This window comes from Ambystoma mexicanum, chromosome 5p (assembly GCF_040938575.1).
Source record: "Ambystoma mexicanum isolate Mex_15411 chromosome 5p, UKY_AmexF1_1, whole genome shotgun sequence".
Classification (NCBI taxonomy): domain Eukaryota; kingdom Metazoa; phylum Chordata; class Amphibia; order Caudata; family Ambystomatidae; genus Ambystoma; species Ambystoma mexicanum.
Window position 1 is genome coordinate 1219099093 of NC_090930.1, and position 72089 is coordinate 1219171181.

Genomic DNA, 72089 nt, shown 5'->3' on the forward strand with positions numbered 1-72089 from the left:
GTGGAACGAAGGCAAGGCCCTTCTGTAACACTTTGAGTTCTAACAGAGACAGTCTGTACTTGGAAATGTTCACTACTAAATTTTCTTGGGAGTAACTCTCTTTCTCAGCTGATTATTTCTTTTTTCCCCTTCGTGTAGGTCTTTATCTAAAAATGACTTGTCTCTCCTCCTGTGCAGGCGTGGAGGGTTGCCCTCCAGATTGTGGGACACGTGTGTTATCTAGTTCTGTGCTAGAGGCATCTGAGGCAAAAGGTTCTGAACTTTGGTTCTTTTTCGATCCCTTTGCCTGTGAAGTCCTTGGTGTCCGTTGTCCATAATACTCTTGCCAAGAATACACTATGTCTAGTTGATAGTCGTGGGTGTCCCTTCTAAATTTCCTTAACTTCTTGACTTCAAGTTCCTGCTTATATTTAGACAATCTGAGGTTTATGTCTTTGAGAACCTGTTGCAGCTGGTCTCCCATGAATCCTGTATTAAGTTGATGGTGCTAATCTCTTCTTCCAAGGTTCCACGATTATGTGCTCATTCTTCAATTGTAAGAAGGATGAGGTCCAACAAGCATTTAATGAGTATTTGGGGCCACCTTTTAACAAACAACAGATTTTCTTTGCATAAAGTAGGGTCAAGTTTCACCCGTAGGCCTCTAGGAATTATTTGCGCCTTATGATATTGTGCAAGTGTGGAAGCGTGAAGTTTCAAGTTCATTTCATGCCGTATTTTCCATTACAACTGTTTGATTAAAGCTTCAGGTTTCTCTGACATAGTCAATTTGTCACCAGTGGTTTTAATTAGGCCCAGAATCCTCTGGGCCTCATTGTCACTAAATCCTAATGTCTCAGCTCGATTCTTGGTGATTTGATCACTTTTATCACTACATACTCGGCATAGCATGTTATATGCCGAGTATGTGGTGTGCTCCCTCATTATGAGGCCCAACAAGAATTGTAGAAAAAAGAGGGGGATGAGAGGCACTACGTTTTTGATGAAAATCAGTTTACAATAACTGAAAAGTGAAAGTTACACTCTCTGAAGACTCATGAAACAGAGAAATTAAATATATTTCAGGTGTGAAAAGGAGGAAGGTCCCTAGGCCACAGACGGCCAAAGTCAGTACAAAGTCATTTTTGCAGTACTAACTGACTTTGCACTGCAAACATACACTTTGCACAGTTCCATGATTCAGGGTTTGTGTCGGCAGTGCAAAGTCACTTTGAACCATGAAAGAATTGCCATGAATCGGGCCCTTTATATCCCAAGGAAACTGCAAGGCCAGCATAGAAAATCAGGTCGCAGGATTCCAGGTGCAAGACTGCATGCCCCGTGCAGGTGTGAGTCAGGTGACATGTAACATGTAAAAGGATGTCCCAGGAGTCAGGTGCAACACAACATGTAAAATCCTGAGAGATTCTGAGAGATACTGACATATTACTTCTCATTATGGTGGTAAGTTGCATCATCGACTATCAATTCTTGTGTTTTAATGAGGCTTCAATAATTGGACTCCGATTTTAGAAGAGAGCATTGGGTAATCTGTTGTATGTTAGTTACTATTGCGTTTTTTGATAGGTTTTATTAGGCAATGTTGCTTTGTATGTTGTCAAAAAAGGCTCATGGAGCTGAAAGCCTAAATAGGAATCATATGTTTTCGTAAAGGTACTTCTGTAAGAAGAAATTCTGGATTATTTAAGATCCATAAATCTTACAATCATTGTAGCTGAGTCTCAGAAAATGTTTCCCCCTATTGCTACTATTGAAGAAATTAGGCTTGCAGCAAAGGCGATACACAGACGTAAATCAGTCATGGAGGACGGCTTGCCCATTACATTTCATAAGAAATTTGAGAACATCATTATCCCATTCCTTTTAAGGCAAACATGGAAATAAAGAATAACCAGGAAATCTCCTCACCCTGGATTCTTTCTGATATTGATTTCTGTGAAAAAGTGGAAGAATCTGTGATTAGTTTTGTTTGATCGACCAATCTCGCATTTGAACAGAGATATTTAGATACTTTCTAAATTATTGCAACTAGATTGTCTCACATTATAATCATAACTGGTTATTGATAACACATTTAATTCCGAAGATGTTTCTAAGAGAAGACACAGGATTTGAACCTGTGTTGCTTTGCGTCGTTATGCTTCCAAGACGAGCACATTGAAATGGAGCATTACTACCCGTGTCACATTATCGGTACGGTTGTGCATTCAGATCAGCATAGATTTGTTCCTTGTTGTTTTATTGATGAGAGTGCACATATAACATTTTCAATTAATAGTAATTGTGAGGAATTGCCACCTGGTAAGCATGTAAAAGACAAACATTTTTTATTTGTATTCAATAATAAAATGATGCTAGTAATTCTCGAAATGGGTGGTTTGGTAATCAGATCCCCCTTTCATTAAACTCCATGCCTAAAGCTGTGTGCTCAAAAGACAAAATGTGTTGATGGCTCCTAGCTCCAGTTATGTATCTAGTGATGACTGCAGATTTGCTGTAGCGACTCCTCGATTGTGGAATTTGTTACCACAATTAATTGGTAAAATAGATCATCTGGTTCAGTACTGGAAAGTATAAAAAATTTGGATTTTTTTGTTAACTTCCATTGGGATATCTAAGTTAGTGCATCGTGCTTTGATGCAATTACGTTTGCCTTTGACGCTTTACAAATTACCATTACACCTGTTCCCTGATGCACCAGTATCCTGATCTGCAGCTCCTCTGCTTCACTGACCCAGACCAGGTTCAGTGATTGCATGGAAACTGTTTGACAGCTGCTGCAACACTTCAGTACAGAGGCTGCATTTAAGTCTGCACCTATGTTCCAAACCGATAACAAGTATGCTAAACTATAGCGTGGTGGCAGGATTATCAGGAAATATAAGGCTTACCTAATTTGATGTATGGTGAATGAGACTTCACACAATTATACACGCCACATCTGATTTGTAGCATACCAGTGTAAACCCTGTACATTCATTTCAGCTATGAGAAGCTATGTGGATTCCAGGCAACCTGTATATCTGCATTGCATGAATAAGACAACGGACAGGTTGTCTGCCTCTGTCGACTCTCGGGTGGATAGGTACATCTTCACTGCTAGGCCCATTAGTTCTCATCAGGTGATCTCCTGGGAACCTGGTTTAAAAGAAGCAGCTCTGTATCAAAGGCCTGCCTCACACCAGGGGATGCCACCAAAGAGATCCTTCAAAGTGGCAGATTGAGGGAGGAGCAGTGTTATGTAAGTCAGAGAGCACAAGTAACCTTGGGGAAGGGTTCTAATATCTTGCTTTACTGTGGGCTTTTCTTTTTTTCCTATCCCCTCCACTTCATGTGGGAAAAGTCCCTATGAGTGTGACATCAGGAAGCAAGCATCACTTTTCTCAAGGACAGGGATTGGACAACTTAAATCAGGCTTTAAATCAGACTTCTTATCCAATCCTCTATGATCTTTAACCTATAAAAGAGGGAGGTCTCCCACACTTTTTTGATTCACTGTTGGTCCTTTAAGGACATCAGGAAGAATGCATGTGTTCACTGATGGGAGAACAGACCTTTACACCACTCACTGTCAGAGGTGGGGGCAGGTGTTTATAGTTGGAGGAAAGATCTTCTCCATACCCACCCGCATGGCACATTGGGAGTGACTTTTCCGAGGATCAAGCCCTACCACTCAACTAGCAAAGCTCTATATGCTGGGGAAACAGAGACTGAAACATACTCTCATTGCCATTAAGCTCTGCTGCAGTGGGACTAACAGCATCCAGACAGCCACAAGCAGCCAGGTCTACTGTTTTCATTGCTCAAACCCCTTTGAATTACATGGAACCATGCTCGCTGCTTTTGAACCACCAGGACTCACAGTGCTGTCTTTGACATTGACCTTCGAAATTCAAACTGCTGATTGATGGCATTGAACTGTTCCTATTCTTTATCGCCACAGCAGAGCATCGCCATATGTCCTGCTCAAACACCAGCACTACGTGCAGAGGATTTTGTACTGCCACATCATCAAACAAAGAATCAAACTACCAGCGCTTTGCTTTGTAGTTTGACTGGAACCGCTGTATCATCACATCACTCATCAAACAGAACTAATGGTAATCAATGTTTCGAACAACTGTCAAACCTCTCTTGGTGATCCATCGACCTGTGTCACTCAATGATGTCTTTGAACCACACAGAGCACTGCTTGAACCCAACTTGATTCTCACTCAATTCCTGGGATCAACATGTCTTGCCACTGTCAAACCTGATTCAACTGGCAAGCATTGCATCTGGAAGTCTTGATCAAACCACCCACGAAATGGAATAATGACCTATTGATAGCCCTTCTCCCCTTGCGTCATTCTTGGTGCCCCAGATAATGGTTAAGTCCCATGTTGCTTCTTTATTCTAAAGAAGATATCCTTTTGAGTGACATTACAGCACGTTTTGCATTTTCTCCCTGCTAAAGTATCCAGAGTGCCAACACATATTTGTCCTGCATTTTCTCTCTTCTTTTACAGGGATTGCTTTTGCTGTAATGTTTTTAATAGTTAGCTGTGTAATTTGGTTTTAAATTAAAATATGTATTTTACAGAACATTGGAGGTTCTTTTATTTTGGAACACTTGTACTATGGCTGTTTGGGGTGCTACTGCTTCACATTCACACCCTTCTAAGGTAATAGCCTTCCCTCCACCGAGGTTACCAGAAAAGGTAAAGGAGGTACATCTGTTTTGTAGGAGTGTGAGGGCTGAGTAGGTGGTTTGGCCACTACTTATCCTTGTTCTCCTGCAGAGCAGAAGTCATTTTGTCAAATAAATACAGACCCTAACAAATCCACCCTTCTTTGTGAACGTATTGATGATTAGAAAGTCTTCTTTTCTGCATCGATTTTCTGTGGCTACCTAAAAACTCCATTGGATATCTATCCTCTTTGATTAATCTGAATATTACATTTACTCACACTTGCTTGATAGTGTTGCAATTGGCTGGAAAAAATCTTTGTATTTTCCAATTTATGCCAAGCACTCGTTAGGGACAACTTTGTCCCTGTTATTTTTCACAATACATGTATAGCCGTTTGCTCAACGTTTTCAGTCAGAAACTGCTATTAAATCATTCCAGGCAGAGAAGTAAACTTTACTCTGCATGCATGCTTCATTGTGGTCAACTCTTTTGACACTCTTTGAATGTGCTAAACAATGTGTGCCTGTTGATAAGATCAACAGAAATGTGATGCAACGCAAAATACTTGAATTATGCTAAATATGAGGAAGATTCTGCTGAAACAGTAGTATATTTAAAAACTGAGTTAAGTGTTAACCCAATCACGATTTAAAAAAAAAGTACATTGAGTACATTTGAGAAGGTATTTAAACGGTAGTCAGATATGGAAGGCTTCCGAAGGCTTTTGAGTCCACTCGCTATTTACATTCTGAGATGAGTAACCTCTTCAAGATGTATATAATCTGCAAGTTTATTTATATCTTTCGGACACTTTCCATTAGCCTTACTATGTTATGGTTGAAGCAGGTCAGTAAGCAGGTGCTTGGCTTTTTGAAGTAAGACTGTGATGTAATTCCTGCCAGTACATGTTTGTGTTAAATTCCTTGGGTTGAAATAATATTTAAAAAAAATACATGTAAGGTAAATAAATGTTGTTGGTGTATTCTAGTTCAAACATTGTGACAAATTATTGAATTACGATCTTACTGCCTCTCAATGCCATGTTGTGTTTTGAGTTCAAGAAACCCTTCTTCAGGGCAAATAAACGATTAGTGATATTAGTACATCTTGCGTGATAATATGTGATGGGATACATTTGAGATCATATGCAATGCCACATAACAATTGAATTAATAAAACCAATGCAGATATAACAATATTATTAAATAATGTTCTAGTTCATATGGACAAAGAAAATAATATCAAGACAAAATATTAAAGAAAAATAGAGGAAATATATATTAGGCTAGTTTTAGTGTAATTCATTAGGTGTAAATGACGTTCACCACATGATTAAATTCTAAGCCTTATTTGGTTCAACTTGCATGGTTAATGCATTAATTAATAATCTGATTGAAGGACAGAAATAACCATTCCTCACCTTATTAAGAAATATGAATGTACTCTGTTAGGATAGGTCTCAATATGAATGTCATTCTTTAGGTGAGAAAGGCTCATCCTTAGTTACCTTCAAAGTAAAATGAAAACAATCCTATTTCACCAGCATTGATTTAGTAGAATTGGATATGTATGTTTTTTAAAAATAATATAATAAGGACTTTGGCTTATCCTACAAGATAATTTACACATATTTAAACATATATTTACAACATCCTAGGTACTGTCATTGCTGGTTTATTTAATTGATCTGTAAATTAATGAATTTGGTGGTATAGGGAAAAGGCACATATGCCAATTTCCCGTATCAGTCTATAGCACCTGAAACTGTAGGTATGTTAATGGGGACGCAGTAAAATGGTTCACACGTACCTATTGTTCTGCTCAGAAATTATAGTAGCTACTTTCCATGAATGTGAAATGAGCCCCAACAAGTTATTCAATATAAACAAGTGTTATTTTTGGCGCAAATTATCAGTATTTCTTTGGTTATATTTAATACTTTATTTATTTATTTTTTTATTGTTGTTTTGGCAAGGAAAAATACATTTTTCCAACCTTTCAACATTTCATTTGAATCTTTGTTACAAACAAAACAAGTTTAAATTAGACATTGAGTTAAAACCACTGTAAGCAGTCAAATTTTTCAGAAAAAAAACACAATACATATAATTCATTTTTTTTTTCCTTTCCCCATTTCTAACACAAATTTTTCCCAACATGTTCCAATCTTCATGATTTTCAAAAAATTAATAATCGCATACTGTATCGCTTTCTTATTCGTGTGAAACAGTGTAGACCATAATTGGTCATAGGTTACGTTGACATGCCCTTCAAAGAAGGGTTTGAACAGTTTCGCTCTTAATTCTGTCCAATGGTCACAATCAACCAGTAAATGGCGCACAGTCTCTAACGTATGATGACAGAACCTACATTTGTTTTCTTCCTTTGATAGAATTTTGCACTTATAAAGAAGGTCAGCTGTAGAGCACAGTCCTAGTCTAAAGCGCATGAAAGCCTGGCGGTACTTAGGGCTTGGGGAGGTCAGTAAGTACCGAGCAGTTTGACCAAATCTTTTTGGCTCGAATGGGTTCTCCTGAAATTTTTTATATTGTGCACACTGGGCAATAGTGAGAATCCAATCATATCGCCACATGTTTTCTTTAGCCTTACAAGGATTATCAATTAGCAATTGGATGGATATGTTAGCATCATCAAGCAATTTCAACACTCTTTGCCTCCAGACTCTTATAAATACATCATGGGTTTCCTGTGCAGCGTAGTCGGCCATAATTCGAGTTAGGCCATTTTCTAAATTACCCATTACAAGTTTACGATACAAGGAACACCAGAGCCACTTATATCTGGCATGAAGTGATATTAATCCCAATTCATACCGAATTAGAGGTAGAGGTTCCGAGTTGGGTAGATGCAACATTTTCCTCCAAAATGCTCCTTCCATCTTAGCCCAATAGGTATATGGTCGCCAATATTTGGTTTCTGTCCCGTATAATAGTATAGGTGATGTTTTCTGTTTATAATAAATTATGATTGGAAATATCGAAAATTTACAAAATTTTGTCCTGATGATTCTTGCTTGAGAAATTGCATTATGAAGTTTTGCTCTCTTAGCTTCCTCAAAAGGTAAGTCAGTCGGATGGTTAGTTATTAAAACACCTAGATAGGTATACGTTGAGACAATGCTTAAGGAGCTGTTCTGTAGTATCCATGTATAGGTTCTACATCTTTGTCTAGGGTTCCCGAATTGAATAATTTGTGTTTTGGAAGTGTTGATGGCTATGCAGTTGGAATGAGCATAGCCCTCAAGAGCTTTCAACATACTTTTGAGTCCCTGGGGCGTCTTAGACATGAGAACCATATCATCTGCATAAAGCAGATAGTTTATAGGCGTTCCCTTAAGTCGAGGGGCATCAGTTCTTATACCCTTAAATACAATACCTATATCCGAGATGAAAAAGTTAAAAACTGCCGAGGCCAAGATACAGCCCTGTTTTAGACCCCGGTCTGTTTGGATGTGACCGGATAGAAGTCCATCCCTGCGAAGTCGAACCTGAATGGTTGTGTTGGAATGAAGCTGAATTATCCATCGCAGGATGGGCCACGGACAGCCCTTTGCCAGAAGTTTTTTGAACAATAGTTCACGAGGAACACCATCAAATGCCGTGCGGAAATCTATAAAAGCAACAAAGATGGGCTGCTTCCTTTGCTTATGCGCGTCTATCAAAGAATTCAACGTGATTAGGTTTATAGAAGTACCAAGGCCGGCTACAAAGCCTGTTTGGAACTCATCCTTAAAGGAGTTTACTGTTAACCAAGAGTTGAATGCTACTAACACGATGCGCGCAAAGATTTTACCAGGGCAGTCTAACAGGGCGATCGGTCGGTATGATCTAGGATCGCCCCTCGAGCCTTTCTTATAGACAGGAACTATTATAGATTTTCTCCACGAATCAGGGATTTTACCAGTCTGGAATACATGTTGGAAGATGTGGTTCAATATTGCCGCCCATCTTGTTGGATTTTGTTTCATCATTAAATTACTGATGCCATCTGGTCCGGCTGCGCGAGATCTGCTAAGTTTGGAAATACAATGTATGATGTCATCTGTATCAAAATGCAGTTTAGAATTCGCTCTTATGAGAGTCCAATCAATTTCAATTTGCGAGAAGGGAGAGCGGTAGAGGCCAGCATAATAGTCATTCCAGATTTTTTCAGGGATTGGATTAATTTGGAAGGCGCTTTGCAGCGTACCGACTGCCTCATTAAGGAGAGACCATATGCCAGCGGTTGTCTTAGTGAGGCATTGAGACAACATTTTTTCTCCGTCTCTCTGGTATCGCAATGACCTCCGTGACCTGCACCAGTTCTTATACGTTTGTTTTAGATTTTTTATCAAATTGATGTTATTGGGTGTCAGGTCGAGTGATAGATGTCGGATATCTTTGCGTAATTGGGCCTTCCTTATTTTAAGCTCCAAGTCAAACGCATGGAGATGCTTGACAACATGACAGCATCCACCGCTCCCCCTAGTACCAAACATTTGCATAGAGTGGATGTAACATCCTCCTTCATTATTATGATACGGCCCAAACTCATTTTCCAGGGCTTTGCCAAATAGCATGAGTTTATGATCCGACCATCGAACACGGTTCCCAGCTTGACTGATCTCAACAAGTTGCAAGTTTTTTTTTATATTTAATTCTGGAAGATCAGACCATTGAGCCCACTTCCAGGTTAGACGCAGTTGATTGTGATCACTGATGTCATTTTCGCATATCTCCAAAGATGTTGAGGCATCCATGAGAGCATGGTTGGCATATATATAGTCTAAGTGTGCTCGCAATAGCTCTCTATGCCATGTTGCCTTGGGAGGTATGTCTCCATCTATGATACCATTTAACATCATGAGGTTCCTCTCTTTCATTAGTTGTAACCAATGGGACTCATGGGATAGATGATTCCCGGGCTTAGATGGAAGGAGGTGCAAGTTTAGATCACCTAGGAGAAGTATATATTTAATGGTTACATCCATGATCAATGAGTCGAGTACATCAGTGATATGTGCAAAGAATAATTCTGCTGATAGATGTTGTTTTCCCCAGTATATATTAATTATCACAGTTGTGTCAGTTGACCTTGATAATTTTACAACTTGAATATAAGGGGAGGAGGTTTTGCAGGGATTAATGCGCAGGTGTAAGGATTTCTTTACGGCGATCAAAAGACCCGCCATAGGTCGACCAAACATGTTTTTATTGCAGGAACCATGGAGATGTAGTGTGTATCCCAAATAGGTTCCTCAACAAGCCAGGTCTCCTGCAAGACGACAATATCGTAGGCATTCAGTTCTCTGTTAGATGTGTTTAGAAAATGCCTATGTCCACGTGTATTCCATGATATCAACGAAATGTCTTTATCTGACCTGGATTGTTATGAATTTCGCCTTTGAGAATCCACGCCCCTGCTTATGTTCGCATTAGCATTGGCGTTTGCCTGTGGAAACTCCAGAGTGTTAGAGTAATTCTCTGACAATAAGGTTACTTCGGCTGGCATATTTTGAGCCAAATCTTGTGAAATGAGAAAGCCCAAGGCATAGAATTCCGATCTAGCTTGCCAAATGGCATTTAGGGTGATTCCCGATCGCATGAATATTCTAACCCTGGATAGATCATTATGAGAAATGAATTCCACCAGGTCAATGTCCGTGCTCGATAAATCTTGAAGGGAAGACACCTCGGCACAGATGTTTAGAATACTCCTGCGATTTAGATCATACTTGGGAAATGGGTGGGGGCGACATGATACTATCAGCCGATGGCAGTGGGAGTATGCGCTATGAACAGGGTTTTGCTTACTACAGTCCGTTTTTCCTGAAGTCTCAAATTCAGGCACTTGTTTATTGAATCCTAAGAATTCCGAGGCATCGGATGTTTTATAGGTTTGAGAACTCTAATTTCCTCCCGCAATTCCTGGCGGTCGGGAGTTTGCCCCACCACGGTATCTTGTCCTTTCAAATTCATGGTTTGAATGGAAGTGTCTTGTTGGGCCAGGTTAGAGGGTACCACCAACGCCGCCATGTGCTGTGAGGGAACTTTTTTACCATCACGTTGCATCTCTTCCAAGGTAGGGCAAGATGTAAAATTGTTTCGAGTTTGAGCAGTCCAAGGCAGATTTATATCATCAGTCAGTTTGGAGTGAGTGGGGGCCTGAACATTTATGACAGAAGATGTTGTAATTTGCGAAAAATGAAGAGCTACTATTCTAGCAATCTCTTGTCGTATTTCTTCAGGAGAAAGATTAGACTGAGTGACATCATCACTCCGGACTTTTTGAGTCTCTGTTATGATGTTTTGAAGAGTTGTATCTGACAATAGCGCCACTAGTTTAGTCAGGGGTTCGTGTTCTTGGGGGCATGTCATCGTAGGATTCTGTACAACTACAGCTGAGGTTGGTTGAGTTACAACCATGGTCGATGGTTGTACTGTAGTAGATGGAATCAAGTTAACAAAAGACTGGCTCAGCTGTGGAGCAGCTAGAGCCAGTGGTTGTTTTGCTACAGACGCAATTGATGTGACCATAGGCTGATTCGATTGAGTTACTGTAAGAGTCGATGACTGAGCCATTGTGGGAGCAGTTAACTTGACACACACTTTCTTTGATGGAGGAGGCTTCGAGATTTTACGTTTATTTAACATGCCTGTTTTTTTCCTTTTTTCCTGCAATTTAGGACCTGTCTTGCCCATCAGGGAAAATGGGTTAGTCACCTTGCTGAAGAGGAGCTGGACAGTAGATGGATCTTTATCAAACTGAGACCCATCTACTAGGAGCTCCTGAGGTGGCCCCCCCATCTCATTGGCATTTCTTGAAGTTCGAAGTAAAGCTGGATTTTTTGAACTTCCCTTGGCGCCCACTTCCTGAGATATATCCAAACAGATCACTACTGAAGGTGTCTCGTTTATAGTAACAGGTTCCAGATTTGGAGTTGGTTTTGGGCTAGCCACAACATTATTTAAGATAACAGATGACCCTTCTGTTCTTGGAATTTCCGGCAGCTCTTGTTCACATTGTGTCGATTTTTGACAAACATTGGGTCGTTCTGTTTGCGAGGCAGTGCTACATGCTGCTGATGGTTTTGGTCTCAATGAATTCAAATTTAAATCTCTTCCTCTCGTCTGTGCTAGACCCAAACTATTTGATTCTTTATCAAGCAATTGTTGTAGTATTTGGGTCTGCACGTTCATCTTACTCTCCAAGACTTCATAAAGCCTTGCTATTGTTAGCAGGGCGGTGTTCATGGCCCTCAGTGTGTTATTGAGAGCTGGGGCTTCTGGAAAGGATGGGCGACCAGATCTCAACCCGTTGATGAAGAAATTATTATTGTCTGAGGGCTGTACGTCAAATCTTGAGCCTCTTGGAGTCGGAGCAATGAAGGATACAGAGTTGTTAGATGAATCACCTTGAGATTTGTCAAACATGGCTGGAGACTTAAATAGTTCATTAATCGGGGTTCTCAATTCACCCACTACGGATTCCGCATGACTTGCCGTCACGTTAGGCGAAGACATTCTCTTTTGAGAAATAACTGTTTTGTCCTGTTCCAACTGGCTTAAGTCACCTGTGTTGGAACATATATACAAAACCTCACTCGGATCAGTACAGGTGGTGTTTGAGGAACCTATAAAACTAATCATGTCCTCCTCTATTTCACCTGTTGCAATCATTGCCTCATGGGCAGCTCGCAATTTTTGTTGGGCGAGGACTGTGCAAAGTGGTATAGGTTGTGTCAAAGATACAGTGGATTCAGTTAGAGTTGTTTGTTGGTGGCTAGACGGCTCATTGTTACTGCATGCAGCGAGAAGAGTCAGGTCTGAAGTCTCTTTACCAAGCACTACTGATGACACATCGGGAGTATCTGTCAGCAGCACTTCTTGGGTACTAGTAGCAATAAACATTGAGTGTTGCAATTCCTGATTTGTTAAGGAAATTGTTCCCGAGTACATTTGGGCTGCCACTGTGATTTGACCTATTGTCGATTGAGCTTGTATAGAATCGGTTTGTGGGGGACAGTTGTCTGGTTCACTGAGTGGATTCTGAGCAATACCGTGTGGCACAGAGTTTGGCGGCACTATTGAAAATTGATCCCTCAAGTCACAAATTGATGGATCAATCGTGCAAAATTGCCGTATGTCAGAGGTTAAAGAGATAGATTGTGCTTTCTTTCTCTGTAATCCTCTTACTTTAGTTTTCGGGGACTGTGATATCAGTCTTGTTTTTTCCAGATTAGCTGGATGATTAACCAGCATACCTGACTTCAGGGTGTAAATGCCTGAGGCCATTAGTATGTAATTTCTTTTTATTTTTAATTCTTCTTTTCTTCCTCTCAAATTCCCTTTAAATTCCAGCCTATAACTTTCCCCCTCTTCTTTTTCTCTTCAGAATAAAATGACTGTGATGACTTATTAAATAAATAACTATTAAAACATGCTGAAAGTCAGAAACACAGAAAAAAGGGAAAAAAAAAATAACTTTAACTAAATCAGAAAATCACAATAGGAAAAAAAGAGAGGATAAAACTGAATACAGTGGAAAATAGCACAATAATGTTGCACCTATAAAATTAAACCACAGTTTAGCAAAAAAAAAAAAAAAAAAAGTGCAGCTTAAGAAGCAACGTTTTAGGTTTTACTGCATCATGTGCATATGCATATTACCCAGGGATTTAACGATATTCAAGGTAAATTGGATCACAGGAAGCACCGCACCGCACCCGAGCGCGCACAGCAAACAGTATTTTTCGTGCTTCACAATGCGCGCCAACAACCACAAATTTCTTTTGGCACACCCTCCAACCCCGGCCATCCACGGACAGCCACAGACAGCAGCCCTTAGCATCAAAGCCCTTTCACCAAAGCGCGCGCGCAAAAGCGCGTGTCCATGCAGTATATTGGTTTATGGGTAAAGAAGGAGGAGTTGGGAACTTAGAAATTTTCCTGGGATTTCTTCCTGAAACAATGGAAACGAGAGTTAAAGTTGCCTCGCAACTTTTACAATCCAAACAATGGAGAGCTCTTAGGTCTTTCAGAATCCGTACCGTGGTTCCAGCTGGGGAAAAACACACGAGATGCAGAGTGAAATGGAACAGCGTCTCCAGCAGCCACAGACAGCAGCCCTTAGCACCAAAGCCCTTTCACCAAAGCGCGCGCGCAAAAGCGCGTGTCCATGCAGTATATTGGTTTATGGGTAAAGAAGGAGGAGTTGGGGATTTAGAAATTTTCCTGGGATTTCTTCCTGAAACAATGGAAACGAGAGTTAAAGTTGCCTCGCAACTTTTACAATCCAAACAATGGAGAGCTCTTAGGTCTTTCAGAATCCGTACCGTGGTTCCAGCTGGGGAAAAACACACGAGATGCAGAGTGAAATGGAACAGCGTCTCCAGCAGCCACAGACAGCAGCCCTTAGCACCAAAGCCCTTTCACCAAAGCGCGCGCGCAAAAGCGCGTGTCCATGCAGTATATTGGTTTATGGGTAAAGAAGGAGGAGTTGGGGACTTAGAAATTTTCCTGGGATTTCTTCCGTGGTTCCAGCTGGGGAAAAACACACGAGATGCAGAGTGAAATGGAACAGCGTCTCCAGCAGCCACAGACAGCAGCCCTTAGCACCAAAGCCCTTTCACCAAAGCGCGCACATAAATTGACCTTTTTACATATGGATACATTTTTAGCATTCCGGGTAGGACTAAAATCACATTGAACATTAGAGATAGATTCTCTCTCCGCAGAACACTTGCAGCCTGATTCATAGAATTATCTGCATGTAAAATTGTACTTTGCATGCCATTCTGCGAGCAAAACCCTGTTTGTTAGATCATGGAATCGAATGTATGTGAATTTTGCACAGTTCTGACACGTCTCTGCGAGCAGTTGAGAGCCTTGAGCGAGACTCCTCGCAGAGTGTGGGTTGGGCCTACGTATAGTCCAAAATAGGCAGAGGAACATGCAAAATGAGGAAGAACAAGGGAAATTGTGGGCATGCAGACGGACGACCTGCTGTGAGGAGATCTCATGCCCACAACTGCTCAGAAAAAATCATATTCATCGATCTGACTGTGCAACCTCACATTGGGAAAATTACCATGCAAAGCTCCCGATCTAACCACCACCTGAAGGCAGGCATACAGAAACTTGTGTATGGGATTCACTGCATAGAGGTAAGATTGCATTTTGGATTTAGGGGTGCAGGTACGCAGGCATGGTTTACCGGGGCAAAAAAGCAAACTTTTGATTACTGTTTCTCTCATGCGCCCTTATGCTTTGAGAAGAAAAAATCCACCAGACTCTCCTTCTCTTGATTTTGTAAAGGATGGATATCTTTTATTTAAACAACTTAATTGTACTCTTTATGTTGCCCTTTATGATTACACGTTTTTCGACAAACACATCGTCTTTTTCAAATCAGGGCTGATTTATAGAAAAATTCCAAAACACATAAACAATTAACAAATTTCAAACATTAACCAAAACATGTACGGTCAAGTACAAATAAAATGACAAAAAAAATATAATAAACAATAAACCATTTTTTGACATTGAGTATAAGCAAAACATTTTTTCATTACAATAGATGGCCATTTTGGGAGGGGTGAAGGGTCGGAATGTTGAGGGTAATGAAAAAACACACAAAACATAACATGAACACAGAGAGAGAAATGTTTGCAAAAAAATATATTAGTTAGTTACCACTTTCATGTTGTTCATAAAGTGTAAGAAAGTTTTAGGTTTTAAATTTTGGTAAGTGTGAGTAGTGATTTACATCTTCTTACCTAATGCTTCCTGTTCAATACTCATATTGCTTTAGTCTGTCTCTATTGTTGATAACGGGTTTGTCATGGGTTAAATCCCAGTAAATTAAAAAACAGTACATGTAACACCAGGGTTTATACTTTTCATTGATTTACTCAATAGTGTTTGGAAATTGAATCCAAATGTAGCCCGAAATTGATTTAAACGTACTCATGAGTTCTTAACTAATCTGAATAAAATGAAGCTAGCTGTAGTTAATTCTGCTTAAAGAGGTCCTTATGTGCCGCACAATATACTTAAAAAAATAATAATAAATCACTTTCTCTAATTTGCCGTTTAGTTTCCGCACCTCCATGCGGACTCACGTGTCCACATTGAAAATAATGCAGCCCCCTCAGGGGAACCTCTCGCACGCTTACCTGTGGCCGCCTGTCCTGTTCCAAGTGGTCCTAGTGTTTCTGTCTCGTCTCCCTGTTTACATTACTTCATGTCGGTTTGTGGGATAGCGAGTCCCACAACTATGTCTACTGCGGTCGCCATGTTGATTCACTTAGCTAACGTGCTGGTCCTAATAATAATACAGGTCTTGTTGTGTGTACTCTATATTGAAAAATAGTATCAATCGCATGTGCGCATATTTGAAACAATGAAAATATCGAATTAACGCCCAATCTTAAATCAAAAATAATGAACCAAAATTCACTCCGTCTTCAACATAATATTCATGTTAATATTTGGGTATTTGAAATATTATTTCCTTTTAGTGTTTTGAGCACTAACTTCACTATGACACTAACTCGTGTGCCAGTTTCTTTTGTACTGTTTGTGATTACTACTTCCCTTTCGGTTTATCCTTCTTCTGTTTCCATGCCTGCGGCCATCTTTTGGGCAAACGGCACTGAAATATTGAAATTCTATAATGATGTACACTTCGAAAGTAATTAGCTTTGTTTAATACAAATTAATTGAAAATTAAACGGTGGCCCTATTGCTACGAAGCAAGAATTTCTTTTTAATTAAAACATTTTTAGGGGTTTCAATGCTGCTCTCAAAAAAGCCATACCAAGGGAAAAAACGAATAGTTATAATATCTATCCACTGTGTTAGAATCCGATTTCAAAATACTAATTTCCTTTAAGTAACAGTACTACAATGTCTACATTCCCTTTTTTCCTTGTAAAAAATATTGTTTAATTTTTTTACCAAAATGTCTTAATTCCCATATATTAAGAATTCAAAAGGATAAAATTCACAGAAAAGAGGCCATTTCATGGTCTGAATTAAGACCCCTTTCAACTGTACGAAATTTACAAATTAATTTCGCTTCCTCTTGTCTAAGTTTGGCTTCTTGATCACCTGCTCTTGGTCCTAGAGTCACTTTTTTAAGCCCTATGAATTTGAGTTCATGTTTGTCTTTTAATTGGTGATTTCTTTGCCAATGTTGTGCAAGGGGTAAATTTGTGTCTTGGCTTCCAATGGTTGACAAATGCTCCCTTATCCTAGTCCTGAGTTCTCTAATTGTACTCCCTATGTAGATTTTCTTGCAGTGGCAAATAATCGCATAGACCACAAACTTGGTTTTACAATTAATGGACTCTACAATTTTTTCACTTATGCCATGTGTATCCTTGAAAGTCATTGTGTTGGTTGATGCATGTCTGCACATCGAACATGTGCCACATTTTCGAAAACCTGTCGGTGGTGGTGGAAGCCACGTAATGGGGTTCTCTTTTTTAACTTCTGGAAGAAAAGAGGGACTCAAAGTGTTTTTGATGGTTTTCGCACGTCTGTAGATCAACGTAGGATCTGTTCCTATGTATTTTTTCACATTTGGGTCCAGTTGTAACAAGTGCCAATTTTTTCGTTAAATTTTTCTCAGTATCTTGTTGTTGTCACAGTAATTCGTGATGGAGTTAATTTTTTCTTTTTCTTCTTTTCTCACTGACTTAGGGTCTGTCATTTTGAGGGTACTTTCTCTGTTTAATTTGGATGCTTTCTCCTGTGCCTATAATATCGTCTTGTTTCCATAGCCTCTTGCTCTGAATCTGCTTGTTAATAATTTACATTCATCGTTAATAACTTCCTGTTCACTGCAGTTTCTACGTGCTCTTATAAACTCACCCTTCGGTATATTCTTGATCACAGAGTTATAGTGGCAGCTTGTTGAAAATAAAGTTGAATTTGCCTTGGTCGGCTTCCTAAAGGTTCTAGTGTTGAGATGGTTTTGTGCAACATATATGTTCAGGTCTAAAAAGTTTATCTCTTCTTTAATTGCCAATCCTGTGAATTCAATCCCCATAGGGTTCTGATTCGCTCTTAATCTGAAATCTTCCAGTCCTTTCTCTTCCCCTTTCCAAATGATCAAAACATCATCTATGTATCTTGTCCATAGAATTACATTGGATTCATAAGCTTTGTCTGTATAAATGTGCTTGTCTTCGCACATTGCCATAGTCAGGAAGCCCAAACAAATAAGGTTCTTCAAAAAGTATGTTATGGTTTACCGGGGTTCACACGCATATTTCAACCTTTACAATACATGGTACGCATGTTTGTGTCGTGCCATTCTCATAATTTTTGGGCTCAATCCTGCCTTGAGGACGCGATCCAACACGACGCTTGAAGCTGAAGATTGATAATTTTGAGGAGGGATTGAGCTCAAAAATTATGAGAACGGCACAACGCAATCATGTATCTTCGCATCTTGGATACTATTGCCTAAAGGCCCGGATTTGAAAAAGGCAAAGTTTGGTTGTCGAAACACGTGTCATCCACCAAGGGCTACAAGCACAAATAAATATTTTTCACACAAATATGAATTTGAATTTTTATTGTGAGAAATAATCATATCACAAACAGGACTTTGATAGATACTGGCACATACGAAGGTGTAAGCCCACCCCAACCAATTGCCCCCATAAGTAATGGCTGCAGCCCTGCCTTCCTGTGCGAAGTACCACATAAGTAAGAACTGCACCCCTGCCAGCCTGCGCAAGGTCCGACTTAAGTAACAGCTGCATTCCTGCGATTCTGCGAACCATCCACCCAACTTCCAATGCACCCAAACTGCTGCAATATACCACCACTGCACAGCAACACCCTCAAGCCCAGACAGCACCCACCAGCCCCCCTCACTTCTGATACCACCCCCAGGCAGCCTCTCAGGTCCTGACACCTACCACATGCCACTGTAACCCCTGACACATCCCCCAGGCAACCCCCAAGGTCCTGACACCACCCATCAGCCCACCCACCTCCAACATCACCTCCAGGCATCCCCCCATATCCTGACACCAGCCACCCTCACCTCTGACACCACCCCCAGGAAGTCCCACAGGTCCTGACACCACCCACCAGACACCCTCACCTCTGACACCCCCCCCCCCCAGGCAGCCCCTCAGGTCCTGACACCACCCACCAAACACACCCATCTCTGACACTACTCCAGCTTGGCCCTGCCACATAACACCCCTACCAGTCCAGTGTTGACCAATAACTTACCTCAGCTCCACTGGCCTGCCGCCATATATCCACCCCGAGACTGAACTTCTGGGGACACTGATGCAGATTGCATGTCTCTAGCTCATCACAGTACTCCCTGGTACATCACAACCAGTTACACAGCAACAGGACAGCATAATGTAGCACCACCTACACTGTGGACGCACCATGTACATGCAACATAGTAATGTAATGTGACGTATCATTGTGCCCATGTGCCATTGCAATGGCCTCAAAGTGCTGTAGGTGAATGACCTAGGAGGACACAAGTCAAGACAACACTGATAGGACAGAGTCACATGTAATGTGTGTGCATAATAGCATGGGAAGGAAAATGAATGAAGGGAGTCGGGTAGGAAAGCACACCAGTCAAAGCCCCTGCAACACAAGTTGAACAGGAGTGTGTTCAGGTGATGTGCAAGATGTCTGAGAGTGAGTGAGCCAAGGAGATGATGATGTGTACAGCCAGATTTAAAAAACTCACATGTGAAGATGAAGCATTTGAGTGGCAGATGTGCAGCATGACACGAGAGCATCCATTGCATGGTGGCTGATGTGCGTAGGTGGGTGGCCATGCATCAGGATGGACACACCTACCGAATAACGACTGCACAAGTGATGAGCGTATTCCACCCATCCACAGTGAGACCCCCAACCCATGTGACAGTCACAGAACAAATGCATACAAAAACCAAAGTAAACCAAATGCAGCACATGAGCAAAGAGACACCAAGAACTGTGTGATCAAAACACTAAAATCTGTATAAAAAATATGTGCACTATGAAAAACTACTATGTGAAGGGGGTAAATGTCCAAGGGCAAAAATGAACAAAAGTCAAAAAAGAAAATCCACACAAATAACTATATACACAAGCAGTGGGCTCAATAGTCTCTCATCATCCTCCTCTCCTCCTCCTCTGCATCCCTGCAAGCCTCCTCCAGGGTGGCAGCCCACCTCATAGTCCTTCTCTCCAACAACTCTGTCCTGGCCCTAACAACACATGCCATCCTAGCCCACTGCCATCAGCTTCCTTCGGAAATCCATTCTGACACACACCATTTGTTGGAGTCTCTTCCATTCCTCCTGCCATGTGACTGAACTGTCCCGCCTCTCTTGCCTCCTCGATATTGTATGGCCCTGCGAGGATTGCCTGTGGGCACTCCTTATCTGCTGCTGCCTGGCTGAGCATATGCTGCACAGGTACCCCCGCCACCTGGATGTTACAAGTTGGGGTTTGGGGGGCACAGTGCTAGCCCTGTCCTGAGATACCAGCTGTCCCACTGATGCCTGTTCCTGTTTTGGTGCCTGGGCAGGCACAGTGACCACCCCTTCTGTAGTAGCTGGGACTTCCACCAGAGCCGTGGATGTGCTTGCCACCAGACTGGGCAGTGTGGGTGGGATTGGCGTAGAGGGGGCCTTGATGTAACCTTGCAAGGAAGGCTCCCCAGAAGACGACTGGGGCACATAGGATTCAGTGTAGGAGGGCGCAAGTGAATGTGCCAGTGCACACAGACCACCTGATATTAGAGCATGTGCCAGCTGGCCCAGATAGAGGTAAATAGAATCGCAATGCTGTGGCAGTTCCTCAGGAGGAGCTGCCACAGCATCACAAATTGTGTCAATCCGCCTTGTCCAGGCCTCGAGAGGATAGCTCAGGGGCAACATGCTCACCTTAGAAGCAAGACGACATGGAGCAACACAGGTTCGATCCCTGGGTCTGCGCTTAGAAACCTCTGGGTATTAAGTGTGTTATAAATAGCCTATCATATCAGACCAGCCAGCAGGGCATGCACCAACTCAGGTCTGGTCTCTTCGGGTGCAAGAGGAGGCTCGGTTCGGGTGAAGGCATCCAGGGCGGGGGGCAGGAGGTTGTGCAGCTACCTCCATAGTCTACTGTACATTCTTGTGTTCCTGGTCTAGGGATGCAGCCTGAACACCATCTTGGATGTCCCAACCAGACCCCATTTGCTTGCCTCTTCCTCCAGCAACCACTCCATCTTCCTGGATGGCCCGCTGTTACTGCACCCTAACACACAGCCACTGACGAGTGCTCCACCACAACAACCTCCTGGGATGTACCCTCAGCATCTCCGTCCAATGGTACGTGTGCTACCCCAGCAAATTCTCCCTCAGATCAGGTGGTCTCAATGTTGGCTGATCAGGTTATTCGCTTTGGTCTGGTAGTCCGGTCCCTGCCTTTCTGTTCCACACTGATGCCTCCGTCCTCTTCATGTGCTACAGTAACTGTGAAAAATGGGACAAAAGACACTGACATCAGTCATTGTCGTCAATGCATGAGTTGCATACACATCAACATCACCAATCATGCAGCATGTTGCTACCAGGAACTGACACACACACAATGCACACACTCATGCACGTGCCCATGTAAACTGCAAGTCAACTTCTGCATGAGTGTAGTGTGGAGGATGAATCACAGTCATGAGACATGATATGTCAACACAGCACATTGTTGTGTCGCCACCAACACACCACACAAAACAAACAACGCAACCATACCAATGACCAACCAACACAAGGATGACAGGCTGCCAGCGGCATGGGAACTGAACCAGGGCACTTGCCCACACAAACAGAGTCACCAACATGCATATGCAACAGCATGACCTACAATCAAGCAACAAGTACTGCCACACATATCTGCAAATCATTTGATATGGTATATGTTATTAATAACACACTTAATACCCAGAGGTTTCTAAGCGTGGACCTGGGGATCGAACCTGTGTTTCTCTATGTTGTCTTGCTTTTAAGGCGAGCACGTTGCCGCTGAGCTATCCTCCCGAGATTTGCTCATGTTGTGTGGCACAGCATACACATATTGCATGTACACGTACCCCAAATGCAGTTGGATGAGATGTCACACGCCTGTCCTGAAGATGTCAATGATGTCAATGTCCTGAAGATGTCAATGTAACACTTGACATTCACAGACATCCATGCACATGTGTCACCCCCAGCACATTCAACTGCATGGATGCACTTGCAGTTGTGCCACACATTGAAGTGTCCACCATGCACCTGGCTCCCACTCTATGCAACTCGCTTCCACCTCACCTCCGACACATCAAAGACTATCTGTCATTTTGCAAATTACTAAAAATGTGGCTCTTCCCATAACACCAATAACCACCCTAAATATGCGCCTGAACCCACCTGCACACAATGAGACCATCCTTCCTGGTCTTCAAAACCTCCGATCCTACCTACAGGATAGGATATGATAGAATGGATGGAGTGGATGGAGCGGATGGATCACATGGATGGGTTGGATGGAATTGATAGAGTAGACGGATGGGATGGACAGGTGGATGAGATGGATGGAGTGGATGAAATGATGCAGTGGAAGAGGAAGGGTACGGGCAGAACGAACATTGAACGGGTGGAATTAACATGGAACCGATAGAGCAGATAAAATGGATAGAGTGGATGAAACGGACTTAGTGGATGAAATGAACGCAGTGGATGAAACGGACGGAGTGGACGAAATAGATGGGGTAGACCGAATGGATAGAAGGGAAAGAGCAGATGGAACGGAACGAATGGAGTAGAAAAAAAGGGTGGAATGGATGCAACGGATGTAGCGGATTGAGAGGATGGAGAGGATAGCGTGGACAAGCGGGTGGACAGAGCAGAGGGAGTGGACAGAGTAGATGGAGTGGATGTAGCGGCTGGAGTGAATGTTGCGGATGGAGTAGATGGAGCCGATGGAATGGATAGAGCCGATGGAGTGGATAGAGTGATGGAGAGTATGGTGTGGATGGAGTGCACAGGATGGAGTGGATGGAATGAATGGATGGAATGGATGGAATGGATGGAATGAATGGAATGGATGGAGTGAACGAGATAGAGTGGAGTGGATGAGGTGGAGTGAATGAGATGGATGGATGGAGTGGATGAGATGGATGGGAAGGATGGGAAAGATGGGGTAGATGGAGTAGATGGAGTGGATGGAGTGGACAGGATGGAGTGGATGGAATTGATGGAATAGATGGAGTGGAGTGACCGGGATGGAGTGGATGAGATGGACGGGAAGGATGGGGTAGATGGAGTAGATGGAGTGGATGAAGTAGATGGAGTGGATGTGATTGATGGACGGGGTGGATGAGATAGATGGAGTGGACAGAATGACGCAGTGGATAGAGTGGATGGAACAGGCAGAGTGGACGTGGAACAGGTGGATGGACATGGAACGGACCGAGTGGATGAAACGAATGGGACGGATGAAACGGACCGAGTGGATGAAACGGATGGGACAGATGAAACGGACCGAGTAGATGGAACGGATGGAGTGGATGGAACGGATGGTGTGGTGTGGATTTTGCGGGTGGTGTGGAATTCGCGGGTGGTGTGGATGTCGCGGGTGGTGTGCATGTTGTGGATGGTGTGCATGTTGCAGATGGTGCGCATGTCCAGATGGTGCTCATGATGCGGATGGTGCTTTTACTAATAACCACCATATCACACCAATACGCATACTTTCTACTATACACCATCATTCAACTAGAACACAGCTATTTGGCCTAGCTGTTCACATACAAACACAACTCCATGATCACCTCATCACCCTAATAGTACACAGATAGCTGAGCACATTCCAGCTAGCTGTTTGCATATGCGTTCTTCAGGCCTAACGCAGCCAGAACCCAGTCTGGGTGTCCACCCACTAGACTGAACACATCCAACTGATTTCCTCAGCACCACACCTATCGCTAGGAAGCAGCTATCATCCAACAACTACACCAGCTGCACACATATCCGGTGCACCCACGCACCACAAGACACTCTCTCGCTCTACTGACTTGAACTACGGTTCCCGAGGGCGTTCAACCTACCAGCACTTTGAGGTCATACCAATGCTATATAAATGCCAGTAACATAACATAACATAACATAACACAATGTCCCTCACTTGCCCACAACATAGCATGCCTGCATCCGCACAGTCACTACACTTGGTCTATGATGTCACACAGCATGTTCCCAAGTCCGACAAGTCCCTGATGAATAAACTGCCAATACCCACAAACATGCCAGTATACAATCTCTGATGCCACATAAACCCCGCATTGGCATGAGGCAGCAAGCTGCTGTCTCACACCACATACGAGCTGCAAACAGAATGTGGCATCTGCAAATATGCATGTATAGCATTGCTCCACATGGGTACTCACCAGCAGCTTCCAGACGACATCTACAGGCACAGATCTGGGCATCTAGGTCTAGGCTAGAACCTCTCCAGGACCCACTGCTCTACCAGGGAGAACCACTGGCAATCTGCAGAGAACACCCCCACAGTGGGTTACATGGCAAAGGCTGCCATCACCTTGGAATGGCTATGGGCCCAACATTTCTAGACTGTAGTCTTCATGTGGTCTGCCACCCGCTTCCATGTTGGTGGCAGTTGTGATGTCATCCCAGATCTTCAGCTTTGAATCAATTCCCAGCTGCATTGCTGGGTTAAAGTTGGCATCATAGACCCCCCATGATGTAATACACTAGAATGCCAACTTTGGTGGAGGTGAAGTTGGCAGCCCTCTGCCTTGACATGGGGAAGCTGCACTCTTTCAAGGACGTTTATGGACCTGACATGGTACCCCCGGACAGGTATAACTTAGCCGGGTCCTGACTAGGTGGTGCGGCGATGTGGTGGTGTTGGCAGGGGGAGGTAGAAGTCCCAATTCTAAACAGGTGGTAACAGGCCCAACATAAGAGTGCAGGCAAAAGTAAGACAGCTGACCCTCCAAGTCAGTGCTGGTTGCAAGCAGGCATTCACACTCAAGCAGGCAGCAGCATATAATGAGTGAGTCAACACAGTGCCAGAGTAGCCACAATCAGCATTCTGCAGGCAGGCGGAACTGCTGTGTGTGTGTCTCATCCGTCGCAGCCATTAACAGATTAAAGGATGTTGCAATAGTGGGACGCAGAACACTTACGCTGCATGCCTCAGTGGATCATGGCAGCGATGGTGTATTATAAGGCGCTGCAAAGTGCATCACTGGTTGTGTGCACAAAGGTATGAGCTGGATGTGTTGTTTTTTCACCCAATCTAAAATAGACTAATTTTCGTGTATTTGTTCTTTCCTTAAGAGCTGTGTTGCTGCCATCTCAAAGGAAAGATGAGTGCAGAGTGGAGTAGTGGCCATCCAGCAATGCACAGTGGTATCAACTGCCATTGTTACCTTGAGGATGACAGGATGACAGGTTCAGATAACAATAGGTTGTTGCAATATTTAAACATATGTGCTGTATGCATAAGTAGCAACTATGGCGGGGGAAATACAATGTTCCATGTTGTTATAATGATCCTGATTCATCCAGTGACTGCACTACATTGGAGGTCCGCCCTGCACCCTTTCACATCCCTTGTCCCCATGCCCTGTGCCAGGCACTGGCCCTCCTTTCATGAATTTGGAGGTACCGTTTCTGGTGGAGGTGATGAGGGATTCACATAAAGCCAGCTTTGTCAGCAGGTAAGGATGTACATTGTCCCTGGGTTATGTCTGTATTTTTGGTCACCACAGTCTTTGCATGCATTCCACATATTTGCTACCTGGGGGTGTAATCTTTGTGTCATGGTAAATGTCACAGCAGCTGTGCATTTGTCCACATGCATGTGTGTATGTGCATTTCCACTTTGATGTATGTGCATGGTTTTGGAGGATGCACTTACACAATTGAGGACAAGCATGAAAGGGATTGTGCAGCACTTGTCACACTTGAGCCAAGGCTGTATTTCCCACATTCTAGATATACATGCTAATTAACAATGTGCATTCTCTGTGCATCTTTACTCTGTGTATTTTGGTTCTCCAACACTTGCCTCATAGACCATGGTGATGTTTCCTTACTGACACCCTTCTCTTCCCACTGCCCCATACTTCCTACTGGGCCCTGGAGGTGTACTCCCTGGTCGCACTACTCTTTGACCTCTGCCCCTGCCCACTCCACTCCCTTATTTGCTCACATGACCCACCCTTCTACTATTCCACATGCAATGCACACATCCATTGTCAGGTCTACACATCCTTGGCTGCTCCACTTCATGGCGTTGCCTCTGGTGACACTGTTCTGGGCATTTGTGTAAATCTCTGCAGGACAGGTTTGCCAGACTTGCTGCATGTTGGGTTGTACACATATGTGCACATGTACCCCTACCAAACTGCTCCTGTGTTTCCCCAATCAGGTCACTTGTTCATTTTTGTATGTTCTCTACACCTGGATGTATTCCATGGCTTTTATTTACATCACTTGTTGTTCTAATCCAGCAGTGTGAGTGATTGCATGGTGTGTGTTCACATTGTGGGCCCATGCAAGTGGTACATCTTCCACTCCCCCCAGTGTGTCTTCATCTGTTGTCCCTGTAGGTGTTGCCAGTGCACCCTGGCATTCATGAACACTTACTTGGACTGTCTCACACAACATATGTGGTCTGTTGGAGGGTGAATGGACAGCTGCATATTGTCCTGGGGTCCATTTAAAGTTGTGTCCAACAGGAGGGCTTGTTTATTGGTGCAGATTATGGGTATGCGGATGTAGGCAATTCTTTGTAGGGATGTTGCATACATGGGTCTCGTTCAGCTTTGCATGTCAGGGTGGGTTGTGCATGTTGTTTCTTTGATATGAAGCTGCTGATTGACCTTTCACAGGTGGCCTTTCTTTGCCAGGCTGCCCTTCTCCATCACCTACGTTTGTCCATACTCCACCACTACAAGCCTACTTTTCCATGTATGTGCCTTCTAGGCTCTCTGACAAGGCTGCTTCTTTTACAAGTGTTCCTGTCTCTGTCTTCCTTTCTTAGGTCACCTTCTCTCTATCCACACCCACTGTGATGTCAGGCATACCCATCCTCATCTGCCCACCAGCCAATCTCCTCCTTGCAATGCTTTCCCCTATCACCCTCTCTCTTTCCACTCCACTACTATGCATCCATCACTCTGTGTCCTATCTCCCTGTTGCCCTCTGTCATCCTTCTCATCAGCTGCCATACTTGTATTTCCACTCCCGGGACATCACCACCTCACTTGATGTCCTTTTCCTACCCTGCATCCATGGTTGACCCAAAGGCACACATGAGACCTGAGAGTGGGTGTGCAGAACGTGTATGCCTGCAATTAATGTCTCCACTTGGGCACGCGTCGATGGGCTGAGTGATACCTGTTTCCAGGGTGCATGTTGTGCTGTGCTTGTAATGGGTTTGTTTTGCTGCCAGTGATTTCCATGTTGCGCAGTTTTACTGTTATGATTTTGATGGTTGCTCACACTTTGTTGTTTGTATTTCCAGATGTTGACACTGAGTGGTCCATGCCTATTTCCATGTTCCATATGGGAGTTGTCCTGCCTGCCCTCTGGCCCTATCTAGGGGTGCTGTCCTGACAAATCCACACACAGCACAGCATTGATGGCCATTTGGGGATGCCATGTTCACCACAGACACCAAGCACATGCTATTGGTCAGGCGGTGTTTGCCATGGTGAACATGTACCATGCATGGTACAGCGGCAGATATTTTGCAGCCTGTTGACAGCTCAGTGCATCACAACGCTGCCTTCAGTTCCAAGCACATCAGTCCCCAATCAATCCAGTCCCTGTAAAGTCTGCCTTTCCTTCCTCTTACCTGTTGTCTGCTCCCTTTTGTGTGGCAGAGTACTTGGCCTCATTCATTTCTCATGTCTGCTTGTCTCTTTCATGCAAGCTGCTTCTGTGCCCTGCCTTCCTGTATGACTGCCACCTCTGTGAACAGCTGCTGTCTGGTGGATCCTGTCTTTAATGCAATTGCTGATATGTTTGCATTCCATCATCTCGGGCTTCACATCATCGCCTCCCCTGCAAGTGTTTACTGCACAGTCCTGCTGCCACGTTAATCAGGGGATGCCATGTCCTGACATCAGGAGTACTTCCAAGGATATCCTTAGTTTCCAACCTGTCTGTGATCTCTTTTGGGAGATCTCTTAGTATCATACTGACTGTGGCCAGATCAGAGTGCTCACAATGTCCCCACACCATGACAAGGGCTAGGTGGCACTTGGTCCTTCACTGCATAGGACTGTGGGGGGGCAGGCAGTATAGGTGTTGTGGGTGGGTAAGGTGTCACTGTGTGGGTTGCTTTCATTGCATTGGCGTGCAGTGGGTGGGTCTGGCTGCATGGGTGCAGGGACACAAGGTGATGGTTGGCTGGTGGGTTCTTGTTTGCATGTGTTTCAAGGCACTCACGGGGCCACATATTGCAGTGTAATTGGGTACATGGATGTGTTTCCTGCCCTGACCATGTGTTGCTTTTCTCTACAGAGGCATTCTGCTGAGGAAAGATGGTTGATGCGATTGAAGGGGATGTTGCTGGTGTATGCCTGTACAGAACACATCATTAGATTTGGATGGTTTGCAGCCCTATAGAGGGGGACATCCATGCATTTCAGGGTACAGCTGGTACATGCTCACAAGGGAAAGTTGTGAGCTGAGATGAGAATCTTTATTGCAGTGTACTTGCATTTCTTAAAGTCTGCATGACTATTTGTATGTGAATGTGTATTGTGAGCATACTTGTTGTGAGGGAATGGGTTGGCCACTGACCTGTATATTGTTGTGGAGCATGCAAAGGGGGTTCAAGGAACTCCTCACTTCATTTGCATTTTGTACTTTGCCTTCCTACTTGTATTCTTGTGTGTGTAGTTTTGGGGCTACGTGCAAAAGAGTGGTTGCTGTCCATGTGACGGCGGTCAGGGACTTTGTTGCTTGTGTTGTGTGCTTTTGGGTGGACTACATGGACACTGTTGGTTCCAATTACTATGACTGTGTTGGTGATTTGTGCATAACCCTACAGGTAAAGGTTATATCGGACACGTTTACTCCCTAGAAATTGGAAAATACTCACAAATAATAAAAAAAGGGAGCAAAAAAATCCCAAGAAAATTATATTTATTTATTTATTGGACATTTGTATGGCGCCTATACACAAGTGTTCCAGGCGCTATGAAAAAGACATGTGGTATGTTGCACCCCTGGTTTCACCCTCACAGTGACATGTATATGTTTGGCCCACTAGTGCACATAGTACCACAGGTTTAAAATTCTATTTCAACATTGTGATTGGAAAAAGTAAACATGTATCCATTGATGGGCATATATGACTTGGTGCACAAGGAATATATATTAGCAAAAACATGCAGTTTTAATTTACTTTTTCTATTCACTTATGAATTACTCTCATTGGGAACTGGACTTACATTTTTACTCCCGAAACAAATATTTTACTTCCAACTTTAATAAATAGGGAGTAAAATACTCCCACTTACTAATCTTATCGGGAGCATTGTTTTGCATGTTATTTTATGTCTCATGGACGCACACATTTTGCCTCTCCCAGACACATATTCTCAGGGTGTTGTTATGGGCACAGAGGATAGGCCCGAATTCATCATTGAATGGCACCTGGGATGTGGCCTCACAGTGTGTGCACCATAGGGGCAGGTTTTTAGGGGAAGTATGCTTGCACCAGGTGGGTGCGTGCAGCCTCTCCATGCGCCATTTTGCCAACCAAGTTCCTGGGTGGTGCCTGTGGCTGAGAGCTGTGTCCTACCTGCATTTTTGCTGGTACGCCACGTTGTGTGGCAACATTGTGCAGTACACATGCTGCCACTACGATTCTACAGACTACTGGTGGGGAATAAAGCAAAACACCACCAGAGTGGTCAAGGGAGCAGAAACGTGACTTAAGCACCCAAAATGTGCGCTCCACCATGGCCCTAGTGGCTACATGTGCTTAATTGTATCTTACCTCAACCGGTGTGGCCAGATTCCGGTATGGCATCATAATGAACGGTGATAGCGGGTAGGCCATGGACATGTACATGGTTTTTGTTGTCATTTATTGTCATGTTCTGTTCATTGTGCATGCATGTGCATGACAGCTCATACTCACTGATGAGCCAGGTGTAACCATATTTTCCAGATGCTAGGGCCCGGTGGCATGGTGAGTGGTGGTAGATGTAGCTATCATGCATGCTGCAGGTAAATTAGTATACACTTCCATGATCACTCCATTAGAGTCACAGACTAACTGCACGTTAATAGAATGCCAGTGCTTGCAATTGCAGTATATGTGCTCCATCAATTAGGGAGGCTGTAGCGCAACATGTGTACAGCCAATTGCACTTAGTACACGTGGAAATTGTTCTACTGCTTAGAATTTTTGGCACACTCTCTGCCTTTTCTCCAGTGTTCTGGGCATTTTAATGTGCCTGTGCATACACGTACATGCTGTTATGGAGGCCAATACCTGGTGAAGACAGTGGGATTGTGTGGCCTACAATATCCCACCAATTATGGCTGTGGTGCGCTGGAAGGAGCCAGAGGCCGAGAAATGTAGTGCAGTCAGCACTTTTTCAAGGGTGGTAAGGGCCTCAGAGCAGATGGTGGTTGATTCCAGGCCTTGCTCCCACTCTCTGACAAGGTCTGGGATAACATGGGGGGGGAACTGGCACCTATGATAGACCTGGTCTTCAGGCATCCTGAACAGCGTGGTGCATTGTGTGGAAATCCGGGCCCAGGACCCCCTCCTCCTCCTCCGCCTTCTCCTCCTCCTCCTGTGTTCATGTATGATAGCTCCTGCTATAGTAGGGTTCATCGTAGCTGTCCAGCATCCGTTTTCTGTGCATTACATGCTTTATATGCATTGGCTCTTTTGCACATTGATCATGATGCTTGCATGATTATCCCGAATGCAACGTTGCACCTTGAATCCGTTAAGATGTTTGGGTTTGAGGTGGACTAGGTGTACGATTGGATAGCGTTGACAGTCCCTCAACAGACCCACATTTTCCCTTGTTCTTCCTCATTCTGCATGTTCCGCCCCCTATTTGGGCCTCTGTGTAGGCCGACCAACACTCTGCGAGGAGTCTCGTGCAAACGCTCAACTGCTTGCAGAGACATGCCGGGCCTGTGTGAAGCCCCCGTGAAGCCTGGAAAAGTCCTGCAGGTTCGATTCCATGAATTGACAAAGGGGGTTTTGTGCCCAGAAAGGCATGCAAAGTCCTAATTCACCCCACAAATAGTTCCATGAATCCTGGCCTAAGTATCCTAAAAGGTCTCTGTGACACATCTGGTGTTAGTACTAACACAGTATCAGAAAAACTGTTTATTCTATGTACTTCAAAATGTACAAATCTGCTCTTCCCACTGCCCCAAAAAATAATAATGTGCTATGTGCTATGCAATGAGAATAAGCAGGGCAAACAGTACTTATTAAGGAGAAGTCTTTTGTACAGTTAGAGAATTAACCCACCCATCTGCAGTGTAGAATCCAAACCCTGCTGCTTTGGCTCCATGTAACCAAATGTCAAGATTAATCTCTGATATAATTATTGTTATGATTTATGGTATCTCTACAATCCAACCTGAGATGTTCCCTTTTGTTTCACTTCTGTTTAATAATCTGGTCAATCTATCTAGATGTTATTTTGAAGGATTTCCCCTCCTCACAACAGAAACTAGCAGAACATTTGTTCTTCAAACTACATGTTGCTCACCACTGGGTGTAGGTATTCTGAAGCTGAACAAAGATAACCTCACTGGTCATTCCATAGGTCACCCATTCTGCTGATTCCACTCATTGAACAGCAGTGGCCTCGAAGCATGTAAGCACTCCTACTTAGTTCCCCTCCTGGAACATCATCCATGGATCCCTGCAATACCATGAATTTGACCCTATGTTCGCCTCACTTTTTTATCTAACATTGGGAACTATGTGGTGACCCAACCTCTACAATATGTTATCAAAAACCTGGGATTGCGCTCAATAACCTTAATTTTTAATTTATTTATGTTTGTATAATGTGTCAGAGCCCCAAATCATCAGGGCACAGAAGACTGAGCAGGAAGTAAGGGATGATAAGGGAAAAGAGATGCAATCATCAGGACCAGGGGAATCACCTTGTGATAGATTGCAATGGTTCCATTGCCTGAATTATTTTTCGTTTATCACTTTCATTTGACATTATTGGCCATCACTCCTGCCAGACAGGCTATCTGGGGAAGGCATCATGGGAAATACTCTACACTGGTTCAGGTGTTTTCTGAATAATCAATCCCAATTACTGCCCATTTTGGTTTTGGCTTCCTAATCCTTGCTTCGGCACTGCACACCCGGGCTCCTCATCTCTCCCACTATGTTTAATGTACAAATCTATACTTTCAAATGAATGAGGCTCAATAACTGTCATTGGTGAATCCCAGGATTTGACTATTGGCAGTGAGGTGGTGGATACCCCGTACACTGGCTGTGTACTGGGCCACCTCATTTAAATCTATATAGTAATACACTAAATGCTAATTTGCAGAATGTTACCCCTGTTGCGCCAAGTATTGACACAAAGCAAATTCCTATTCTTAGTTCTGCAGATGATGCTGTTGGGTTGGGGATTGGGGATTGGAGACTATTAACGAGGAGTACTGTTTTACTTTCTATGGTGTCGAAGGAGGTGCTTATTCCAATGAGAAGCGAACACACAGCGGAGTGCAGCAGTGTGCTGCAGTGCGTTTGCTGGATTGTGGACTGCTAACGAGAAGTACTGCTTTATTTTCTATGATGTCAGAGGAGGTGCTTATTCCAATTAGAATCGAACACAAAGCTGAGTGCTGCAGTGTGTTTGGTGTTCAGTGTAGGGGTGCAGTAGGGTTGGCATGGCGTGCTAAATTCTCGGAAGTGTGGTGAAGACGGAGCGGGATTGACTACTTTATATCCTGCGATTGCTGGCGACAAAGCAAGCGGTCAACAAACGTATCTGCTTGCCTTTCTACACTCCTTACGCTCTTCTCTCCGAATTTCCCATGCCCCAGTCTGTAAATACGGCCTTTATAAATCGGCAGCTAGAGCTAGAAAAAGAGGCAGGAGTTCAGAAATGAGAGACAAACACCACAATTTAAAATTGATGGTACATGCAATCCATATATGCAACTGCCTGCAATCACTGACTACCTCCCCATTGTTCTTCCACCAATGGCATCGATCGATCACCTTGATATGCTAACGACAAATGAAGAACCTGATTCTTTCCTTACCATTGACAACAACCAATCTCTATTGAAGATGTGCATAGGTCTCCAGGGCGACCCGCAGGGATGAGAAAACCCCCTACCCTTTATATCCAACCAAATGACACAGCTGACGTCAATTTTTTCTATTACACCGGATCCCACACACTTCTACACCTCATCTGATTATTTGGAGGAATCTAGTGAGACTAACTCTCATGCCAATATAGGAGAATCAAGCCATGAATTACCAACTAATTACAACAGTACTGGCATTGCCCGGTTTCCGGTAATATTATCCCCATATATAGCCATACATCATGTTGTCTCGAAAAGATTGTGGTGACATTATATATGGTGACCATATATATGGGGTGAAGGGGAGCAGGTTGTCCCCTGCACCCCTTAAGAAAAATCGTTTTGGGGGTTTCAGCTGTGTCCCCCGCATGTTCAATGTGATAATGTCCCTGAAAAAAGCAATTGTTTGGTGACTTTTTTGGCAGGTGGCATTTTTGTGGGGACATGATCACATGGAATCCATTGCTTGCAGTCATTGACATTTTGATTGCGAAAGATTGATGTAGTCTCAGTATTGATTTTAAGCATTTCACATGAACAAGCTGACTTTAAATGCTTTTTAGCCAAAGTGGTAGATGCAATATTGAGCAGCTATATGAATCATGAAAAAGGTGGGAAAGCCAATACACAGAATGCTGCTGACCTGCCAACAAATATTGCTTCAGGTAGTCAGCCGGATCAGCACCAAAACAGAGCTGTGCCAAGCTTGAATGCTGTTCAAAGCCATATAGCCCCTTTAAAAAAAACACAGGGCTAAAATCTATAGCCTGAATTCAACTTCTTCACCAAGTGACTGGGATTATGAGGAAATACACATCCCTGTCCTACCACTGGTGTCTCTTCTATCAGCAGTGAGACCCACACAGATGGCTGACACTCTACACCCGATAAGGAAAAAGGCCCCTCAGGTGACAAGAAAGGATGTGCCTCAGAAGCGTGCAACTAATGCTTTGCCTAAACACAAGAAACAGGCAGCCACCAGATCCCTAAAAATACTGGTAATTAACCAATTGCCTGATAGATCTGTTAGGAAACCGCAACTGTACGACCCAATTGACAGATGGATAAATCCAAACACACTGACGGTTGCGGATACAAATCCCTCTTCTGTAATTGTGAATCCAATCGGAGCTATGTCTACGCCTTTAACACAAGCTCTGGTTCCTTCTCCTAAAATTCTTGTAAATGATAGCCATGATGCAACACAGCCAGTTGAGCAGGCTGCCAAACAGCAAACCTTTACTGCAGTTCATAAATCTCGACAGTTAGCAACAACTGATTATAACAACTTAGGCGATTTGTGGAAATGGGCGCTTATTGAAGAACAATATCCCGCCAAAACCAGCCCATTTCTAAATTGCTCGTATATATATTGGCCGTATTCAATCAAATATGCCATTTGAGATTAATCAACCCTGCAGATAATATGTCCATTGAACTCCCCAAAATCTGATGCCAACAGAATTAGGCACACTTAAAATTCACCACTCCCCTGATGGTGTCTTGTTTAATAAGTCATGCCTCATTTCTTGCTGATTTGGGCTTTGCTCTAACTGTATGTCGTAAACTAAAGAATCTAAATCTGGCAGCTGTACCTGGCAGGGCAAAATTGGCATGCTCGCCGGGTCCCACTCATCCGCTATCAGAAGAGGAGGCCTTAAGAGCTCTCCACAGATCAAACCAACATCAAAACCCAAAGCCACAGAAAATGGATATTGGGCACCTGTGCAAGTGCTCAATAGTGAAAATTGACAGGATGGAGCTAAAAATAGTGCAATTTCTTGGCTCTCAAGGAACACGAGAGGCCATTAGTCTTTCCTTTCCAAGCCAGCTGGATTAAAATAGCTCATGTATTTTGATGTCTTTCTATTACTATAAACTTGGATGACAGTTCCTTTTTTGCTCAGTGGGTTTAGCATTCAAAACTTTCAGGGCCGTGCCAGTGGTGGGCTGACCATAGTCGCCAAATCACATTATCTGCTGACTCCATTTGTGCTATCTATTCCATCACTATATGCACTATGTGCCACCCTTACCATGCCATCAGCAGACACAAACCAAATTTGATTATACATATCTATGACCCTCCTACAGATATCTATACAAATTCCATACAAAAATCTATTGGAAAGGCCATATCGACCTGGCATGAGTCTCATCCTAAATATCTGATCATAATTTCTGGGAACTTAAATACCAAGGACGTTCACATTGGCAGGCAAAATATGGGCTACAACACAAACTAATCGAAAAACTTCCCGGTGATGTATGCTCTCGATTGCTTTCCTCTTCAAATGCTGAGATCTGAAGCTCCTGTGCGCACGTGGTGAAATGGCAGCTCTTACTCACATATAGACTATGTAATAGCCGATTCTACAATGGTGCGTTACTCCAAAGCGCCAAAGAGTAATCCAACTGATTTCAGCCATCACATCTACATCACATGTGCTATTAACATATTTCCCTCATATAGCCAAATGAAATGTGAGGCCAACATAAATATTGATCCCAAAGGCAATCGTATCAGGTGGTCACCTGAGAATATTAAGGAGATCGATGCCTTCTTAACATATAACTACTCTATTGGTGAGAACTGGTGGGATAGGATATGGGACCTTGCGAGTCTCATCGGCTCTCAAACTAACTGTAAGCAGATGAAATCAAAGAGCTCAATGGCAATAGAAATTGGCACCCAACCACACCTTTCGATCCTCGGATACAGGAACAAAAAACACTAAAACCCAAGGAAAGCGTTTGCATCAGAAAAGATGGTTCCCTAACGAGATTGGAAAAATAGGCTTTTCTAAGTAAGATAACTACCCGCCACAAGAACTGGCTCAAACAACACAATCATTTGAAAGTGCAATTTGGCTGGTTCTCTCCTATCTATTGAAAGTTAATGATTCTTGTAAATTTTGGTCTCGCTTCAATGGCTCCCAAAATAATTCTGTTGGCTAGTGACTTAAATCCAGTTAGTGAGATTGCTTTGGAAAGGCACATAAGGAAGCTATATACTGACCCTGCAAATATTAAGAAACATGCTCACGTGGGTCTGAGAAAACCGATACGGAGGTCACCGTATCTTAATTTGGAGGAGTTGGAAAATATAACACAAACGCTAAAACCTTCTAGAACCCTGGGGCCTGACGGTATTCCAAATATTGTATTAAAAGAAAACCCACAGCTCTGGGCTAGGATTCTGCATTCAATCTTTGCTCAAATTTATTGCACCAGCTATCTTCCTGATAGCTGATTACAATAAATATGGGTTCCTGTTTTTTAAAAAAGGATATAGAGCTGTCCTGTCGAACTATAGACTGTTGGCCATGCTCAACGTCAGCTAGAAGATCTTTGCAACCATCCTCCTAAAAAGGCTCACAATATGGGTTGAGAGCAATACCATCCTAACAATGTTTCAAACTGGTTTTAGGAAAATGTATAGTAAATGAAATGAAATGAAATTATATTTTATTTATATTGCGTTCATACACAAGTGTTTCAGAGCACGACCAGGCAAAGGGAGGGGAACAGGGGAGAACAAAAACAAGGATCGTACTAGGCCCAGTGACATTGAGAACACATAAGTAAATGGGAAAGGGAAAAGGGGGAAAGTGCATGCAAAGGGGAGAGGTGGAAAGTGCGGAACAGAGGAGAGAACAGAATAAATAAATAATATAAATAAATAAATAAATAAAGGTGGAAGTGCAGCCAACAAGTGACCAGTGCTAGTTTAAGCAGATAGGTTATATCTGATAAGTGAAGAAGAGAAGTGGGTGGGGGACTGTATGGGTACAGATATAGACCCCAGTGCAAGCGGTGGGCCAGAGGCAGAGCAGGAGGGTGGCACGGTGAGCAGGTACCTTGGCCTGAAGGACACAGGCTGGCAAGGTGCACGGTGACAAGAGAGAAAACAGATCAGCAGGGGAGAAGAGGGGCCAAGTCAGAGGTGAAGAGGAAGGTCTTGCGGTGCTTCTGGAACCGGAGATGGTTCTCCTCAAGTTTCAAGGGGGCCGGAAGGCTGTTCCAAAGGGAGGCCTCAGCCGAAGACAGAGATCTACCCCCAGCTAATTTCTTTGGAAAATGACTGACCCTGAGGAAGTTAGAAGTAGAAGACTGAAGGGCTCGAGAGGGGGTGGGGGGTATTTACGGAGGGATAATTGAAGGTATTTTGGACCCAGGCCCCAGAAATCCTTGTGGACAATTCAGGGGGTTTTAAATGTAATCCTTGCATCCACTGGGAGCACATTAAGGGATTTCAGAGCTGGAGAGATACGATCCCAGGGCTTGAGGCCAATGACAAGTCTTGTAGTAAGCTTCTGAGGCAAGGAGAGGAAAGGCAGAGTACCTCTGAGGAGGTGCAGCAAGAAGTTTTACTTTTTAGAGATGTCAGAGATGTGTGAGGAGAAGGAAAGTGTGGAGTCAAAGATGACCCCATGGTTCTTATTCAAGATAGAACAACTGACCATCTTTCAGTGAAGCTTCACTTGACCCAAATGCTAATTTGTACTGCTGTTTTGTTGACTTTACCAAAGCTTTTGATCTAGTTAACCGTAAACTTCTGTGGGCAAAGCTAAGGCGTTGGGATATAGAGCCGGACCTACTGTATTATGTTCAGCTTCTTTACATGAAAACTACAGTTTTAATATGCCTAAGTAACTCTAGCATCTTAAGTAAACCATTTGATACCAATCGAGTATTAAAGCAAGGGTGCGTCCTTGCCACAACACTTTACAAACTATTTGTTGCTGATATGGCACAGGTACTCAGCTCTACAAGAAATGTTCCCCAAAAAATAAATGTTATTTTGCTGCAATGCATGACTTATGCCGACAACCCTGTGATCTTTGACAGGACGGCAGTGGGCTTGCAGAGATCAATAGATGCATTGGCTGAATAGGCAAAGGTCAATAGTATGGAGATAAATACTACAAAGACAAAGATCATGTGTCTAGCTGGCAAATTCCCCCATAAACTGTCTTTTCATTGGTATTTAAATGGTGAATTCCTGGAGATAGTAGATCAATACAACTATTTGGGCTTTCCTATTAAATTAAATACAAACCGTCAATTCACTTTAATGGTACAGTTTTCACCTCAAATATTTGGAAAAAATGGCTGTCAGTTAAATACTATATAGCTAGGCAAGGTGGCCTTAACACTGAAGGCCTTCTAGAGATCTACCGAGCAAGTGTGGTTACTAGCTTATTATATGGCCTGGCATCCCTCCCCTCTAACCTTGTCACATGGCTTGACAAGATTGAGGGTAGGATACTGTGTAGTATTATTAACATACCTTCATCAGTCCCTGTCACAGCCTTGAGACCGGAATATGGGCTTACCTCCTTGAAGGCTACCTGGCTACAGCAAACAATGCTACTATATTGTAAATTAATATCACTTTATGTAAACTCTAATCCAGTAATTTATGTATGTATTTATTTATACGTATAGCTAAGTGGCTTTGTATATACATAACAATATAAAACAATACGATCAATTGGTAAAAGGTGGATTAAAATCTGACAAAGCCCATGACAGTAAAACAAAATAACATTAAAAACAACAACCACATAGTCAATCAAAGCATCAAGGACATTCATTGGCTTAAATATGTTCTTGACCAATTAACATTGGGAAAAGGTTACTGTTAAAATCAGCATCACAATAGATTAATAATTTTGAGACATTTCCAGTAAAACTTCACTATATACAATATTACATTATGGATGGATCCATCTATAAAATCAAGCCAAAGTGAGGACAAGGCAGTGCAGTTAAAATCGTTATTATATGATTTCAGGAAGCTTTCTCCGATCATAGATAGGGTCTTCCAAGTAGTAAGTAAGTGTTCTAGGGATTCTATTGCCCTCATCAGGAGGTTGGAGGTAACCATGCCGCTTTTAGCGGCATGGTTGCCTCCTTACCGCAATCCGGGCCTGGGTCCCTCGAATGAGGACTTACCGGGCCATCACAACCTTGGCGGACCCGGTAATTCCCCGTCCGAGGAACCCGGACCCGGTCCATCCCCATTCCAGCCCCCATAGGGCTCAATGGGAATGGGGATGGAGCTAACAACGGGCCCGTTAATGACGGGCCCGTTGTTAGCTCCCTGGTGTCCTCGCGGGACCCGGTATGGACGCCTGGTTTTTCCAGGCACCCATTGCGGGTCCCGCGAGGAGACCTCGTGGTAGGGTGGAATGGGTTTACCAGCACCAGCACCTTTACCAGTGCCGGTAAACCCATTCGGCCAACCTTATGATGAGGGCCTATGTCTCCAGTGCCACATAGGCGACATACACGTTCTAGGCATGGGATACATTGACGTGCCCCATCCGTGACACATGCAGCACTTGAGTTAAATTTCAACAGGGGATATTATCTGATGACAGCACTGTTCGGGAATGCAGCATGATAAGACAGTTTGCCCAATTGGAGGCTAATATAATGACAGAAGGGGCCACTATGGCTATGAGTGTATACATTCACCAGATGTTGTTCTTGGCTTATCATACACAATTTGAGTTTCAGTCTAGGTATAGCAAGGTAAGTATCACTCTCCCTCTCGTAAGCAAGAGACAACCACCATGCCACTCGCAGTAGGCAGTTAGCAACAGACCCAGGTTACATATAGCTTTCCGGTTGTCTAGTTCAACAAAGGCCTGCATGAAATTTACCATCATGGTTCCATTATTTAAGATGCAGAGATGTTCATATGACCTAACAGACTTAAGATAGAAATTGTGCCTGACCCTCTTCAGATCACATTCTAGGTAGTATTCTATTGGAAGTGCTTTGGGCATCCGGTAATGAGACTGCTAGGGAAACAACTTGTGGTGGAAAAGGGAAACATTAACAAGTTTGTAGATGAATTAACACGTTTATAGATGATTTGAGGCACTCTTTAGTAGCCAGTGCTAATGAGCTGAAAATGCCAGAGTCAAATTTGATTAACCTCCCTGATATAGAGAAAATACTTAAGAAAAAGATGAAGACATGGGATAGGACTCAGGGTATTGATAATCTTGTTAACAAGCGAAGATACAATGAGTATTTGCATCAAGCTTTCATCCCAAACTCCCCAAGAATGTATCTTACAAAACCCTGCTGATACCATCTGAAGCGCTTTATATTGTATTTCAGGCTAAACATCTTTCCAACCAGAGAATATTGTGGTGCCGGCAAGGCTGCACGTTGGCAGCCCCCCAATGCAGATGGTATCATAGGGAAATTGAGAGCTGCCGGCATGTGCTGACGGGTTGTCTGGCATTGAAAGCACAATATTTAAGAGGCCATAGCTTACTGGTAAATAGGCCGGAGAGTACTGAATTGGACCAATTTCGGGCAAATTTATTTGGAGAAAACTCTTTGGTTATAACTGCCAGAGCATATTATGTCTGGAAGGTGGCCTTGAAATTAATTGAGAAGAGTCAATGAATGGCGGAGAGACTATATTTTATATGTTTACATTATGCTGTTTATATGTTATTACGAATTATAATATTTAAAGTATGTTATTTGAAATTCTAACCTTTTTCATAAATGCTCTTTTCATTTTTGTAACCTGTTTTGTGCTTAAGGTTTGTAAAAACGAACCAGATTCACAATAATGCAAAACAAATGTAAGATGATGCTGATCTCTTAGTCCACACTCCTGAGACATTATGGGGGTAATTCATAGAATTCAGCGCACAAGTGGCGCACGCGGCTGGCGCAGAGTGTGCGCGTGTGAATCCCTGCGCCAGCCGCGTGCGCTAAAATCCATTTCCGCGCACAGCATATTCATGGATTCCAGCCACCAAAACCAGCCGTGGCGCACAGTGGCGCAGCGACCCTGCAGCAGCGCCAGTTACGCCCCCAAGAACGCCTCTCACGCAGGGAAAAGCCATCAATATACCCAATCCAGCGCAAAGGGCTGCGCTAACCCTGTACCAGCACGGCAAGCGGGCTACGTGTATCACTGGGGTGCGCGGGAAGTACCTCACGCGATTGGCCCCGTGCGAGCAGGGTACGCGTATTTCAGGGGTGCGCGGGAAGTTCCACACGCGATTTCCGTAGGGTACGCGTATCTCAGGGGTGCGCGGGAATTTCCACATGCGATTGGGCCCATGCGAGCAGGGTACGCGTATCTCAGGGGTGCGCAGGAAGTGCCACACGCAATTTCAGCAGGGTACGTGTATTTCAGGGGTGCGCGGGAATTTCCACACGCGATTGGGGGTACGCGTATCTCAGGGGTGCGCAGGAAGTGCCACACGCGATTTCAGCAGGGTACGTGTATTTCAGGGGTGCGCGGGAATTTCCACACGCGATTGGGGGTACGCGTATCTCAGGGGTGCGCGGGAAGTGCCACACGCGATTTCCGCAGGGTACGCGTATCTCAGGGGTGCGCGGGAATTTCCACACGCGATTGGGCCCGTGCGAGCAGGGTACGCGTATCTCAGGGGTGCGCAGGAAGTGCCACACGCGATTTCAGCAGGGTACGTGTATTCCAGGGGTGCGCGGGAAGTTCCACACGCGATTCCATCAGGGTACATGTATTACAGGGGTGCGCGGGGAGCACCACACGTGAATTGCACGTGTGGGTCCTCCCAGGTGTTCCCTCTACACCCTCCACGGCCCCTGCAGGTGGCTCACACCACAGGGCCCTACCCTGCACATGTCCTGCAGGCACACCATCCACCATGGCCATGACCCCCAGCCAACCCACATGTCAACTTGCACTACTGCCCACCAATGCATGTCCCCCTGCACGCCCAGTCACCAGGGGCACCCTCCACCAGGCCCCCACCCATGTCTCCCACCACCCCCACCCCCCAGCAGTGCAGGGGCAGCCTCCACCAGGCCCCCACCCATGTCCAACTCATGTCTGCCGCCACCCCCACCTCCCAGCCACCAGGGGCTCCCTCCACCAGGCCCCCACCCATGTCTCCCACCACCCCCACCCCACAGCAGTGCAGGGGCAGCCTCCACCAGGCCCCCACCCATGTCCAACTCATGTCTGCCACCACCCCCACCTCCCAGCCACCAGTGGCACCCACCACCAGGCACCCACCCATGTCTCCCACCACCCCCACCCCCCAGCAGTGCAGGGGCAGCCTCCACCAGGCCCCCACCCATGTCCGACTCATGTCTCCCACCACCCCCACCCCCCAGCACTGTGGGGCACCTGCCAGCAGGCCCTCACCCATGTCCAACTCATGTTCCCCACCACCCCCACCCCCCAACACTGTGGGGCACCTGCCAGCAGGCCCCCACCCATGTCCAACGCATGTTCCCCACCACCCCCACCCCCCAGCAGTGTAGGGGCAGCCACCACCAGGCCCCCACCCATCGCTCCCAGCACCCCCACCCCCCAGCCACCAGGGGCAGCCTCCACCAGGCCCCCACCCATGTCTCCCACCACCCCCACCCCCCAGTCACAAGGGGCAGCCTCCACCAGGCCCCCACCCATGTCTCCCACCACCCCGACCCCCCCAGTCACCAGGGGCAGCCTCCACCAGGCCCCCACCCATGTCTCCCACCACCCCCACCCCCCAGTCACCAGGGGCAGCCTCCACCAGGCCCCCACCCATGTCTCCCACCACCCCCACCCCCCAGCAGTGCAGGGGCACCCACCACCAGGCCCCCACCCATGTCTCCCAGCACCCCCACCCCCCAGCCACCAGGGGCAGCCTCCACCAGGCCCCCAGCCATGTCTCCCAGCACTCCCACCCCCACAGTCACGAGGGGCAGCCTCCACCAGGCCCCCACCCATGTCTCCCACAACCCCCACCCCCCAGCCACCAGGGGCAGCCTCCACCAGGCCCCCACCCATGTCTCCCAGCACCCCCACCCCCACAGTCACGAGGGGCAGCCTCCACCAGGCCCCCACCCATGTCTCCCACCACCCCCACCCCCCAGTCACCAGGGGCAGCCTCCACCAGGCCCCCACCCATGTCTCCCACCACCCCCACCCCCCAGCAGTGCAGGGGCAGCCTCCACCAGGCCCCCACCCATGTCTCACACCACCCCCACCCCCCAGCCACCAGGGGCAGCCTCCACCAGGCCCCCACCCATGTCTCCCACCACCCCCACCCCCCAGTAACCAGGGGCTGCCTCCACCAGGCCCCCACCCATGTCTCCCACCACCCCCACCCCCCAGCAGTGCAGGGGAACCCACCACCAGGCCCCCACCCATGTCTCCCACCACCCCCACCCCCCAGCAGTGCAGGGGCAGCCTCCACCAGGCCCCCACCCATGTCTCCCACCACCCCCACCCCCCAGCACTGTGGGGCACCTGCCAGCAGGCCCCCACCCATGTCCAAATCATGTTCCCCACCACCCCCACCCCCCAGCACTGTGGGGCACCTGCCAGCAGGCCACACCCATGTCCAACGCATGTTCCCCACCACCCCCACCCCCCAGCAGTGCAGGGGCAGCCTCCACCCGGCCCCCACCCATGTCTCACACCACCCCCACCCCCCAGCCACCAGGGGCAGCCTCCACCAGGCCCCCACCCATGTCTCCCACCACCCCACCCCCCAGCACTGTGGGGCACCTGCCAGCAGGCCCCCACCCATGTCCAACTCATGTTCCCCACCACCCCCACCCCCCAGCACTGTGGGGCACCTGCCAGCAGGCCCCCACCCATGTCCAACTCATGTTCCCCACCACCCCCACCCCCCAGCACTGTGGGGCACCTGCCAGCAGGCCCCCACCCATGTCCAATGCATGTTCCCCACCACCCCCACCCCCAGCAGTGCAGGGGCAGCCACCACCAGGCCCCCACCCATGTCTCCCAGCACCCCACCCCCCAGCCACCAGGGGCAGCCTCCACCAGGCCCCCACCCATGTCTCCCACCACCCCCACCCCCAGTCACCAGGGGCAGCCTCCACCAGGCTCCCACCCATGTCTCCCACCACCACCACCCCCCCAGTCACCAGGGGCACCTGCCAGCAGGCCCCACCCATGTCCAACGCACCCATGTTCCCCACCACCCCCACCCCCCAGCAGTGCAGGGGCAGCCTCCACCAGGCCCCCACCCATGTCTCCCACCACCCCCACCCCCCAGCAGTGCAGGGGCAGCCTCCACCAGGCCCTCACCCATGTCTCACACCACCCCACCCCCCAGCCACCAGGGGCAGCCTCCACCAGGCCCCCACCCATGTCTCCCACCACCCCCACCCCCCAGTCACCAGGGGCAGCCTCCACCAGGCCCCCGCCCATGTCTCCCACCACCCCCACCCCCAGCAGTGCAGGGGCACCCACCACCAGGCCCCCACCCATGTCTCCCACCACCCCCACCCCCAGCAGTGCAGGGGCAGCCTCCACCAGGCCCCCAACCATGTCTCCCACCACCCCCACCCCCCAGCACTGTGGGGCACCTGCCAGCAGGCCCCCACCCATGTCCAACTCATGTTCCCCACCACCCCCACCCCCCAGCACTGTGGGGCACCTGCCAGCAGGCCCCACCCATGTCCAACGCATGTTCCCCAACACCCCCACCCCCCAGCAGTGCAGGGGCAGCCACCACCTGGCCCCCACCCATGTCTCCCAGCACCCCCACCCCCCAGCCACCAGGGGCAGCCTCCACCAGGCCCCCACCCATGTCTCCCAGTACCCCCACCCCCCGAGTCACCAGGGGCAGCCTCCACCAGGCCCCCACCCATGTCTCCCACCACCCCACCCCCCAGCACTGTGGGGCACCTGCCAGCAGGCCCCCACCCATGTCCAACTCATGTTCCCCACCACCCCCACCCCCCAGCACTGTGGGGCACCTGCCAGCAGGCCCCCACCCATGTCCAACTCATGTTCCCCACCACCCCCACCCCCCAGCACTGTGGGGCACCTGCCAGCAGGCCCCCACCCATGTCCAATGCATGTTCCCCACCACCCCCACCCCCAGCAGTGCAGGGGCAGCCACCACCAGGCCCCCACCCATGTCTCCCAGCACCCCCACCCCCCAGCCACCAGGGGCAGCCTCCACCAGGCCCCCACCCATGTCTCCCACCACCCCCACCCCCCAGTCACCAGGGGCAGCCTCCACCAGGCTCCCACCCATGTCTCCCACCACCACCACCCCCCCAGTCACCAGGGGCACCTGCCAGCAGGCCCCACCCATGTCCAACGCACCCATGTTCCCCACCACCCCTACCCCCCAGCAGTGCAGGGGCAGCCTCCACCAGGCCCCCACCCATGTCTCCCACCACCCCCACCCCCCAGCAGTGCAGGGGCAGCCTCCACCAGGCCCTCACCCATGTCTCACACCACCCCAGCCACCAGGGGCAGCCTCCACCAGACCCCCACCCATGTCTCCCACCACCCCCACCCCCCAGTCACCAGGGGCAGCCTCCACCAGGCCCCCACCCATGTCTCCCACCACCCCCACCCCCAGCAGTGCAGAGGCACCCACCACCAGGCCCCCACCCATGTCTCCCACCACCCCCACCCCCAGCAGTGCAGGGGCAGCCTCCACCAGGCCCCCAACCATGTCTCCCACCACCCCCACCCCCCAGCACTGTGGGGCACCTGCCAGCAGGCCCCCACCCATGTCCAACTCATGTTCCCCACCACCCCCACCCCCCAGCACTGTGGGGCACCTGCCAGCAGGCCCCACCCATGTCCAATGCATGTTCCCCAACACCCCCACCCCCCAGCAGTGCAGGGGCAGCCACCACCAGGCCCCCACCCATGTCTCCCAGCACCCCCACCCCCCAGCCACCAGGGGCAGCCTCCACCAGGCCCCCACCCATGTCTCCCAGTACCCCCACCCCCCGAGTCACCAGGGGCAGCATCCACCAGGCCCCCACCCATGTCTCCCACCACCCCCACCCCCCAGCAGTGCAGGGGCAGCCTCCACCAGGCCCCCACCCATGTCTCCCACCACCCCCACCCCCCAGCAGTGCAGGGGCAGCCTCCACCAGGCCCCCACCCATGTCTCACACCACCCCACTCCCCAGCCACCAGGGGCAGCCTCCACCAGGCCCCGACCCATGTCTCCCACCACCCCCACCCCCCACACTGTGGGGCACCTGCCAGCAGGCCCCCACCCATGTCCAACTCATGTTCCCCACCACCCCCACCCCCCAGCAATGTGGGGCACCTGCCAGCAGGCCCCCACCCATGTCCAACACATGTTCCCCACCACCCCCACCCCCCAGCAGTGCAGGGGCGGCCACCACCAGGCCCCCACCCATATCTCCCAGCACCCCCACCCCCAGCCATCAGGGGCAGCCTCCACCAGGCCCCCACCCATGTCTCCCACCACCCCCACCCCCCAGTCACCATGGGCAGCCTCCACCAGCCCCCCACGCATGTCTCCCACCACCCCCAGCCCCCAGCAGTGCAGGGGCACCCACCACCAGGCCCCCACCCATGTCTCCCACCACCCCCACCCCCCAGCTGTGCAGGGGCAGCCTCCACCAGGCCCCCACCCATGTCTCCCAGCACCCCCACCCCCCAGCACTGTGGGGCACCTGCCAGCAGGCCCCCACCCATGTCCAAGTCATGTTCCCCACCACCCCCACCCCCCAGCACCGTGGGGCACCTGCCAGCAGGCCCCCACCCATGTCCAACTCATGTTCCCCACCACCCCCACCCCCCAGCACTGTGGGGCACCTGCCAGCAGGCCCCCACCCTTGTCCAATGCATGTTCCCCACCACCCCCACCCCCAGCAGTGCAGGGGCAGCCACCACCAGGCCCCCACCCATGTCTCCCAGCACCCCCACCCCACAGCGACCAGGGGCAGCCTCCACCGGGCCCCCACCCATGTCTCCCACCACCCCCACCCCCCAGTCACCAGGGGCAGCCTCCACCAGGCTCCCACCCATGTCTCCTACCACCACCACCCCCCCAGTCACCAGGGGCACCTGCCAGCAGGCCCCACCCATGTCCAACGCACCCATGTTCCACAATACCCCCACCCCCAGCAGTGCAGGGGCAGCCTCCACCAGGCCCCCACCCATGTCTCCCACCACCCCCACCCCCCAGCAGTGCAGGGCAGCCTCCACCAGGCCCTCACCCATGTCTCACACCACCCCCACCCCCCAGCCACCAGGGGCAGCCTCCACCAGGCCCCCACCCATGTCTCCCACCACCCCCACCCCCCAGTCACCAGGGGCAGCCTCCACCAGGCCCCCACCCATGTCTCCCACCACCCCCACCCCCCAGCAGTGCAGGGGCACCCACCACCAGGCCCCCACCCATGTCTCCCACCACCCCCACCCCCAGCAGTGCAGGGGCAGCCTCCACCAGGCCCCCAACCATGTCTCCCACCACCCCCACCCCCCAGCACTGTGGGGCACCTGCCAGCAGGCCCCCACCCATGTCCAACTCATGTTCCCCACCACCCCCACCCCCCAGCACTGTGGGGCACCTGCCAGCAGGCCCCACCCATGTCCAACGCATGTTCCCCAACACCCCCACCCCCCAGCAGTGCAGGGGCAGCCACCACCAGGCCCCCACCCATGTCTCCCAGCACCCCCACCCCCCAGCCACCAGGGGCAGCCTCCACCAGGCCCCCACCCATGTCTCCCAGCACCCTCACACCCCCAGTCACCAAGGGCAGCCTCCACCAGGCCCCCACCCATGTCTCCCACCACCCCCACCCCCCAGCAGTGCAGGGGCAGCCTCCACCAGGCCCCCACCCATGTCTCCCACCACCCCCACCACCCAGCAGTGCAGGGGAGGCCTCAACCAGGCCCCCACCCATGTCTCCCAGCACCCCCACCCCCCAGCACTGTGGGGCACCTGCCAGCAGGCCCCCACCCATGTCCAAGTCATGTTCCCCACCACCCCACCCCCCAGCACCGTGGGGCACCTGCCAGCAGGCCCCCACCCATGTCCAACTCATGTTCCCCACCACCCCCACCCCCCAGCACTGTGGGGGACCTGCCAGCAGGCCCCCACCCATGTGCAACTCATGTTCCCCAGCCAACATGTCATCACAATCTAGATCCCTGGTCCCTATGGTCAGCCTCCAAATGCAAAACACCCAACCGAGTATTGCATCCACCCACTCATAATTTGCAATTACATCACAGAACACCAATTGCAAGTTCCGAAACAAACACATTTCCCTCACAGACACCCAATGGGTGTCAGCGAATCTCAAAACACATATCATGAAATGCATGAAACCAATGAGATACCACACATTGAAGTTCACCAAAAAAAATATGTATTAAAGGAAACATAAATTGAATAAAAAATGAAGAAACAGAAATGTGAATGTACAAAAATGAAAAGAAGCATGTCCGTTAAAAAAAGCAAAACCAAAAATAAAATTCCAAAGTAATGTTGTCCAAAGTCAATGTCCACAAAACAAAATCCAATGGGAAATAAAAAGAAAGCCATTGCTCCATGGTTAAAAAGTGAAAAAAAAATACAATCCAACTGTGAACTATGTACATGGGAACAAGCCAGGGTCCATTATCCCAACAAAATAAAGGAAACCTATCTAACTACACTAACTAATAAAATAAACTATATACAAAAATGTGGCCAATGTCCGAAAGGTCCAAATAAAATAAAAACAAAAATGAAACCTCACACTACCTACATAACTATGTACAAGGGCAGCGGGCTAGTTTCACGGCTCACTTGTGGATGTCCCGGGCCAGGGCATCATCGAACTCCTCCTCAATGTCCCGGAGGCGATCCTCCTCCATGGCCCGAGGGTCCGCAGGGCCGTCGACGTCTCCACCTCCAAACCCCTGCAGATTGCCTCGAGGCACTTGGCCCGCCTCAGGGCCCTCCGCATGGAGTTCTCTGCCCTGACCATTGTGAGCCGTGCCTCTTCCGCCCGCTGCCGCTCCGCATCTATGGCGTGGCCCAACCGCTGCCACACGGAAGACACTCTCTGTCCTGGGTCCTCCTGCCCTCCGGCCGATGCCTGCCCCTCCGATGTTGAAGGCCCCGAGCCTTCATGGCTCCCACCACTTTGCTGCTGCTGCTGTGCCTCTGCCCGTGCACTGCCTCCTGCTGCCTGCACAACCTCCGCCGGCTGGGGTGCAGTCGTTGATGTGGCCACCCCTGCTGGACGTCCAACTCCCGACTGTGGCAGGGATGCCTCCTCCACCAGCCTGGCCGCACCGTCAGAGGCAGCTCCACAGGGCACCCAGGTGACTGATGGGTGGGAAGATGGCACAGAGGACGACTGGCGCATAGGGGGTCCAGTTGAGGAGGGGTTTGGAGCAAGCCCCATCAGACGGAGGAATCCGGCCTGGGTGACCTGTCCCAGCAGGCTGACGTGGTCAACGAGCCATTCGAGATGACTTGCAGTCTCTTCATGAAAAGACTGCCGGTCACCTCGCATGGCCCGTTGACGCAACGCCACACCAGCCAGGACAGGCTCAACCCGGACCTGGATAGCCACGTCCGCAGGCAGAGGAAGGCCAGTTGACGTGAGCTCATCCCCTGCCTGAAAACGGGTCTGGACGTAGGCATCCCTGCTGGTGAAAGATGATGCAGGGACAGGATCAGGGACAGGATTGCACACAGGCACCTCCGCGGCGGCCTGTGCTGCCTCCTGTCTCTGGTCCTGCACTGCACCACTAGCACCAGTGGGATCCCCACCTCCAGACCCCGTCTCTGGTGCTTGCACGGCCTCCTCCTCCACCAAACCCCCCACTAACCTCGATGACTCTGTGCCATCTTCCCCTGTTGGGCCCTCTGGGGTCCCAGCTGCCCCTTCTGCTGCCGAGGAGTCAACTCCAACCTCCGCCTCTTGGACCTCCCCCGGCAGCTGTGGCCTGGGACGCGGCACCGGACTCCTCACTCCCGGATGAGATGACAACATGGGAGGGGAGCCGGGGCTTGCGTCTCCGGCTGGCGGTGGGATCCCCGCCGCTGTGCTCCACAGCACCTTCTCCGCCCTCTTCATCAGTTGACGCTGCAGACAAGGAGAAACAAAACACAGGCATCAGGGCACTGTACAATGGACACATACACACATGACAGTTGTACATGAGTGGCATTGGCAAACCTCAGACATGTCATCACAATCCCCAACACACATGTCATTACAACTCGCACACATGAGCCATACCACAGCCATATCTCAACTGCCACCACCATCCATACACATACAACAGCATGAGCAGCCAAAGGTGAGCCAGACATCACATGCAACACAGGAAGTGCACCACACATGTACACACACCACCACACTTGCATGCATGTGTACACCTCTGCCAAGTGTCGCAGTGTTTAGACGGGCATCCATGTCACATCTGCCAATCAGGCTTCCACATACCTCTGCCACATGCATCCATGTTGCATCACTGTTGCACCCTTGTCAAATACACACACATGTACACAGTGCTGATACATGCAGCCAAAAACAACATACATGTGTGACATCACGGACATGTCTACTTACATACACATTCATCCAAACATGTGTGCCCACACAACTGCATTTGGAATGCAAGCCTACACACACAAGCACCATCCATGTCTCACACATTACAGCCCTCGCATGTGTCAGCCCCACGGCCCTGTACACCCCCACCCATACTCGACCCCATACAAACAGATTTGCAACCTGCACACTACTGAATAATCACCACACGCACTGCTCACAATCAGGATGCATGTACACTCACCGCTCGACTCCAGACGGGTCTGCTTCTCAAGGACCTGGACGTGGAGCGCTGGGGATATGCGTTCCAGGAACCTCATCTGTTCTTCCGACAAGTGGCCCCGGCACCCCTTGGCATCCGCTGCCTTCAAGAGGCGCCGGGCCTTGTTCAGGGTCCTGGACTTGAAGTCCTCCCAGCGCTTCTTGACATGTTGTAAGTCGCGGACTGCCACCCCCTCCGCGTTGATGGCAGTCACGATGTCAGCCCAGATCCGAGTCCGTCCTTCCTTGTCGGCGCGGGAACTTCCAAAGAGGGCATCATACTGCCCCAGGACTTGCTCCACCAGGACACCAACTTCGGTGGCACTGAAGCTGGTGCCCCTCTGCCTCTCTGGCCGGGGGTTGTCAGTGGTCCCAGATGGTGTTTGCCCCGACATGACAACCACAGAGGCAGGAGTTGTTTGGTTGGCAACTGCGTCCTGGGGCTGGGCTGTGGAGCAATGGAATCCCAGTCGGGAGTCTTCGGTTCCAGCACGGGTGGTCACAGCAACAGCACCCCTGGCTGATGTGCAGGCAGCAAATGGCAGGGCACGTGGGCAGCAGGCAGTCAGGCAGCAGCAGATGGCAGGTGGGAGCATGCTCGGGGCTCTGGGGGGCAGTAGTTCGGCCTTCTGGGCAGGAGCGTGGTCTTCCGTGTGCTTACGCGTGGCCAGCTTGATACGGAGTGATTTGGCACGTGAAAAATCTGCACGTCAGCATGTAATTCGAGGAAAGGCCCTTAGCGCGTAAGCGCGTCTGCACGCATACGCATTTTCATTGGACAGAAGGCCCCTCAAGCGCAAGCGCCCCTGTGACGTGACGCGTACAGACGTGCATGGGCATTTCAGCGCGCGTGAAAAACTGCATGTCCGCGTGTAATACGAGGAAAGGGCCCATGCGCGTAAGCGCGCGTGGAAACTGCACGTCCGCGTGTAATACGAGGAAAGGGCCCATGCGCGTAAGCGCGCGTGGAAAACTGCACGTCCGCGTGTAATACAAGGAAAGGGCCCATGCGCGTAAGCGCGCGTGAAAAACTGCACGTCCGCATGTAATACGCGGAAAGGGCCCATGCGCGTAAGTGACGTGACGCGCACGTGCGTTTCCCTCAGCACGGGTTAAAGGTGAGCGGGCCCAGCAGTTCGCTGTACGTGCCTTTCGTGGAGACCGACGTGTGTTGCTGCTTCCTGTTGTTTCGCGCGCCATCACAACTTCACAGCTATCAAGGACGTATCTCTTCTTTTGGCGGGGGTATTGGCTACGCGTGTTTTTCTGCATCGCGCTAGTCAGACTGTGAGTCGCACACGCTCTTTTTCCCACTGCGGGTGCCCCTGTGTATCGCACCCATTTTCAATGTCATAGTAGCCTGCGTGTCCCACGCGTACGCGTTATTCGTGTTACTGGGTGCCACCGCGTACTGCGGGAGGTTGAATCCACGCACGTAGGCTGCAGGGTTGTGTGCACGGTTTTACTGCAGTTTTGGGGTGCCTGAGCGTTGCGTGACCCGTCACCACATCACCGGGGTCACATACAGCCTTGCAGGTGCAGGGGGGCTGTTAACATCTTGCTTCCCACCCCCTTCACCCCAATTGCCCAGGTCAATTGTGGTGTACACCTCCCATTGGCACCACTCCATCTGTGCCAGCACTACTACATCTGTGCCATGGTTGGGAGGCCACCAAAGGTGAGGGGCGCCTCAGCTGGGCGTACTCCTCGTGGCGGGCGTGGTCGGGGACGTGGCCGTGGTGACCAGGGAGTAGGGGGACTCCAGGGTGTCCAGGGCAGCCACAGAGGGGGAAGAGGCAGGGGGGCGCCACTTGAGCACAATGTTGTGCCATGTGTCGGTGCAGCCATGCCACCACCCCCTGTGGTTCCGGGGGATGCAGCTCCTGCATCTGGCACTGGCACCCATATGACCCGGCAGTCCGTTCCATCGACTGCCACGGGCCCAAGGGTAGTGGTAGCTGCAGGTGCAGCTCTGGACACCGCCACCCAGGCTCAGGGTCTGCCAGCGCAGGCTGCGTTGGCACTTGAAGAGCCCTTGGTAGATCTCCAACAGGCCAGGGGGGAAACCATAGGGGCAGGCCGGGCTGCTCAGACCAAGACACGTGTCCCTGGGGCAGTCATGTCATCTGCTGCCCCGAACAGCCGGGTGTTGGCAAGTGCAGGGGCAGATGCACTCAATAACACCCCGGTTGTGAGTCTGCCAACCAGGACTGTTGCGGTCAATGACCCTGCCACAGCTGATGTTGATGCACAGGGTCCATTAGTGGGCACCCAGCTGCCACTGACACAAGTCAGGCCTTTGGTCATCCCTCCACTTGCCACTCCCTTGGCTCAATCCACCGAACCCACTGGCCATACTGGTCAGGGCGGCATTAGCCAGCCAGGGTCTGCGCCACAGTCCAAGAGGAGGAAGGTTGCACCTGCAGCACAGGCTGGGACCCCACACACAGCCACGACCTCCTGCACGTCGAGGAAGAAGCCTTTCTGTAAGCAGGAACTGGACTTTCTCGTGGACTACGTGCGGGGCCACAGCCGTGACATGCTAGTGGGTGCCAATAGTGAGACTACGGCTGCCCAACGTGACACCCACTGGAAGCATGTTGCGGAACATGTCAGTTCATTCGGCCATGAGGTGCGCACGGCGCAGGAGTGCAAAAAGCGTTGGAATGACATCAAGCGCAGCACTAAGGCCAAGCGTGCCTCAAATTACAACTTGACTCTGGTGACTGGCGGTGGGCCTGCACCAGAGGAGGAAGAACTCACTCCGCATGAGGCTCTCGTTGCAGAGTTCATACCACCTGAATTGGTCGAAGGAGTGGGAGAGATGCTGGACTTTGATGCCCAGTCCAGTGAGTGTTGATGCGTGTTTGTTGAGGACGTTTGTGTTTCACTTGTGGGATGTGTTGTGCATGATTGCTGCTACATGTGACGTGTACATGGTTCTGATGTGTAAGTAATGCAATGCTACCATCATGCATGTCTCCTCTGCCTGCATGCGGGACTCCATGTAGGCATGCTCCTTGCCCCTCCTCCGCCACTCTGCACCCCAGTTCCACCTTTGCACTGGTCTGCTTCAATCTTGCCAATGTGTACTTTCTTGTTCATGTGTCCTGTGTAGATGCTAACTTCCAGCGTAGAATCTGACAGACATATGCTGTGTGGTACAGCCTTAGTACTCGATGCAGGGTATCTCACTTGTACTGTGCATGGGTCAGATGTCCCGCAGGGACATGAGTGCCCATTCATGCTCCATGTGCATTGCACGCATGCCCCTATGTGTCCTTGACTGGATGATCACTGTAATATAAGTCCTTGGTTACATACATTGCCTGCCATCTCATCAGCCTTCCCATGTCAACTGTGCCTCAGTCCTGCGTTGCACACATGTTTAGGCTCTGACAATCTGTGTGACTCACAGGCCTCAGCCTGTTCAATGGCCAATGACTCTGTCCAACTCTTGTTGTGTCTTCTTCACACGTGGGCGGCCTCCGGAGTTTCCATCATGTGTCCTGCCCACTGTCCCAGCATCATTTGCAGTGTTGTAATTTGAATCACATTAAGCTGTTGATGCCAGTCAACACTGCCTGTCAATACACAGGTGTATGGTCAGCCTTTTGATACCATGCTAGGCATCCCTGCTTTGGTACTGGGGTCGAGGGGTGCTTGGCTTCTAGATATGGTACACATTGAATGCACAATGCACGTGATGTCTGAATTTGACATTGCACTGCCTTTACATTTCCTGGCACACACCATTTAGTGCTTGTACATGTAGGTAGTGAGTGGCGTACACATTTTCTGCACTGCATAGACCCACTTCCACGGAAACTGCCACCTTTCAACAGGTCTGATCACAGAAGCTATTCAAAGTAGACCCAGCATGCATGCCAGGTCATATGTTGTGTGTCACATGTCTGCCGGATGCCTTTGCTGTCGGTGTGTGTGTGTGTCGTGTGCTTCTGACATGTGTATTGACCTTTTTCTCTCTATTTTTCAGGTGATGACGCAATGGAGGCGGAGGATGGTGTTGTCATGCCAGACACAGGGTTGGTAACACCACATCAACCCGGCACTAGTGGGGGTCGTGGGGTGGTAGGCCACGAAAACCCCCAAGTGCTGCAGTCCATCTTGTCTCTGGCTGCCTATGAGTCCAGCCTTGATGACGACCCTGACGTCCATGTTGAGTTGGATGAGCATCAAGTCCATGTGTCAGGGGTGAGTGATTCTGATGTGGACACTCCTCTGTCTGCGACACCTGCACTGAGGGATCAGACAGTCTTGGTTCCTCCGCCCGTGGTGGCTCGGGACGCAGGGTCACCCTCCACACCAGTCACTGATGTGCCTGGGACATCACGTCGACGAGGGCATGTAGTCGTGCAGCCGCAGGCGGTGCCAACACAGCGAGGACCCCCGGTCCTTGGGTCCCGCAGGGCTCAAGCCCGGCAATGCGGTCACCGCGCGCAACCGCTGAATACTGAGTGGGAGCAAGACATGACTGCCAATTCCGAACGGCAGGGGGCAGCAATGGAGAACATCGCTGAGAGCATGGAGCGTGTGGCCCAATCTGTGTTCCCCACTGCTAGGCAGGTGCTTCTCCAGCAGCAGGCGGCATGGTCCACGGCCCGCTCGCTCAGGCTGGGCATGGCGGCCTCAGACAGGGCACGCCAGGCTGAAATGTTGTCTCTGCGTCAAGCAATTGCTGCTCACGCAGAGGCGCACATGGATGCCCTGAGGGAGGAGTATGCTTCCCTCAGATCCACTCTGGGTGTCCTTATGATGTCCCAGAGGCAGCAGGCAGAGGAGAGGTTTGCACAGCTTGAGCGTACCATCTCGGCTGAGCTACAGGCTTGCCGGGAGGTGCGGCGGTTGTCCAGCCAGGCCTTGCAGGAGGAACTCCGTGTTACACGTGCTACCTTGCAAGAGGAAGCACGTGTATAACGTGAGGTTCTGCATGCAGACCTACGTCACAACGCCACACAGAACCAGGCTCACCCGTCCGGCAGACTTGCTGCCGACGAGGGGCAAGCTGCGGCTAGGCGTGGCCAGGCTACTGTGCCACGTCCTCCTTTCCAGGATGAGCCAGACTCGGACGACCATCTATCTCCCACATAGGTCGTGCTGTGCAGGCGTTGAACCCATGGAGGATTTTTTTTTTGGCTCAGCATCATCGCATGTGGATGTTGAGCAGCACCCTGTACCTCCCCCCTCCTGGGTGCCTCCCCTCCCCTCCGGGTCGTATGTGGCCATTTTTGATTTTTCTTTTAGTTTATTTAGTTAAGTTTCTGTTTGATAGTTAGTTTAAATAGGTAATGTAGGTTTTCCATAGTTCGTGTAATTAGTTAATAGTTGAGTTAGTTTAAAATTGCTAGTCTATTGTGCTTTCATGTGACTGTGCGGTGCTTTGTGGCTTTTGAAGGCATCCACATTCTGTTCCAGCTGGGCCCTTCATGGTTGTCTTGTGTATGTGTTTGCTGCTTGGGGTCCTTGACTCACATATGCCACTCCTGCCTCCCTTATCCATGGGCTCGCAAGGATGGTTCGGTGTTACAGCATTTTACACAAGGGCTTTGGACTGTCATATCTGTGGCATGTCTGGTGCTGTGTGACTTGTGTTGACACCCCTAGTGGGGATGATTTAGGTGTCATTGTCCACTGTTCAGCTTTTGCTAGATGGGGTGTGTCATGATTAATGTGGACATTGATTGCTATGCATTGTGTAGTATGTTTCATATCTTTCCTGTACATGTGCTTGTTGCAATTCATGCTGTAGATAGTGTTCCACACTTTGGAGGTGAAAGACGGACTTATGGTGTGATTTGTGATGTGACTCTCTGACATGGTCAAGTAATGAGATGCCTGATGAGACACACACAGATGACTTTGAAGCATTAATCATATGTTTCATGCCCTTTCTGCAGGGGGATGAGCCTCCAGAGCACCTTTGCCAGCAGACATGGCCCATTGGATGACGGAATTCTGGACCCGTTTGTTGGTGCCCACATGCACATGTGTGCACAAGCAGAGGCACAGTGATTGCAGACCCACATCCTAGAACTGCTGACATGTTCCAAGGAACTCCAGGCAAGGTGAGCATCACAGGGGGGCCACTACACAGCAAAGCTTGCACCAGGCGAGTTGCACATGCAGGCTTAGTCACAGCACTGAGGGTGAGCTTAGACGAATATTGGTGTTGAAGCACACAATGCAGCTCAGATGTGTTTGTGGACTGATGGCTGTTGATAGTAGGGTTGTCTGGGACACATGCAGGGGCAGTGGCACATACCCTCCGGTACACCAAGGTCCATTGAGGCACTTGTATCAACCATGTAGCCTTCCGAGACATGGAAAGGGGCAGCTCACAGGGACATACAGCAAGGGACATACTCGGGTGCAGTGCATGTCTTTTCCACGTACTTCATGATAAATGCACTGCCAACTTTGTTTCGGTCATGGTGGTACGCAACTTGCTCTGTAGTCATGGCTTGCTATGTGGGTCTGTCTGCTTACCCAGGGAACATTGCATGTTGTGTGAATTGTGACACATTGGTGTTCCATTTGCCACGCACCCACCAGCGGCTGACTTGACTGTGTATGGCCCGTCACAGGGGTGATGTTATATATGGGTACGAAGCATCAACCACAGATTGTCTGTTTGTAGAGTAGTTTGTTGCCATGGGGCATGTTTGGTGTTGTGTTTTTGTGTAATTGGCACCTACAGGTTGTTGACTGTGGCTCTCTTTGCAGCATTGCAGTGCTCCTGTAACCGGACCTGAGAGTGCGCAGGCAGGAGGCCAGCACTCAAAACCAGAGCTAAGTGTCTTGTTGTTTTTCTTACAAACTGCTCTGCATAGGCTTACTAGGGAGTGTACTGATGCATGGATGTATGTGTGGTTCAATTTGGTATGTTTTTTTCTCCCTAATCACCCCTGATCCTATGCAATTTTGAAACCTGTACCCTCTACCCGGTGTTCCTGCTTCCCGTGCCTATCCAAGCAACGTTCCCTGACCCTCTTTCCCCACTGGGGTTGCGGATGCCTGTGTAAGCCCCGAACTTGCAGGCGCCAAAACCCTAGAGGGGGTGGTTGGTTCGTACCACTCCTGAGCCTGGACTACAGAAGGCCATGACAATGATGTCCAAGTATGTTTGGATTGTGTATGTGTTCATGCAGGTTGTACATTTTCGTGCATTCCCTAGTTTCATGTGTCATTCCTCCTTCCCTCTCCTGCCACTCATTCCAGTCATCCAGTGTGTCAACACCTGTCCCGACTGCATATCCCTGAACCTCATTCCCCACCAGGGTCTCAGGGGCCTGTGTGAGTTTGACCTTGCAGGCACCCGGGACATGGTGGGGGTGGTTGTTTCGTGACACTCCCGCGCCTGTACAGGGGACCTGTGACAGTACACATCCATTCATGGTGCATCATCTTATGTCATGTACCACACATGTCTCACATCCTGTCGTGACATTGTTTTGCTGTGCTACCTTGGTTGTTGCATCATTGTGGTAGTACTTGGCCTTTGTGAGGTACTGCTACGTCAAGTCATCTACTGGAGGGTGTTCGGGTTCGTTTTTATGCCTTGGATTTTGTGATTTGGGAAATGAGTATGGATTCTGAGGGTTCAGGCATCTTTTTACACACAAGGTGGGAGATGGTGACGAAGGGTAAAGGTGATCCTGTGGCCAGGTGGAATTGAGGTTTGGAGGCTCCATGACCCAGGTGCAGTTGTTCAGTGGGTCATGGTCATTTGTGAGGGAGGGGGGGTTGTTGTTGATAGTTGCCTTGCCCTGCAGTGTGATGGGAACTCTGACATAGTAATGGTGGTATCCTATCTACATGTTGTGTTCTGCTGATCAATGCCTGTTCATGTGTTGTGTTTTCCTTTCAGGTGCGAGGGGATAGTTGTGGTTTGACATGCTGGGGTGTACACATGTTGGATGTTCACATGTGATGCGTAGGGAACACTGATGGTCACTTGAGTGCACATGCATATGTGGAGTGCATGTCCTTGCAGAACCACACACTTGCACTCTGATGCACTACATGTACTCCCACCCTTGCATATCCACGTGTACACTGTTTGCCTTCTGGTGCCCACTGTGTCCCGGCAGCACATGTTCTATGACCGATCATGGATCCAGTACATGCCTAATTTGATGTTTGACTTGGTCTGTCACTTAGATGTGATGCTCAGGGTGTGCATCACACACAATGGCTGTTCACTGTGCTGTGCGCTGAGCAGTGTGATGCAGGAGTAGGACACTGCACACATGAGCTGCAGTGTTGATTTTGCAATGCATAATGTGCATGTAGACAGGCATTCATTGTGATGTTACGTCTACAACTGTTGTAATGCATTTGGAAATGACTTATTTTGGGTGGGAGATTTTGTTGGTCTGTCATTTCATCTGATTCCGGGTCAGGCAGCAGTGTCCGATGCGACTGTACATTTAGGACATGGCAATGTGTACCTTATCGTTACTGCATTGGTGTATGGGTATTGCTTGCCATGTCATGTTGATGTTTGGGAGGGTTTGAGTGACATGACAGTGATGGCCATGGCCTGTTTTGCAGGTGTGTGTGATGCACACCTTGCATGTCCGGGTCATCCGCTTCTCAGAGCAACTAGCTGGGGGTAGATTTCTCTCTGCAGCAGGGCCCTCCCCCTGGAACAGACTTCCGGCCTGACTTGAACTTGAGGGGAACCATCTCCAGTTCTGGAAGCACCTCAAGACCTTCCTCTTTGCTTCTGCTTACTCTCTGCCTCTCCCTTGCAGAATTCTCCACTGGAACTGCACAGGAGCTGCAACTGGGCCACTCTCACCGACCTCGGTCCCTGGCCCAGCCACTCTCCACTTGCACTGCCTCCCTGGCAACCCCTGCACTGCAGTACTACTATCTCTCTATCCCTACAGCCCTCCCTTCCCAGCACTTGTCTGCACTTACCTTTGTAGTTGCCACCAGGCGACCTATGTATTATTTTTTTGGGCTACTTCCCCTGTACTGGACTCCCCCCCACCCTTCCCCTTGCACTTTTCCCATTCCCCCTACCCCTGCACTTGCACAATCTCAATGACACCTGGCCTAGTAGTACCGTTCTCTGTGTTCCCTTGTTCCCCCCTCCCTGCCTCATTGCGCCTTGGAATACTTGTGTATGGCCCATATCATGTCATATGTCATATGTGTGCCTTTTGGTCACACAGGATAGCTTGTGTTTAAGTAGCTAGGGATGCAGACAATGTGGCACTTCCATGGCAACTATCTCAGGGTGGTAGGGTTGTGACAGTTGACTGTCTCTTTGTCATCATCGATTGTCACCTGGTATGTGCCAGGCCTGTGTGCACTCCGCAGGGGTGGGAGTTTAGGTGAAAAATGTGGCCACAAGCTGGGTCCGGGCTTCCTCGCCACGTGCCCTGTCCCCTCCCATGGGCAGCGCCTGTGCCTGTGGTTGGGGATGTGGGGGCACCACCATGTCCACCGGGACGCCCTGCCGTGTTGCAACATTGTGCAGGACACATGCTGCCACAATGATCCTGCACACTACTGGTGGTGCATAGAGTAGTTGCCCACCAGAGCGGTCAAGGGAGCGGAAACGTGACTTGAGCACTCCGAATGTGTGCTCCACTATGACCCTGGTTGCAATATGGGCGGCGTTGTATCTTACCTGGGGTGGTGTGGTGGGGTTCCGGATTGGCGTCATCATGTGGTTGCTCAGAGGGTAGGCACTGTCCCCTGGGGAGGTGATAATAGTTGAGATTATTAGGGTTTGGATATTTGTCTGTGTGTGACTTGCATGCATGTGCGAGGGCATTTGTACTGACCTAGGAGCCATGTGTCGCCATGCTGCCCAGCTTCCAGGGCCCGGCTCAGGGCGGACATTCTGTATATGAAACTGTCATGGCTGGAGCCAGGGTAGTTTGCATAGACAGTGGTGATGATTCCCTTTGCATCACATACCACCTGTACATTGATGGAATGCCAGTGCTTGCGGTTTCGGTAGATGTGCTCAAAGGCCCTAGGTAGACTTAGGGCCACATGGGTGCAATCTATGGCACCGAGCACTTTGGGGAAGTGTGCCACCCTGAAAAAATCCAGGACAACGGCCTGCCTTTCTGCGGGTGTTCTGGGCATGTATATGTGCCTGCGGACTGAGGGGCGTGCTGTCATGATTGCCAGTACCTGGTGTAGGCAGCGTGACTGCGTGGCATGTGAGACCCCCCCACTATGGCAGTGGTCCGCTGAAATGACCCAGTGGCCAAAAAATGCAGGACATTGAGCAGCTTCTCCAAGGGGCTCAATGCTTGGGAGCAAAGGGTGGGGGATGTGAGGTCATCTTCCCACTCCCTGACCAGGTCTAGGATGATATGGGGTGGAAACCTATACCTGCCATAGACCTGGTCGTCAGGCATCCCAAAAAGGCTTGTCCGTGGTGCGAAAATGCGTGCCCTGGCTATTCTCCTCCTCCTGCGTTGTCCCACGATCAGTGCAGCGACAAATGGGGCATTCATCGTAGCTGTATATACGCGTTAGTTGTTTGTGTGCACTTTTATGCTGTGCGCGGGGACGGCTCCACCTGCCTTCGTGTGGGCGGACGCGTTGACGCCTGTGCACGTCTTTTGCCGTGCGCGGGTTTCCCGTATTCGGATACGGTCCGAGTGTCATCGTGTGTGATCGGAGGGGAGTGAGCGTACACGCAACTGGCCTGGGTACGTGTGTTTCGGGGTGCGCGGGTAGTTCCACACGCGATTAGCCTGGGTACGTGTGTTCCGGGGTGCCGGGAACTTTCACACGCGATTGGTGGAAATCCACGTGTGTTCTGTCATCACGTGCAATGAGGGAAACACCTGCGCGTGTCACGTCACAGACGCGCTCACGCGCTAAGGGCCTTTGGTCCAATGAAATCGCATATGCATGCTGCCGTGCATACGCGCTAAGGGCCTTTCCTCGTATTACACGCGGACGTGCAGTTTTCCACGTGCGCTTACGCGCATGGGCCCTTTCCTCGTATTACACGCGGACGTGCAGTTTTTCACGCCCGCTGAAATGCCCATGCACGTCTGTACGCGTCACGTCACAGGGGCGCTTGCGCTTGAGGGGCCTTCTGTCCAATGAAAATGCGTATGCGTGCAGACGCGCTTACGCGCTAAGGGCCTTTCCTCGAATTACACGCTGACGTGCAGATTTTTCACGTGCCAAATCACTCCGTATCAAGCTGGCCACGCGTAAGCACACGGAAGACCACGCTCCTGCCCAGAAGGCCGAACTACTGCCCCCCATATCCCCGAGCACGCTCCCACCTGCCATCTGCTGCTGCCTGACTGCCTGCTGCCCACGTGCCCTGCCATTTGCTGCCTGCACATCAGCCAGGGGTGCTGTTGCTGTGACCACCCCTGCTGGAACCGAAGACTCCCGACTGGGATTCCATCGCTCCACAGCCCAGCCCCAGGACCCAGTTGCCCACCCACTCCTGCCTCTGGGGTTGTCATGTCGGGGCAAACACCATCTGGGACCACTGACAACCCCCGGCCAGAGAGGCAGAGGGGCACCAGATTCAGTGCCACCGAAGTTGGTGTCCTGGTGGAGCAAGTCCTGGGGCAGTATGATGCCCTCTTCGGAAGTTCCCACGCCGACAAGGAAGGACGGACTCGGATCTGGACTGACATTGTGACTGCCATCAACGCGGAGGGGGTGGCAGTCCGCGACTTACAACATGTCAAGAAGCGCTGGGAGGACTTCAGGTCCAGGACCCTGAACAAGGCCCAGCGCCTCTTGAAGGCAGCGGATGCCCAGGGGCGCCGGGGCCACTTGTCGGAAGAACAGATGAGGGTCCTGGAACGCATATCCCCAGCGCTCCACGTCCAGGTCCTTGAGAAGCAGACCCGTCTGGAGTCGAGCGGTGAGTGTACATGCATCCTGATTGTGAGCAGTGCGTGTGGTGATTATTCAGTAGTGTGCAGGTTGCACATCTGTTTGTATGGGGTCGAGTATGGGTGGGGGTGTACAGGGCCGTGGGGCTGACACATGCGAGGGCTGTAATGTGTGAGACATGGATGGTACTTGTGTGTGTAGGCTTGCATGCCAAATTCAGTTGTGTGGGCACACATGTTTGGATGAATGTGTATGTAAGTAGACATGTCCGTGATGTCACGCATGTATGTTGTTTTTGGCTGCATGTATCAGCACTGTGTACATGTGCATGTGTGTGTATTTGACAAGGGTGCAACAGTGATGCAACATGGATGCATGTGACAGCAGTACGTGGAAGCCTGATTGGCAGATGTGACATGGATGCCCGTCTGAACACTGCGACACTTGGCAGAGGTGTACACATGCATGCAAGTGTGGTGGTGTGTGTACATGTGTGGTGCACTTCCTGTGTTGCATGTGATGTCTGGCTCACCTTTGGCTGCTCATGCTGTTGTATGTGTATGGATGGTGGTGGCAGTTGCGATATGGCTGTGGTATGGCTCATGTGTGCGAGTTGTAATGACATGTGTGTTGGGGATTGTGATGACATGTCTAAGGTTTGCCAATGCCACTTATGTACAACTGTCATGTGTGTATGTGTCCATTGTACAGTGCCCTGATGCCTGTGTTTTGTTTCTCCTTGTCTGCAGCGTCAACTGATGAAGAGGGCGGAGAAGGTGCTGTGGAGCACAGCGGCGGGGATCCCACCGCCAGCCTGAGATGCAAGGCCCGGCTCCCCTCCCATGTTGTCATCTCGTCGGGGAGTGAGGAGTCCGGTGCCGCGTCCCAGGCCGCAGCTGCCGGGGGGAGGTCCAAGAGGCGGAGGTTGGAGTTGGACTCTTCGGCAGCAGAAGGGGCAGCTGGGACCCCACAGGGCCCAACAGGGGAAGATGGCACAGAGTCATCCAGGTTGGTTGGGGGTTTGGTGGAAGAGGAGGCCGTGCAAGCACCAGAGACGGGGTCTGGAGGTGGGGAACCCACTGGTGCTAGTGGTGCAGTGCAGGACCAGGGACAGGAAGCAGCACAGGCCGCCGCGGAGGTGCCTGTGTGCAATCCTGTCCCTGATCCTGTCCCTGCATCATCTTGCACCAGCAGGGATGCCTACGTCCAGACCCGTTTTCAGGCAGGGGATGAGCTCACGTCAACTGGCCTTCCTCTGCCTGCGGACGTGGCTATCCAGGTCCGGGTTGAGCCTGTCCTGGCTGGTGTGGCGTTGCGTCAAGGGGCCATGCAAGGTGACCTGCAGTCTTTTCATGAAGAGACTGCAAGTCATCTCGAATGGCTCGTTGACCACGTCAGCCTGCTGGGACAGGTCACCCAGGCCGGATTCCTCCGTCTGATGGGGCTTGCTCCGACCCCCTCCGCAACTGGACCCCCTACGCGCCAGTCGTCCTCTGTGCCATCTTCCCACCCATCAGTCACCTGGGTGCCCTGTGGAGCTGCCTCTGACGGTGCGGCCAGGCTGGTGGAGGAGGCATCCCTGCCACAGTCGGGGGTCGGACGTCCAGCAGGGGTGGCCACATCTACGACTGCACCCCAGCCGGCGGAGGATGTGCAGGCAGCAGGAGGCAGTGCACGGGCAGAGGCACAGCAGCAGCAGCAACGTGGTGGGAGCCATGAAGGCTCGGGGCCTTCAACATCGGAGGGGCAGGCATCGGCCGGACGGCAGGTGGACCCAGGACAGAGAGTGTCTTCCGTGTGGCAGTGGTTGGGCCATGCCATAGATGCGGAGCGGCAGCGGGCGGAAGAGGCACGGCTCACAATGGTCAGGGCGGAGAACTCCATGCGGAGGGCCCTGAGGCGGGCCGAGTGCCTCGAGGCAATCCGCAGGGGTTTGGAGGTGGAGACGTCGACGGCCCTGCGGACCCTCGGGGCCATGGAGGAGGACCGCCTCGGGGACATTGAGGAGGAGTTCGATGATGCCCTGGCCCGGGACATCCACAAGTGAGCCGTGAAACTAGCCCGCTGCCCTTGTACATAGTTATGTAGGTAGTGTTAGGTTTCATTTTTGTTTTTATTTTATTTAGACCTTTCGGACATTGGCCACATTTTTGTATATAGTTTATTTTATTAGTTAGTGTAGTTAGATAGGTTTCCTTTATTTTGTTGGGATAATGGACCCTGGCTTGTTCCCATGTACATAGTTCACAGTTGGATTGTATTTTTTTTCACTTTTTAACCATGGAGCAATGGCTTTCTTTTTTATTTCCCATTGGATTTTGTTTTGTGGACATTGACTTTGGACAACATTACTTTGGAATTTTATTTTTGGTTTTGCTTTTTTTAACGGACATGCTTCTTTTCATTTTTGTACATTCACATTTCTGTTTCTTCATTTTTTATTCTATTTATGTTTCCTTTAATACATATTTTTTATGGTGAACTTCAATGTGTGGTATCTCATTGGTTTCATGCATTTCATGATATGTGTTTTGAGATTCACTGACACCCATTGGGTGTATGTGAGGGAAATGTGTTTGTTTCAGAACTTGCAATTGGTGTCCTGTGATGTAATTGCAAATTATGAGTGGGTGGATGCAATACTCGGGTGGGTGTTTTGCATTTGGAGGCTGACCATAGGGACAGGGATCTAGATTGTGATGAAATGTTGGCTGGGGAACATGAGTTGCACATGGGTGGGGGCCTGCTGGCAGGTGCCCCACAGTGCTGGGGGGTGGGGGTGGTGGGGAACATGAGTTGGACATGGGTGGGGGCCTGCTGGCAGGTGCCCCACAGTGCTGGGGGGTGGGGGTGGTGGGAGACATGAGTTGGACATGGGTGGGGGCCTGCTGGCAGGTGCCCCACAGTGCTGGGGGGTGGGGGTGGTGGGAGACATAAGTTGGACATGGGTGGGGGCCTGCTGGCAGGTGCCCCACAGTGCTGGGGGGTGGGGGTGGTGGGAGACATGGGTGGGGGCCTGGTGGAGGCTGCCCCTGCACTGCTGGGGGGTGGGGGTGCTGGGAGACGTGGGTGGGGGCCTGGTGGCGGGTGCCCCCAGTGCTGGGGGGGGTGGGGGTGGTGGGAGACATGGGTGAGGGCCTGGTGGAGGCTGCCCCTTGTGGCTGGGGGGTGGGGGTGCTGGGAGACATGGGTGGGGGCCTGGTGGAGGCTGCCCCTGCACTGCTGGGGGGTGGGGGTGCTGGGAGACGTGGGTGGGGGCCTGGTGGCGGGTGCCCCCAGTGCTGGGGGGGTAGGGGTGGTGGGAGACATGGGTGGGGGCCTGGTGGAGGCTGCCCCTGGTGACTGGGGGGGTGGGGGTGGTGGGAGACATGGGTGGGGCCTGCTGGCAGGTGCCCCACAGTGCTGGGGGGTGGGGGTGGTGGGGAACATGAGTTGGACATGGGTGGGGGCCTGCTGGCAGGTGCCCCATAGTGCTGGGGGGTGGGGGTGGTGGGGAACATGAGTTGGACATGGGTGGGGGCCTACTGGCAGGTGCCCCACAGTGCTGGGGGTGGGGGTGGTGGGAGACATGGGTGGGGGCCTGGTGGAGGCTGCCCCTGCACTGCTGGGGGTGGGGGTGGTGGGAGACATGGGTGGGGGCCTGGTGGAGGCTGCCCCTGGTGGCTGGGGGGTGGGGGTGCTGGGAGACATGGGTGGGGGCCTGGTGGAGGCTGCCCCTGCACTGCTGGGGGGTGCAGGGGGTGGGAGACATGGGTGGGGGCCTGGTGGAGGCTGCCCCTGGTGACTGGGGGGGTGGGGGTGGTGGGCGACATGGGTGGGGGCCTGGTGGAGGCTGCCCCTGGTGACTGGGGGGGTGGGGGTGCTGGGAGACATGGGTGGGGGCCTGGTGGAGTCTTCCCCTGGTGGCTGGGGGGTGGGGGTGCTGGGAGACATGGGTGGGGGCCTGGTGGTGGCTGCCCCTGCACTGCTGGGGGGTGGGGGTGGTGGGGAACATGTGTTGGACATGTGTGGGGGCCTGCTGGCAGGTCCCCCACAGTGCTGGGGGGTGGGGGTGGTGGGGAACATGAGTTGGACATGGGTGGGGGCCTGCTGGCAGGTGCCCCACAGTGCTGGGGGGTGGGGGTGGTGGGAGACATGGGTGGGGGCCTGGTAGAGGCTGCCCCTGCACTGCTGGGGGGTGGAGGTGGTGGGAGACATGGGTGGGGGCCTGGTGGAGGCTGCCCCTGCACTGCTGGGGGGTGGGGGTGGTGGGAGACATGGGTGGGGGCTTGGTGGAGGCTGCCCCTGGTGGCTGGGGGGTGGGGGTGCTGGGAGACATGGGTGGGGGCCTGGTGGAGGCTGCCCCTGCACTGCTGGGGGGTGGGGGGGTGGGAGACATGGGTGGGGGCCTGGTGGAGGCTGCCCCTGGGGAGTGGGGGGTGGGGGTGCTGGGAGACTTGGGTGGGGGCCTGGTGGAGGCTGCCCCTGGTGACTGGGGGGGTGGGGGTGCTGGGAGACATGGGTGGGGGCCTGGTGGAAGCTGCCCCTGGTGGCTGGGGGGTGGGGGTGCTGGGAGACATGGGTGGGGGCCTGGTGGTGGCTGCCCCTGCACTGCTGGGGGGTGGGGGTGGTGGGGAACATGCGTTGGACATGGGTGGGGGCCTGCTGGCAGGTGCCCGAAAGTGCTGGGGGGTGGGGGTGGTGGGGAACATGAGTTGGACATGGGTGGGGGCCTGCTGGCAGGTGCCCCACAGTGCTGGGGGGTGGGGGTGGTGGGAGACATGAGTTGGACATGGGTGGGTGCCTGCTGGCAGGTGCCCCACAGTGCTGGGGGGTGGGGGTGGTGGGGAACATGAGTTGGACATGGGTGGGGGCCTGCTGGCAGGTGCCCCACAGTGCTGGGGGGTGGGGGTGGTGGGAGACATGGGTGGGGGCCTGGTGGAGGCTGCCCCTGCACTGCTGGGGGGTGGGGGTGGTGGGAGACATGGGTGGGGGCCTGGTGGAGGCTTCCCCTGGTGGCTGGGGGGTGGGGGTGCTGGGAGACATGGGTGGGGGCCTGGTGGAGGCTGCCCCTGCACTGCTGGGGGGTGGGGGGGTGGGAGACATGGGTGGGGGCCTGGTGGAGGCTGCCCCTGGTGACTGGTGGGTGGGGGTGGTGGGAGACATGGGTGGGGGCCTGGTGGAGGCTGCCCCTGGTGACTGGGGGGGTGGGGGTGCTGGGAGACATGGGTGGGGGCCTGGTGGAGGCTGCCCCTGGTGGCTGGCGGGTGGGGGTGCTGGGAGACATGGGTGGGGGCCTGGTGGTGGCTGCCCCTGCACTGCTGGGGGGTGGGGGGGGTGGGGAACATGCGTTGGACATGGGTGGGGGCCTGCTGGCAGGTGCCCCACAGTGCTGGGGGGTGGGGGTGGTGGGGAACATGAGTGTCATGATCACTGCTTCCAAGGAGCCAGGACCAGCCCAACGTCCTTGGAAGCAGGCCCCTAACCCTAATCCTAAGCACCAGCCGGTCCCCACTGGGACCTTTTGGACCTTGTCCTGGCGCCGGTGGCACCAGGCTCATCAAAACCATTGGTCCCGGCACTGGAAGCGCCGGGCTCATAATAGGTGTGAAGATGCTTGGGTGGACTTACCTGCAGCAGACCATGCTGCTTACTTACCAGCCACTTAGAAGCCATCTGAGAACAGGAACTACTTTCTTACCTGGGTGGGGCAGCTCCACTCCCTGGATACAGCACTGGAACTCTTCTGGAAACTGGAACTCTTTTCTTACCTAGGCGGGGCCGTGGAAGAAGACGCCTCATCACTCCAAGGCTATTTAAACCACACCCGATAGATGAAGCGTGCTTCGCGTTATTCTGCATCTGCAGCAGAACGCTCACCGAGTCTGCTCCGGCCTTTCTTCTTCCGATCCTGGACCTGCAAGAATCCTACTTTCCATTTCAGTATCCAGACATCATCAGCACCTGCAAAGAACAGAAAAACAACAGGTTAGCAAGGCGAACTTTACACGCAGTGCTTACTTACCTGATCCATCGGCTGCGGCCGCTTCTTCACGCCGCATCTCCACCTGCAAGAACAAAAGCATTGCCATACTTACCAGCACGCTGTGAATTCCGGATTTCTTCGTTCTGCATCGCCGCCTGTGAAGACAAAGTATCGTTAACAACTTACTGGCGATCCGCGGACTCCGGCACTGCAACCCAACATCTGAAAGGCAAAAGAAAAGACATTAAGCAGGTATTTACTTACGTCCATCACGCTCGTCGCAATAAAACGCCTGCAAATTCTCCGGCGTCTCTTTAACACGAACTAAGCTGCAAGGAAGAGACAGCTAGAGCGCTTGCCATACTTACGAACTTCCAAGCGCTTCACTTCATCTTTCATCTCAAGAGCCCTGCAATACATAAGGGAAAGGCATTATACCGAGTCTGCATATAAACGTGCCATGCATGTAAAGACTATAAAGACAAAAGGTGTCCAGAAACTCACCGCTCGTGCAGATAACGACGGTAACCATCCTCTGAATTCAAGAGGCCTGTGTTTCACCAGTGAAGGAACTGGCAACGGCACCCTGCACCAGACGCAGATGGAGAGCCCAGCATTCACCTATATAAGGTGAGCATGTTGATCTGGGGGCTCTACGAAAAAGCTGGGAAGAGAGAGAGAGAGAGAGGGACATTCAACAACCCAGACCATTAACCCCCATATTCTTTCACCTGCAGAAACCTCACTCTTCGAGTCCGACACACAGTGCGAAGAGGTTCGACCCCAGAAGCCAATCGAGTCCTGCACATCACTTTTCGAGTCACAGACAGCTTCCTGCCAAGACCCGCGCCTCCGTGGGAATCAGGTGAGCGTTACAGAACGCGAAGCCCACCACAAAACTCCTACCCAGGCGCAATGGAAACCTCAGACACTGATCAACTAGCCCAGTTGCTCGGGGAATTAAGAGCAGAAGTACATGCAGCTCGTCAGGAAACAAACTCTCTAAGAAGAGAATTGATACTTTCCAAGGAGCGAACAGAGGACCTTGCTAGGCAGTTGTTACAAACGCAGGCAGGACAGACACCTTTGCCTGTTCCAGGAGGAAGTTATCCTTCTGCATCATCTTTAAATCCAGTGCAAATCAATCTGCCCTGTAATGTTCCCTTGGCTCCGCCCGAACGCTTTTCCGGTGATCCAAAGAAATTTGCAGTGTTCATCAATCAGTGCCGCCTACACTTCTTATGTCGACCAGCTGCATTCCCAACAGACCAGACCAAGGTGGCTTTCGTGCTTTCTTATCTCAGTAGCAGCGCTGCAGATTGGTCGATCCCTTTAGTCACCCAGGATGATCCGGTTTTACATGATTTTCAGGCCTTCCAGTCCAGCATGGAGAAACTGTTCGCAAGACATGCACAAGGGCAGGCCTTGGACAATGAGCTTCTCTCATTACGACAGGGTAATCAAGACCTCTTGACTTATATAGCCTCCTTCAATAGACTCATAGTGGAAACACAATGGCCCGAGGACAAGAGAATAACGCTTTTCTACAGAGGCCTGCGTGGAGAGCTCAAAGATGTGTTAGCGCAAGTTGTGAATCCTCCACAAGAATGTTCTGACTATATTGACTTAGTTGTCCAATTGGACCATAGACTACAGAACAGGAAGGCAGATCGTTCCAGATTTGATACCCGAGTGTTTTCAAAACCACAGACCTCGAATAAGGGAGCTGACACTGTGGAACCCATGCAAATAGGGGGCATGAAAGGACCTTTAACCCAGAAAGAGCGGGAAAGAAGAAGGCAGCTGCAATTATGCCTCTATTGCGGAAACTCAGGACACTTTCTTCGGGACTGTCCAGTGAAACCAGCTAAGAAGGCTGTAGGAGCCGCGGATACCTGTACCACAAATTCTGAGCAGGGAAACGACCTCGCCCGACAAGAGTAGAGGTCCTCTTGCCGAGCGTTAAGATCTGTCCCGTGACCTCGCATTTCGTGATACCCATGGTCCTCATTATTCCTGAACGTCCGGATCGTTTGCATGCAATTGAAGCTTACATTGACAGCGGAGCAATCGGTAACTATGTGGACCGTGAAATGGTATCAAGGATGAATCTACCCCTTGTCCCTAAGGCAGTGAAAGACGTCATCACTACTGTGGATGGCACGGAGATAGCCTCCGGACCAGTAACGCATGCCACCCAAGAAGTGACGCTAGTGAGTCAAGATGGACACCGGGAGAGAATCGTGTTCGATGTAATCAAGGCCCCTAAGTTCCAGATCATTCTGGGAATCCCTTGGTTAGAGAAGCACAATCCTCAGATCGATTGGCGAGCAAAGACGGTTCAGTTTCCAGAGTGTTTTACCACTTGTTATCCTCGGCCTGATGTTTCACTGGCGGCAATCTCTTCTGAGGAGGTGCCCAAATTACCTCCCGAATACCAGGAATTCCAAGACGTCTTCCGGAAGGATCAAGCCAACACCCTGCCTCCTCATAGGTTTTACGACTGTCAAATAGATCTGATACCTGGAACAACTCCTTCTTGCAGCAGGATTCATGCCCTCACCGAGCCAGAGAACCTTCACCTCAGACAATGCCTAGACCAATAGCTAGCTAACGGGTTTATCCGTCCTTCAAAATCTCCAGCTTCATCGGCTTTGTTCTTCGTTCCGAAAAAGGAAGGAGACCTTAGGACTTGCATAGATTACCGCGCCCTGAATCAGATCACCGTTAAAAACAGATACCCGTTACCTTTGATCCCTGAACTCCTGGATCAAGTCAAAGATGCATGTATATACCCAAAGTTGGATCTCAGAGGAGCCTACCACTTGGTACGGATAAAAGAGGGCGATGAATGGAAAACGGCCTTCCGCACCAAGTACGGGCTATTCGAGTATCAAGTGATGCCCTTTGGACTGTGTAATGCTCCTGCTGCTTTCCAGTATTTTATGAACGATGTCCTTAGAGAACTCATAGACGTGTGTGTTGTTGTCTACATTGATGACATCCCCGTCTATTCATCATCTGAAGAGGAACATCAGAGACACGTTAAAAAGGTTCTCGAGAGATTGCGTCAACATAATCTTTTTGCTAAGCTTGAGAAATGCGTTTTCAACATAACGGAAGTCGAGTTCCTGGGATTCTTATTGTCACCTAACGGAGTCCATATGGATTCAAAAAAAGTTGATGCAATCATCAAGTGGCCATCACCAACCTCTGTAAAAGGAGTTCAAAGCATGTTAGGGTTCGCTAACTTTTACCGCAGATTCATTCCTGAATTTTCTCGGATAGTCCAGCCCATCACCGCTCTGTTGAAGAAGAACAAACGTTTTGAGTGGTCTTCTAAAGCAGAACAAGCTTTTCAGGACTTAAAAGCTAAATTCATTTCTGCACCTGTTTTAAAACATCCTCGCCCAGAACTCCCCTACATCGTGGAAACGGAAGCTTCTAGTCTTGCTATGGGGCCAGTTTTATCACAAAGAGATCCGGTCACACACCAACTACATCCTGTTGCCTTTTGGTCCCGCAAGTTTTCGCCTCCCGAGATCAACTATTCAATTACAGACAAGGAACTTTTGGCCATCAGATCGGCCTTTAA